Here is a 60,948-nt window from a genome sequence, read left to right as displayed (position 1 = left end):
GGCTACCTGAAGCCTCTATTGCATTAGACAGAAGAACTCACTAATTTGTACTCACTTTGCATTTGCCCTCTTGTAGTACATAAGATAATTGGTCATAATGTTTCATACTATGTCCTTGCCCTGTAACAGGTGCATTAGTGCATCTCTATGGAAACAACACAGAATCTTTCAGATGCTTTTCCTTACTCTGCAAGCATAACTCCTTACCCTCCAGGGAGGTCAAAATATTGTTGCTGTAATCATCTTAAGAATTAAGCATCCTGATTTCAGTTCTTTTAACTGTATAGCTGTAAATTAATAAAAACTATTGAAATGTACAAGATGTATGATGAAAATGGAGTACTCTTTGGTAGTGTTTGAACAATCCGCATTTGTAACAAAATTACCCCTTAAAGTTTATTTCACAAATTAAGAACGGCAGAAATTATGGCATATCTCTGTGTTAACAGTTTCTAGCCCAAACCTACTGTATCAGTATTCTTCATAGGGTGTTTGCCCACAGAAACTTTCTGGCTTGAGTACCGCAGGGCGCGGGGCAGGACGTACAGACTTCTTTGACAGTGCAGAACATTTATTAAAATGAAACATGTAAGACAAAGGTGGCACTCACATACAACATTTACAATGAACATGACTACACAATTAACATTAAACAGAGAACACACATTTTGACACGGGACTATACAAACTAACGTTACAGCTACAAAGATCTAATTGAACGCACACATAGTGACAATGACCAGCAAGGGTGCACACACTGACAGGGGTTTAAATACAAACACTCAACATTAAACCCCATGCAGGTATGTGCAATCCCAGGGGGCATGGTTACGAAATAACACGTGAATCCCCCTGCACGTGGCGGGCCGTATCACGTGACTCATGGAGTAGGAACGTTCCGTGACAGTACCCCCTCCCAAGGGGTGCGGCTCCGGAAGCGTCCCATATATCAGTTTTTGTATATTCTATTTATCAAAAGTATCATCTGTAATGGTCCTGTTGGAGAAGTGCAGGAGGTGAAACAAACTTCACAAGCCATAATGTAGCTGCCCATTCATCTAAAAAATAAATCTGAAGGTTTAGGATTATAATATTTGTTTGTATAGTTGCACAGAGGGGAAGTAGGAAATAGAAGTTCAAAGTTTATTTGTCACGTACATAAGGGGTCCATCTATAATTGTGTTAATCTCTTACCACACACACAGGATGTGTGGACGAGTCATAGGAAATGGGACGAAATGTTTATTAGCACAAAACAGTAACTGAAGCACTCAGGCACATGCAAGATTAAACACCGACAACATTCACACTTAAAAACTTGCTGCTGCACTGCCAGTTTAAGCTCATTTATGAATGATTTGACTTGGTCACTTTAACACTAGTTATCTGAAATTGTAAACATAGCACAATCATTCAGGATTCAATCTGAAGTAGACACTTGCCACCAGACATCCAGGCTTATTTATCAATCATTTTGGTTCCATTTGAGCTCATATAATACAGAAGTCAAAAAGCAAAAAAAAACCCCCAAAAAACGCCTTTGATTTTGGGGGCTTATAAATGTGTCTATTGATGTTGGAGATTCATTTTCATTCATGCTCTACATTTCCTGACTCACCAGGTTCTTGTTAAACAACATGCAAAATTTGAAGCAGATACTATAAAGTATAAAGGAGCTACACAGTATTTTCCACTTGGTCTCCTCAGGTGTCTCCAAAGTGCCCAAATAAAATGTAAAAAAGTCACTGGTCGCTATATGAGTTTGCATTTTTATTTTTTGTGATAAAAACAAGTTAATTTCTTCAAGGGACACAGAAAACTTATAAAACACAGCAAGTATTAACAAAAACTATTTACATACATTTCTCTTTATTAGGTCTTTTGATCATGCCACTCTGTGAAGCACAACCGATCTACCACTACACAGAGTGGAACACTGCAAGATCTGCACATGAAAATTGTCTTCATTTTGCAGTGGACACATTTCCTCCTCCCTTGTGTGGCTTTTTGCCGAACGTCAGTAGATAGTTCACACACTGGAACAGGGAAGCACCCCTGTGGTCTCTCCTCTGGGACATGAGGGGGAGACAAAGGGGCACTCGGAGCTCTTGCCGGTGGGGATTCCTGTGGTAGGCCAACACCAGCCAGCTCCGAACACAACACCTCCCTGAAGCGCTTTTGGTTGAGGGGCTTCTGCTTTTTTGCCAGTGCCATCTCCTTATGGATGATGAAGCTGTTCACCACCACAATGTCTATGAAATGTAAAAACAGCTTCATATACCAGCGCCTGGTCTTCTGCGTCACAGAGAAGTATTTTATGAGGGCATCAGACAAGTCAACTCCTCCCATAAACTTGTTGTATGCATTCACAGTGTCCGGTACAGGGATCTGTTTGCTGGACCAGGTGCCACTTTTAGTTCTGACCAGTCGTTGCACAGTTTTCCCACTGTAAGCTTTGTGGACAGTGGAGCACATTGTGACATCTCGTGTGTCCCTCCACTTTACAAACAGCAACGGGCCATCCCTGGTCCATCTCATGTCGCCACGGGCAGCTTTTTTTGGAAGGTCGTTGGCAAATGTCTTAGTAGAAACTATCCTATTCTCCCGGATGGTTCCACAAGCCCCAAAACCAATTCTGTGCAGGTGATGGAATAGCAGCGAACTAGTGTAAAAATTGTCCACATATACTGTGTATCCTGTACCCAGAGAAGGAACATGTATCAGGTTGACCACGACATCAAAGCTCAGTCCGTTTCCAGAAGGTTTACATGCCTTCCCCTCATACACACTGAAATTGTATGTGTAACCATTGGAGCTGTCTGCCAGGACAAAGATCTTATATCCCCACTTGCTGGGCTTGTTCTTCATATACTGCTTCATAGAAATCCTTGCCTTGGTGGCCACCATTCTTTCATCCACAGCAATGTTCTTGTGTGGATGGTAATATGCTTTACAGGCAGTCAGGGTCTGTTCCATGAGTGGCTTGAGACGGAAGAGAGAATCATAGCCAGGCTGACCTCTGAGCTGATCATTGATGGCATCTGCCGCTGGGTCACTCATGTGCAGGTTTGCACTGATGGCCTCATACCGCTTCCCAGTCATAACTGAAGGAGGAAATGGGTGCCTGTGCAAATGATCCTTCCTCCACAGGTCCCGAATAGCTGAAGGCTTGATTAGTCCAAGATAAATTACAATGCTGATAAAGCGAAGCATTTCGTCAGCATTGACGTTAGTCCACTGCCTCCTCAAGCCCTTCTCTGTTTTCTTTGCTGCATACTTGTTGGTGTTGTTGCACAGGGTCAGGAGCACTTCTTGACTGAAGAACAGCTGGAAGATGTCAGAAGGGCTGTAGACCATATGAAAATCCAGCTGGACTCCTGGGGTCCTCCTAGGGTGAAAGCGCAATGGAGGAGGCTGCTCATCTTCCTCCGAGGGGTCACGCCATCTGTCCTCCAGTGCTGCAGGTGGTGGTACCGCTGGAGCTGTTCTGGTCTTTTTTGCTGGGACATGAGGTTGCTCCTCTGCTGAGATGTGAGGGGTGTCCACAAATTGGGGGAGTGTAGAAGTTGATGGTCCTGGGAGTGGGCCAGAAGAGTTGTGAAATATCTCAGGTGGGGCAGAGCAGGGTGAATCTTCTTCACTGCAAAACAAAGACAGGATAACAGCCAAATGAGTAAAATATGAAGATGAAAATAAATACAAATTGTCATGCTAAATAAGGCTAAATTATTATTACATTTACTACATACTACATATTATTACACTTACATCATTAGTTATTACTTATTAGTTACATGATCCCAAGAGATACCATCAAGACATTTCCTAACCAGAAGCCGTGGGTGGACAAAACCATCCGTGAGGCTCTGAACTCTCGCACTGCTGCCTACAACGTGGGAATCATCAGTGGGAACATGAACGAGTACAAGGCTGCGGCATACGAAGTGCATAGGGCGGTGAGATAGGTGAAACAACGCTATGGGAGGAAACTAGAGTCACAGTTCCAGCAGAGTAGCTCTAGATCCCTGTGGCAGGGACTATAGATGATTAGGGATTACAAGAGCCCACTCTCCGAAATGATGAGCGTGGATGAGTCTGGCGAATGAACTACACACATTCCTCGCTCGCTTCGAGGCTGCACCTGGCAGCGTTATTGCTAACAGTGCTCGCGCTAACAACGTAAATGGTGATATCTGCGCAGCCAACAGCGCATGCTCAGAGCCCACCATAGGTCAGCGCCCTCATTATCACAGAGTGACGTGAGGAAAGTGTTCAAGAGTGAATACCAGGAAGGTGGCGAGACCAGACAGCATCTGTGGTAGAGACCTCAAAGCCTGCCCAGAGCTGCTAGCCCCGGTATTCGCTCACATCTTCAACCTCTCCTTGACGCTTGGAATCGTCCCATCCTGCTTCAAGCAACACTGTAGATCCCCAGGGTTGCGTTCTAAGCCCCCTGCTCTATTCACTGAACACCTACGACTGCATGGCCACTTCCAGCTTTACCATCATTGTCAAGTTTGCTGATGATACCGTCGTCATGGGCCTGATCTCAGACAATGATGAGAAGGTCTACATGGAGGAGATTAAACACCTGGAAAACTGGTTCCCGGAAAATAATCTCCTCCTAATCGTCAGCAAGACAAAGGAGCTGATTGTGGAATGCAGCAACAAGCAAGAGTGGCACTACCAACCTGTGAGGATCAATGAAACCATGGTGGAGAGAGTAGATAGTTTCAAGTACCTCGGAGTTCACATCTCGCAGGACCTGTCCTGGTCCCACCACACTAACTCCCTGGCAAAGAAGGCTCGAGAGCGTCTTTACCACCTCAGATGCCTATGAGACTTCAGACTGCCCTCCAAGGTGCTGCGGAACTTCTACACCTGCACTATTGAGAGCATCCTCATGGGGAACATCACAGTCTGGTTTGGGAACAGCACCAAGCAGGACAGACAAGCACTCCAGAGAGTGGTGCGTTCAGCAGAATGCATCACTCATACGGAACTTCCTGTCCTGCAGACCATATATTACAAGAGATGCCAGACCAAGGCCAGGAGGATTGTGAAGGACCCCACCCATCGCAACAACAGGCTCTTATCTCTATTGAGGTCAGGGGAAGCACTTTCGCTCCCTGAAGACCAATACAGAGAGACTGAAGAGGAGTTTCTTCCTGCAGGCCATTTGGGGACGTTAGCAGGAGCTAGCTAGCTAGTTGGCTAGTCCTCCTATCGTTGGCTGGGTTGGAGTCTGCCCCAGCTGGGCGGGATCCTCCTTTGACGGTTTGGGTGGAGGCGGCTGCTCAGGCTTTGGAAGTCCGGAAGTACACCAGCTGATTTGTTCATTTCAGAGCCGGGCACTGGTGACGCTGCCTTCTTGCCTTTACGAGGCTTAGGCATAGCCGCTTGAGCTCTGGGGCTGAACACAACAAGGAGCAGGTGTGAAACCCAGGGAAGGCATGGCCATATGGACGAATACACACATATGTGTGTGTGTCCGGATGTTATTGTTAAATGACCAGTTATAATCAGTCTAATAATCGTTAACAACAGGCTTAAGCGTCATCTGTTACTTGCTGCCCTCCAGTGGTCCTTTGGAGAGATGGACAAACATGGAGGATGTGAAGGAAGCATGTCACCAGCTTCACAGGCCAGAATGCACCAGCCTATTTGTGTAATAAAGATCTGAAGGTTTAAGAATACAATATTTATGCTTTAAAGTCATGCTGCTCACTAACAAAAAGTTGTCTTACCATGTATGACTGTGCTCTCCTAAGGGAGGCTGGTGTCAAGTCTGGTACAAACACAGGACTTCAAAATCACACATCTCACAGTTCCTTTAAATATTTTTTATGAATCCCAAAGTTTCTCACTGTCTATGCATTTGCTGCCGATAGCCGAAAGTCTCATTGTCTCATCTTCTGTTACAGACAGCACTAAGTACACATTCTGGCCTACACCTGTGTGTTCCAGTCCTCCCAAACATCTATGCCTCAATCCAGCTTCGTCATTTTAAGGATATAAAATAAAAGTCATGATGGACACAGCAGCTTTGTGCTTGTTAGCATTGCTCATGTTTGGGCTTTGTGTGTTTGCTAGTGATCATGTGGATTTGGTCCCCTGCGACGAGGCCATTTGGGCCCTGAAACAGGGCAACTGATGAACTGTGGGGACTACTCTGTGTACTCTGGATATGATGTCCACAATAACATCATAAAAAGACTGTAAAAAACTGTAAATTGTAAATAAATAAAAAACAGAAATTGTACACTGTGTATATATACATAATATACATTTTCTCTGCATCCTTCATTACATAGTTATTTATTCATCAAACCACATCCATCTACCTGTAGTTCCCTGTATTTCTCCTCAGCTCGGACAGAGCAGTTGCCAAAGTATTTCACTGCGAGTTATACCATGTAAGTGACAAATAAAACTTTGAGCACTACAGCGTCTTTGCATTCCCAAGGACGCGTTACAATCATACAACCAAGATACCAATGAACTAGAATGATGTTGAAATACGGGGATCAATGCTAATGCCTAGTGCAAAATACATAAGCTCTCTCAGACAACAATCATTCACCTTTACATTTACATTTAGCAGACGCTCTTATCCAGAGCGACTTACGACTTACACAAACAGTGCCATAAACAATGCAATACCCTACAATAAGTACTAGCGTTTCAGTCAACATAGGAGCAGGGTCAGTGTACGTTTAAATATTACGCAATCAACTCTGAACTTTTTCAGTCACAATCGTAAATTTTATACTTACGACATATCGAGCACGACGTCGATTCCAAGCTCAAAAGCATCTTCTTCAACAGAGTCCATGCTAGCAGCCATGGAACCAGAATCACTCTCACCTTCCTCGTCGCTAAATCTAACTAGCTCCTCATGAACACCAGTCCTTGTAAATTGCGTCATCTCCACTATGGTGATAAAAATATAAATTTTTACCAAAAGCAAAAACGTTTTACCAAAGACAAAGCGAACTAGCCAAAATGGAGTAACTTACGCACGGCCCTCCCCCACTCTGTAGCGTACCATTCAATGCAAATGAGTATCACGGTACGGCCCCTCCTCCCAAATGTTTCCTTGTGTGCGTGCGTGTTCGCCAGTGTGGCCACGCCCCGACGTGCTCCATACCTGCTCTCTCATTAGTGCGCGTGTAAAAAGTCTACCGTCTTTGTGTTACTGTTGTCGGTGTTTGCTCTTTCGATAGGCCAACCATGAACAGCAATGTACAGAATCTTGCCATAGGTAGAAAGACAAAGCAATCAAAGAAAATAGTTATTTGATGGACCAATAACAAACAAGGAATCTAAGAAAGGAGGGTCTAATGCTCTATTCAGGAACAGTTTTAGGTTAGTGATGTGCATTTTGAGGTAACTAAAGGCTTGCATATTTTCTGTTAGGTTACAAAGGAACAGAATGCGTGTTTTGCGCAAAGACGTGAGCAAGCTAATAAAGAGCTTTACTAGCATTCTATATACTTTTTAAATGTCACAGAGTTTATTTGATGGTAATTTAATTTTCTATGACCAAATCTGAAGTTATTTTAGACCGGAAGCATGTTTTAAAAGGCAATTTAAAGGGACAGGCACGTTGTGGAAATGTACCAAAAAACATGGTGTATTCAGCATGGGATTTCTGGCAAACGGATGCATGTAGACGGCTGAAAATCAGTAAGCAGGTAAGCAGAACGCATCACTCATACGGAACTTCCTGTCCTGCAGACCATATATTACAAGAGATGCCAGACCAAGGCCAGGAGGATTGTGAAGGACCCCACCCATCGCAACAACAGGCTCTTATCTCTATTGAGGTCAGGGGAAGCACTTTCGCTCCCTGAAGACCAATACAGAGAGACTGAAGAGGAGTTTCTTCCTGCAGGCCATTTGGGGACGTTAGCAGGAGCTAGCTAGCTAGTTGGCTAGTCCTCCTATCGTTGGCTGGGTTGGAGTCTGCCCCAGCTGGGCGGGATCCTCCTTTGACGGTTTGGGTGGAGGCGGCTGCTCAGGCTTTGGAAGTCCGGAAGTACACCAGCTGATTTGTTCATTTCAGAGCCGGGCACTGGTGACGCTGCCTTCTTGCCTTTACGAGGCTTAGGCATAGCCGCTTGAGCTCTGGGGCTGAACACAACAAGGAGCAGGTGTGAAACCCAGGGAAGGCATGGCCATATGGACGAATACACACATATGTGTGTGTGTCCGGATGTTATTGTTAAATGACCAGTTATAATCAGTCTAATAATCGTTAACAACAGGCTTAAGCGTCATCTGTTACTTGCTGCCCTCCAGTGGTCCTTTGGAGAGATGGACAAACATGGAGGATGTGAAGGAAGCATGTCACCAGCTTCACAGGCCAGAATGCACCAGCCTATTTGTGTAATAAAGATCTGAAGGTTTAAGAATACAATATTTATGCTTTAAAGTCATGCTGCTCACTAACAAAAAGTTGTCTTACCATGTATGACTGTGCTCTCCTAAGGGAGGCTGGTGTCAAGTCTGGTACAAACACAGGACTTCAAAATCACACATCTCACAGTTCCTTTAAATATTTTTTATGAATCCCAAAGTTTCTCACTGTCTATGCATTTGCTGCCGATAGCCGAAAGTCTCATTGTCTCATCTTCTGTTACAGACAGCACTAAGTACACATTCTGGCCTACACCTGTGTGTTCCAGTCCTCCCAAACATCTATGCCTCAATCCAGCTTCGTCATTTTAAGGATATAAAATAAAAGTCATGATGGACACAGCAGCTTTGTGCTTGTTAGCATTGCTCATGTTTGGGCTTTGTGTGTTTGCTAGTGATCATGTGGATTTGGTCCCCTGCGACGAGGCCATTTGGGCCCTGAAACAGGGCAACTGATGAACTGTGGGGACTACTCTGTGTACTCTGGATATGATGTCCACAATAACATCATAAAAAGACTGTAAAAAACTGTAAATTGTAAATAAATAAAAAACAGAAATTGTACACTGTGTATATATACATAATATACATTTTCTCTGCATCCTTCATTACATAGTTATTTATTCATCAAACCACATCCATCTACCTGTAGTTCCCTGTATTTCTCCTCAGCTCGGACAGAGCAGTTGCCAAAGTATTTCACTGCGAGTTATACCATGTAAGTGACAAATAAAACTTTGAGCACTACAGCGTCTTTGCATTCCCAAGGACGCGTTACAATCATACAACCAAGATACCAATGAACTAGAATGATGTTGAAATACGGGGATCAATGCTAATGCCTAGTGCAAAATACATAAGCTCTCTCAGACAACAATCATTCACCTTTACATTTACATTTAGCAGACGCTCTTATCCAGAGCGACTTACGACTTACACAAACAGTGCCATAAACAATGCAATACCCTACAATAAGTACTAGCGTTTCAGTCAACATAGGAGCAGGGTCAGTGTACGTTTAAATATTACGCAATCAACTCTGAACTTTTTCAGTCACAATCGTAAATTTTATACTTACGACATATCGAGCACGTCGATTCCAAGCTCAAAAGCATCTTCTTCAACAGAGTCCATGCTAGCAGCCATGGAACCAGAATCACTCTCACCTTCCTCGTCGCTAAATCTAACTAGCTCCTCATGAACACCAGTCCTTGTAAATTGCGTCATCTCCACTATGGTGATAAAAATATAAATTTTTACCAAAAGCAAAAACGTTTTACCAAAGACAAAGCGAACTAGCCAAAATGGAGTAACTTACGCACGGCCCTCCCCCACTCTGTAGCGTACCATTCAATGCAAATGAGTATCACGGTACGGCCCCTCCTCCCAAATGTTTCCTTGTGTGCGTGTGTGTTCGCCAGTGTGGCCACGCCCCGACGTGCTCCATACCTGCTCTCTCATTAGTGCGCGTGTAAAAAGTCTACCGTCTTTGTGTTACTGTTGTCGGTGTTTGCTCTTTCGATAGGCCAACCATGAACAGCAATGTACAGAATCTTGCCATAGGTAGAAAGACAAAGCAATCAAAGAAAATAGTTATTTGATGGACCAATAACAAACAAGGAATCTAAGAAAGGAGGGTCTAATGCTCTATTCAGGAACAGTTTTAGGTTAGTGATGTGCATTTTGAGGTAACTAAAGGCTTGCATATTTTCTGTTAGGTTACAAAGGAACAGAATGCGTGTTTTGCGCAAAGACGTGAGCAAGCTAATAAAGAGCTTTACTAGCATTCTATATACTTTTTAAATGTCACAGAGTTTATTTGATGGTAATTTAATTTTCTATGACCAAATCTGAAGTTATTTTAGACCGGAAGCATGTTTTAAAAGGCAATTTAAAGGGACAGGCACGTTGTGGAAATGTACCAAAAAACATGGTGTATTCAGCATGGGATTTCTGGCAAACGGATGCATGTAGACGGCTGAAAATCAGTAAGCAGGTAAGCAGAACGCATCACTCATACGGAACTTCCTGTCCTGCAGACCATATATTACAAGAGATGCCAGACCAAGGCCAGGAGGATTGTGAAGGACCCCACCCATCGCAACAACAGGCTCTTATCTCTATTGAGGTCAGGGGAAGCACTTTCGCTCCCTGAAGACCAATACAGAGAGACTGAAGAGGAGTTTCTTCCTGCAGGCCATTTGGGGACGTTAGCAGGAGCTAGCTAGCTAGTTGGCTAGTCCTCCTATCGTTGGCTGGGTTGGAGTCTGCCCCAGCTGGGCGGGATCCTCCTTTGACGGTTTGGGTGGAGGCGGCTGCTCAGGCTTTGGAAGTCCGGAAGTACACCAGCTGATTTGTTCATTTCAGAGCCGGGCACTGGTGACGCTGCCTTCTTGCCTTTACGAGGCTTAGGCATAGCCGCTTGAGCTCTGGGGCTGAACACAACAAGGAGCAGGTGTGAAACCCAGGGAAGGCATGGCCATATGGACGAATACACACATATGTGTGTGTGTCCGGATGTTATTGTTAAATGACCAGTTATAATCAGTCTAATAATCGTTAACAACAGGCTTAAGCGTCATCTGTTACTTGCTGCCCTCCAGTGGTCCTTTGGAGAGATGGACAAACATGGAGGATGTGAAGGAAGCATGTCACCAGCTTCACAGGCCAGAATGCACCAGCCTATTTGTGTAATAAAGATCTGAAGGTTTAAGAATACAATATTTATGCTTTAAAGTCATGCTGCTCACTAACAAAAAGTTGTCTTACCATGTATGACTGTGCTCTCCTAAGGGAGGCTGGTGTCAAGTCTGGTACAAACACAGGACTTCAAAATCACACATCTCACAGTTCCTTTAAATATTTTTTATGAATCCCAAAGTTTCTCACTGTCTATGCATTTGCTGCCGATAGCCGAAAGTCTCATTGTCTCATCTTCTGTTACAGACAGCACTAAGTACACATTCTGGCCTACACCTGTGTGTTCCAGTCCTCCCAAACATCTATGCCTCAATCCAGCTTCGTCATTTTAAGGATATAAAATAAAAGTCATGGTGGACACAGCAGCTTTGTGCTTGTTAGCATTGCTCATGTTTGGGCTTTGTGTGTTTGCTAGTGATCATGTGGATTTGGTCCCCTGCGACGAGGCCATTTGGGCCCTGAAACAGGGCAACTGATGAACTGTGGGGACTACTCTGTGTACTCTGGATATGATGTCCACAATAACATCATAAAAAGACTGTAAAAAACTGTAAATTGTAAATAAATAAAAAACAGAAATTGTACACTGTGTATATATACATAATATACATTTTCTCTGCATCCTTCATTACATAGTTATTTATTCATCAAACCACATCCATCTACCTGTAGTTCCCTGTATTTCTCCTCAGCTCGGACAGAGCAGTTGCCAAAGTATTTCACTGCGAGTTATACCATGTAAGTGACAAATAAAACTTTGAGCACTACAGCGTCTTTGCATTCCCAAGGACGCGTTACAATCATACAACCAAGATACCAATGAACTAGAATGATGTTGAAATACGGGGATCAATGCTAATGCCTAGTGCAAAATACATAAGCTCTCTCAGACAACAATCATTCACCTTTACATTTACATTTAGCAGACGCTCTTATCCAGAGCGACTTACGACTTACACAAACAGTGCCATAAACAATGCAATACCCTACAATAAGTACTAGCGTTTCAGTCAACATAGGAGCAGGGTCAGTGTACGTTTAAATATTACGCAATCAACTCTGAACTTTTTCAGTCACAATCGTAAATTTTATACTTACGACATATCGAGCACGACGTCGATTCCAAGCTCAAAAGCATCTTCTTCAACAGAGTCCATGCTAGCAGCCATGGAACCAGAATCACTCTCACCTTCCTCGTCGCTAAATCTAACTAGCTCCTCATGAACACCAGTCCTTGTAAATTGCGTCATCTCCACTATGGTGATAAAAATATAAATTTTTACCAAAAGCAAAAACGTTTTACCAAAGACAAAGCGAACTAGCCAAAATGGAGTAACTTACGCACGGCCCTCCCCCACTCTGTAGCGTACCATTCAATGCAAATGAGTATCACGGTACGGCCCCTCCTCCCAAATGTTTCCTTGTGTGCGTGCGTGTTCGCCAGTGTGGCCACGCCCCGACGTGCTCCATACCTGCTCTCTCATTAGTGCGCGTGTAAAAAGTCTACCGTCTTTGTGTTACTGTTGTCGGTGTTTGCTCTTTCGATAGGCCAACCATGAACAGCAATGTACAGAATCTTGCCATAGGTAGAAAGACAAAGCAATCAAAGAAAATAGTTATTTGATGGACCAATAACAAACAAGGAATCTAAGAAAGGAGGGTCTAATGCTCTATTCAGGAACAGTTTTAGGTTAGTGATGTGCATTTTGAGGTAACTAAAGGCTTGCATATTTTCTGTTAGGTTACAAAGGAACAGAATGCGTGTTTTGCGCAAAGACGTGAGCAAGCTAATAAAGAGCTTTACTAGCATTCTATATACTTTTTAAATGTCACAGAGTTTATTTGATGGTAATTTAATTTTCTATGACCAAATCTGAAGTTATTTTAGACCGGAAGCATGTTTTAAAAGGCAATTTAAAGGGACAGGCACGTTGTGGAAATGTACCAAAAAACATGGTGTATTCAGCATGGGATTTCTGGCAAACGGATGCATGTAGACGGCTGAAAATCAGTAAGCAGGTAAGCAGAACGCATCACTCATACGGAACTTCCTGTCCTGCAGACCATATATTACAAGAGATGCCAGACCAAGGCCAGGAGGATTGTGAAGGACCCCACCCATCGCAACAACAGGCTCTTATCTCTATTGAGGTCAGGGGAAGCACTTTCGCTCCCTGAAGACCAATACAGAGAGACTGAAGAGGAGTTTCTTCCTGCAGGCCATTTGGGGACGTTAGCAGGAGCTAGCTAGCTAGTTGGCTAGTCCTCCTATCGTTGGCTGGGTTGGAGTCTGCCCCAGCTGGGCGGGATCCTCCTTTGACGGTTTGGGTGGAGGCGGCTGCTCAGGCTTTGGAAGTCCGGAAGTACACCAGCTGATTTGTTCATTTCAGAGCCGGGCACTGGTGACGCTGCCTTCTTGCCTTTACGAGGCTTAGGCATAGCCGCTTGAGCTCTGGGGCTGAACACAACAAGGAGCAGGTGTGAAACCCAGGGAAGGCATGGCCATATGGACGAATACACACATATGTGTGTGTGTCCGGATGTTATTGTTAAATGACCAGTTATAATCAGTCTAATAATCGTTAACAACAGGCTTAAGCGTCATCTGTTACTTGCTGCCCTCCAGTGGTCCTTTGGAGAGATGGACAAACATGGAGGATGTGAAGGAAGCATGTCACCAGCTTCACAGGCCAGAATGCACCAGCCTATTTGTGTAATAAAGATCTGAAGGTTTAAGAATACAATATTTATGCTTTAAAGTCATGCTGCTCACTAACAAAAAGTTGTCTTACCATGTATGACTGTGCTCTCCTAAGGGAGGCTGGTGTCAAGTCTGGTACAAACACAGGACTTCAAAATCACACATCTCACAGTTCCTTTAAATATTTTTTATGAATCCCAAAGTTTCTCACTGTCTATGCATTTGCTGCCGATAGCCGAAAGTCTCATTGTCTCATCTTCTGTTACAGACAGCACTAAGTACACATTCTGGCCTACACCTGTGTGTTCCAGTCCTCCCAAACATCTATGCCTCAATCCAGCTTCGTCATTTTAAGGATATAAAATAAAAGTCATGATGGACACAGCAGCTTTGTGCTTGTTAGCATTGCTCATGTTTGGGCTTTGTGTGTTTGCTAGTGATCATGTGGATTTGGTCCCCTGCGACGAGGCCATTTGGGCCCTGAAACAGGGCAACTGATGAACTGTGGGGACTACTCTGTGTACTCTGGATATGATGTCCACAATAACATCATAAAAAGACTGTAAAAAACTGTAAATTGTAAATAAATAAAAAACAGAAATTGTACACTGTGTATATATACATAATATACATTTTCTCTGCATCCTTCATTACATAGTTATTTATTCATCAAACCACATCCATCTACCTGTAGTTCCCTGTATTTCTCCTCAGCTCGGACAGAGCAGTTGCCAAAGTATTTCACTGCGAGTTATACCATGTAAGTGACAAATAAAACTTTGAGCACTACAGCGTCTTTGCATTCCCAAGGACGCGTTACAATCATACAACCAAGATACCAATGAACTAGAATGATGTTGAAATACGGGGATCAATGCTAATGCCTAGTGCAAAATACATAAGCTCTCTCAGACAACAATCATTCACCTTTACATTTACATTTAGCAGACGCTCTTATCCAGAGCGACTTACGACTTACACAAACAGTGCCATAAACAATGCAATACCCTACAATAAGTACTAGCGTTTCAGTCAACATAGGAGCAGGGTCAGTGTACGTTTAAATATTACGCAATCAACTCTGAACTTTTTCAGTCACAATCGTAAATTTTATACTTACGACATATCGAGCACGACGTCGATTCCAAGCTCAAAAGCATCTTCTTCAACAGAGTCCATGCTAGCAGCCATGGAACCAGAATCACTCTCACCTTCCTCGTCGCTAAATCTAACTAGCTCCTCATGAACACCAGTCCTTGTAAATTGCGTCATCTCCACTATGGTGATAAAAATATAAATTTTTACCAAAAGCAAAAACGTTTTACCAAAGACAAAGCGAACTAGCCAAAATGGAGTAACTTACGCACGGCCCTCCCCCACTCTGTAGCGTACCATTCAATGCAAATGAGTATCACGGTACGGCCCCTCCTCCCAAATGTTTCCTTGTGTGCGTGCGCGTTCGCCAGTGTGGCCACGCCCCGACGTGCTCCATACCTGCTCTCTCATTAGTGCGCGTGTAAAAAGTCTACCGTCTTTGTGTTACTGTTGTCGGTGTTTGCTCTTTCGATAGGCCAACCATGAACAGCAATGTACAGAATCTTGCCATAGGTAGAAAGACAAAGCAATCAAAGAAAATAGTTATTTGATGGACCAATAACAAACAAGGAATCTAAGAAAGGAGGGTCTAATGCTCTATTCAGGAACAGTTTTAGGTTAGTGATGTGCATTTTGAGGTAACTAAAGGCTTGCATATTTTCTGTTAGGTTACAAAGGAACAGAATGCGTGTTTTGCGCAAAGACGTGAGCAAGCTAATAAAGAGCTTTACTAGCATTCTATATACTTTTTAAATGTCACAGAGTTTATTTGATGGTAATTTAATTTTCTATGACCAAATCTGAAGTTATTTTAGACCGGAAGCATGTTTTAAAAGGCAATTTAAAGGGACAGGCACGTTGTGGAAATGTACCAAAAAACATGGTGTATTCAGCATGGGATTTCTGGCAAACGGATGCATGTAGACGGCTGAAAATCAGTAAGCAGGTAAGCAGAACGCATCACTCATACGGAACTTCCTGTCCTGCAGACCATATATTACAAGAGATGCCAGACCAAGGCCAGGAGGATTGTGAAGGACCCCACCCATCGCAACAACAGGCTCTTATCTCTATTGAGGTCAGGGGAAGCACTTTCGCTCCCTGAAGACCAATACAGAGAGACTGAAGAGGAGTTTCTTCCTGCAGGCCATTTGGGGACGTTAGCAGGAGCTAGCTAGCTAGTTGGCTAGTCCTCCTATCGTTGGCTGGGTTGGAGTCTGCCCCAGCTGGGCGGGATCCTCCTTTGACGGTTTGGGTGGAGGCGGCTGCTCAGGCTTTGGAAGTCCGGAAGTACACCAGCTGATTTGTTCATTTCAGAGCCGGGCACTGGTGACGCTGCCTTCTTGCCTTTACGAGGCTTAGGCATAGCCGCTTGAGCTCTGGGGCTGAACACAACAAGGAGCAGGTGTGAAACCCAGGGAAGGCATGGCCATATGGACGAATACACACATATGTGTGTGTGTCCGGATGTTATTGTTAAATGACCAGTTATAATCAGTCTAATAATCGTTAACAACAGGCTTAAGCGTCATCTGTTACTTGCTGCCCTCCAGTGGTCCTTTGGAGAGATGGACAAACATGGAGGATGTGAAGGAAGCATGTCACCAGCTTCACAGGCCAGAATGCACCAGCCTATTTGTGTAATAAAGATCTGAAGGTTTAAGAATACAATATTTATGCTTTAAAGTCATGCTGCTCACTAACAAAAAGTTGTCTTACCATGTATGACTGTGCTCTCCTAAGGGAGGCTGGTGTCAAGTCTGGTACAAACACAGGACTTCAAAATCACACATCTCACAGTTCCTTTAAATATTTTTTATGAATCCCAAAGTTTCTCACTGTCTATGCATTTGCTGCCGATAGCCGAAAGTCTCATTGTCTCATCTTCTGTTACAGACAGCACTAAGTACACATTCTGGCCTACACCTGTGTGTTCCAGTCCTCCCAAACATCTATGCCTCAATCCAGCTTCGTCATTTTAAGGATATAAAATAAAAGTCATGATGGACACAGCAGCTTTGTGCTTGTTAGCATTGCTCATGTTTGGGCTTTGTGTGTTTGCTAGTGATCATGTGGATTTGGTCCCCTGCGACGAGGCCATTTGGGCCCTGAAACAGGGCAACTGATGAACTGTGGGGACTACTCTGTGTACTCTGGATATGATGTCCACAATAACATCATAAAAAGACTGTAAAAAACTGTAAATTGTAAATAAATAAAAAACAGAAATTGTACACTGTGTATATATACATAATATACATTTTCTCTGCATCCTTCATTACATAGTTATTTATTCATCAAACCACATCCATCTACCTGTAGTTCCCTGTATTTCTCCTCAGCTCGGACAGAGCAGTTGCCAAAGTATTTCACTGCGAGTTATACCATGTAAGTGACAAATAAAACTTTGAGCACTACAGCGTCTTTGCATTCCCAAGGACGCGTTACAATCATACAACCAAGATACCAATGAACTAGAATGATGTTGAAATACGGGGATCAATGCTAATGCCTAGTGCAAAATACATAAGCTCTCTCAGACAACAATCATTCACCTTTACATTTACATTTAGCAGACGCTCTTATCCAGAGCGACTTACGACTTACACAAACAGTGCCATAAACAATGCAATACCCTACAATAAGTACTAGCGTTTCAGTCAACATAGGAGCAGGGTCAGTGTACGTTTAAATATTACGCAATCAACTCTGAACTTTTTCAGTCACAATCGTAAATTTTATACTTACGACATATCGAGCACGACGTCGATTCCAAGCTCAAAAGCATCTTCTTCAACAGAGTCCATGCTAGCAGCCATGGAACCAGAATCACTCTCACCTTCCTCGTCGCTAAATCTAACTAGCTCCTCATGAACACCAGTCCTTGTAAATTGCGTCATCTCCACTATGGTGATAAAAATATAAATTTTTACCAAAAGCAAAAACGTTTTACCAAAGACAAAGCGAACTAGCCAAAATGGAGTAACTTACGCACGGCCCTCCCCCACTCTGTAGCGTACCATTCAATGCAAATGAGTATCACGGTACGGCCCCTCCTCCCAAATGTTTCCTTGTGTGCGTGTGTGTTCGCCAGTGTGGCCACGCCCCGACGTGCTCCATACCTGCTCTCTCATTAGTGCGCGTGTAAAAAGTCTACCGTCTTTGTGTTACTGTTGTCGGTGTTTGCTCTTTCGATAGGCCAACCATGAACAGCAATGTACAGAATCTTGCCATAGGTAGAAAGACAAAGCAATCAAAGAAAATAGTTATTTGATGGACCAATAACAAACAAGGAATCTAAGAAAGGAGGGTCTAATGCTCTATTCAGGAACAGTTTTAGGTTAGTGATGTGCATTTTGAGGTAACTAAAGGCTTGCATATTTTCTGTTAGGTTACAAAGGAACAGAATGCGTGTTTTGCGCAAAGACGTGAGCAAGCTAATAAAGAGCTTTACTAGCATTCTATATACTTTTTAAATGTCACAGAGTTTATTTGATGGTAATTTAATTTTCTATGACCAAATCTGAAGTTATTTTAGACCGGAAGCATGTTTTAAAAGGCAATTTAAAGGGACAGGCACGTTGTGGAAATGTACCAAAAAACATGGTGTATTCAGCATGGGATTTCTGGCAAACGGATGCATGTAGACGGCTGAAAATCAGTAAGCAGGTAAGCAGAACGCATCACTCATACGGAACTTCCTGTCCTGCAGACCATATATTACAAGAGATGCCAGACCAAGGCCAGGAGGATTGTGAAGGACCCCACCCATCGCAACAACAGGCTCTTATCTCTATTGAGGTCAGGGGAAGCACTTTCGCTCCCTGAAGACCAATACAGAGAGACTGAAGAGGAGTTTCTTCCTGCAGGCCATTTGGGGACGTTAGCAGGAGCTAGCTAGCTAGTTGGCTAGTCCTCCTATCGTTGGCTGGGTTGGAGTCTGCCCCAGCTGGGCGGGATCCTCCTTTGACGGTTTGGGTGGAGGCGGCTGCTCAGGCTTTGGAAGTCCGGAAGTACACCAGCTGATTTGTTCATTTCAGAGCCGGGCACTGGTGACGCTGCCTTCTTGCCTTTACGAGGCTTAGGCATAGCCGCTTGAGCTCTGGGGCTGAACACAACAAGGAGCAGGTGTGAAACCCAGGGAAGGCATGGCCATATGGACGAATACACACATATGTGTGTGTGTCCGGATGTTATTGTTAAATGACCAGTTATAATCAGTCTAATAATCGTTAACAACAGGCTTAAGCGTCATCTGTTACTTGCTGCCCTCCAGTGGTCCTTTGGAGAGATGGACAAACATGGAGGATGTGAAGGAAGCATGTCACCAGCTTCACAGGCCAGAATGCACCAGCCTATTTGTGTAATAAAGATCTGAAGGTTTAAGAATACAATATTTATGCTTTAAAGTCATGCTGCTCACTAACAAAAAGTTGTCTTACCATGTATGACTGTGCTCTCCTAAGGGAGGCTGGTGTCAAGTCTGGTACAAACACAGGACTTCAAAATCACACATCTCACAGTTCCTTTAAATATTTTTTATGAATCCCAAAGTTTCTCACTGTCTATGCATTTGCTGCCGATAGCCGAAAGTCTCATTGTCTCATCTTCTGTTACAGACAGCACTAAGTACACATTCTGGCCTACACCTGTGTGTTCCAGTCCTCCCAAACATCTATGCCTCAATCCAGCTTCGTCATTTTAAGGATATAAAATAAAAGTCATGATGGACACAGCAGCTTTGTGCTTGTTAGCATTGCTCATGTTTGGGCTTTGTGTGTTTGCTAGTGATCATGTGGATTTGGTCCCCTGCGACGAGGCCATTTGGGCCCTGAAACAGGGCAACTGATGAACTGTGGGGACTACTCTGTGTACTCTGGATATGATGTCCACAATAACATCATAAAAAGACTGTAAAAAACTGTAAATTGTAAATAAATAAAAAACAGAAATTGTACACTGTGTATATATACATAATATACATTTTCTCTGCATCCTTCATTACATAGTTATTTATTCATCAAACCACATCCATCTACCTGTAGTTCCCTGTATTTCTCCTCAGCTCGGACAGAGCAGTTGCCAAAGTATTTCACTGCGAGTTATACCATGTAAGTGACAAATAAAACTTTGAGCACTACAGCGTCTTTGCATTCCCAAGGACGCGTTACAATCATACAACCAAGATACCAATGAACTAGAATGATGTTGAAATACGGGGATCAATGCTAATGCCTAGTGCAAAATACATAAGCTCTCTCAGACAACAATCATTCACCTTTACATTTACATTTAGCAGACGCTCTTATCCAGAGCGACTTACGACTTACACAAACAGTGCCATAAACAATGCAATACCCTACAATAAGTACTAGCGTTTCAGTCAACATAGGAGCAGGGTCAGTGTACGTTTAAATATTACGCAATCAACTCTGAACTTTTTCAGTCACAATCGTAAATTTTATACTTACGACATATCGAGCACGACGTCGATTCCAAGCTCAAAAGCATCTTCTTCAACAGAGTCCATGCTAGCAGCCATGGAACCAGAATCACTCTCACCTTCCTCGTCGCTAAATCTAACTAGCTCCTCATGAACACCAGTCCTTGTAAATTGCGTCATCTCCACTATGGTGATAAAAATATAAATTTTTACCAAAAGCAAAAACGTTTTACCAAAGACAAAGCGAACTAGCCAAAATGGAGTAACTTACGCACGGCCCTCCCCCACTCTGTAGCGTACCATTCAATGCAAATGAGTATCACGGTACGGCCCCTCCTCCCAAATGTTTCCTTGTGTGCGTGCGTGTTCGCCAGTGTGGCCACGCCCCGACGTGCTCCATACCTGCTCTCTCATTAGTGCGCGTGTAAAAAGTCTACCGTCTTTGTGTTACTGTTGTCGGTGTTTGCTCTTTCGATAGGCCAACCATGAACAGCAATGTACAGAATCTTGCCATAGGTAGAAAGACAAAGCAATCAAAGAAAATAGTTATTTGATGGACCAATAACAAACAAGGAATCTAAGAAAGGAGGGTCTAATGCTCTATTCAGGAACAGTTTTAGGTTAGTGATGTGCATTTTGAGGTAACTAAAGGCTTGCATATTTTCTGTTAGGTTACAAAGGAACAGAATGCGTGTTTTGCGCAAAGACGTGAGCAAGCTAATAAAGAGCTTTACTAGCATTCTATATACTTTTTAAATGTCACAGAGTTTATTTGATGGTAATTTAATTTTCTATGACCAAATCTGAAGTTATTTTAGACCGGAAGCATGTTTTAAAAGGCAATTTAAAGGGACAGGCACGTTGTGGAAATGTACCAAAAAACATGGTGTATTCAGCATGGGATTTCTGGCAAACGGATGCATGTAGACGGCTGAAAATCAGTAAGCAGGTAAGCAGAACGCATCACTCATACGGAACTTCCTGTCCTGCAGACCATATATTACAAGAGATGCCAGACCAAGGCCAGGAGGATTGTGAAGGACCCCACCCATCGCAACAACAGGCTCTTATCTCTATTGAGGTCAGGGGAAGCACTTTCGCTCCCTGAAGACCAATACAGAGAGACTGAAGAGGAGTTTCTTCCTGCAGGCCATTTGGGGACGTTAGCAGGAGCTAGCTAGCTAGTTGGCTAGTCCTCCTATCGTTGGCTGGGTTGGAGTCTGCCCCAGCTGGGCGGGATCCTCCTTTGACGGTTTGGGTGGAGGCGGCTGCTCAGGCTTTGGAAGTCCGGAAGTACACCAGCTGATTTGTTCATTTCAGAGCCGGGCACTGGTGACGCTGCCTTCTTGCCTTTACGAGGCTTAGGCATAGCCGCTTGAGCTCTGGGGCTGAACACAACAAGGAGCAGGTGTGAAACCCAGGGAAGGCATGGCCATATGGACGAATACACACATATGTGTGTGTGTCCGGATGTTATTGTTAAATGACCAGTTATAATCAGTCTAATAATCGTTAACAACAGGCTTAAGCGTCATCTGTTACTTGCTGCCCTCCAGTGGTCCTTTGGAGAGATGGACAAACATGGAGGATGTGAAGGAAGCATGTCACCAGCTTCACAGGCCAGAATGCACCAGCCTATTTGTGTAATAAAGATCTGAAGGTTTAAGAATACAATATTTATGCTTTAAAGTCATGCTGCTCACTAACAAAAAGTTGTCTTACCATGTATGACTGTGCTCTCCTAAGGGAGGCTGGTGTCAAGTCTGGTACAAACACAGGACTTCAAAATCACACATCTCACAGTTCCTTTAAATATTTTTTATGAATCCCAAAGTTTCTCACTGTCTATGCATTTGCTGCCGATAGCCGAAAGTCTCATTGTCTCATCTTCTGTTACAGACAGCACTAAGTACACATTCTGGCCTACACCTGTGTGTTCCAGTCCTCCCAAACATCTATGCCTCAATCCAGCTTCGTCATTTTAAGGATATAAAATAAAAGTCATGATGGACACAGCAGCTTTGTGCTTGTTAGCATTGCTCATGTTTGGGCTTTGTGTGTTTGCTAGTGATCATGTGGATTTGGTCCCCTGCGACGAGGCCATTTGGGCCCTGAAACAGGGCAACTGATGAACTGTGGGGACTACTCTGTGTACTCTGGATATGATGTCCACAATAACATCATAAAAAGACTGTAAAAAACTGTAAATTGTAAATAAATAAAAAACAGAAATTGTACACTGTGTATATATACATAATATACATTTTCTCTGCATCCTTCATTACATAGTTATTTATTCATCAAACCACATCCATCTACCTGTAGTTCCCTGTATTTCTCCTCAGCTCGGACAGAGCAGTTGCCAAAGTATTTCACTGCGAGTTATACCATGTAAGTGACAAATAAAACTTTGAGCACTACAGCGTCTTTGCATTCCCAAGGACGCGTTACAATCATACAACCAAGATACCAATGAACTAGAATGATGTTGAAATACGGGGATCAATGCTAATGCCTAGTGCAAAATACATAAGCTCTCTCAGACAACAATCATTCACCTTTACATTTACATTTAGCAGACGCTCTTATCCAGAGCGACTTACGACTTACACAAACAGTGCCATAAACAATGCAATACCCTACAATAAGTACTAGCGTTTCAGTCAACATAGGAGCAGGGTCAGTGTACGTTTAAATATTACGCAATCAACTCTGAACTTTTTCAGTCACAATCGTAAATTTTATACTTACGACATATCGAGCACGACGTCGATTCCAAGCTCAAAAGCATCTTCTTCAACAGAGTCCATGCTAGCAGCCATGGAACCAGAATCACTCTCACCTTCCTCGTCGCTAAATCTAACTAGCTCCTCATGAACACCAGTCCTTGTAAATTGCGTCATCTCCACTATGGTGATAAAAATATAAATTTTTACCAAAAGCAAAAACGTTTTACCAAAGACAAAGCGAACTAGCCAAAATGGAGTAACTTACGCACGGCCCTCCCCCACTCTGTAGCGTACCATTCAATGCAAATGAGTATCACGGTACGGCCCCTCCTCCCAAATGTTTCCTTGTGTGCGTGCGTGTTCGCCAGTGTGGCCACGCCCCGACGTGCTCCATACCTGCTCTCTCATTAGTGCGCGTGTAAAAAGTCTACCGTCTTTGTGTTACTGTTGTCGGTGTTTGCTCTTTCGATAGGCCAACCATGAACAGCAATGTACAGAATCTTGCCATAGGTAGAAAGACAAAGCAATCAAAGAAAATAGTTATTTGATGGACCAATAACAAACAAGGAATCTAAGAAAGGAGGGTCTAATGCTCTATTCAGGAACAGTTTTAGGTTAGTGATGTGCATTTTGAGGTAACTAAAGGCTTGCATATTTTCTGTTAGGTTACAAAGGAACAGAATGCGTGTTTTGCGCAAAGACGTGAGCAAGCTAATAAAGAGCTTTACTAGCATTCTATATACTTTTTAAATGTCACAGAGTTTATTTGATGGTAATTTAATTTTCTATGACCAAATCTGAAGTTATTTTAGACCGGAAGCATGTTTTAAAAGGCAATTTAAAGGGACAGGCACGTTGTGGAAATGTACCAAAAAACATGGTGTATTCAGCATGGGATTTCTGGCAAACGGATGCATGTAGACGGCTGAAAATCAGTAAGCAGGTAAGCAGAACGCATCACTCATACGGAACTTCCTGTCCTGCAGACCATATATTACAAGAGATGCCAGACCAAGGCCAGGAGGATTGTGAAGGACCCCACCCATCGCAACAACAGGCTCTTATCTCTATTGAGGTCAGGGGAAGCACTTTCGCTCCCTGAAGACCAATACAGAGAGACTGAAGAGGAGTTTCTTCCTGCAGGCCATTTGGGGACGTTAGCAGGAGCTAGCTAGCTAGTTGGCTAGTCCTCCTATCGTTGGCTGGGTTGGAGTCTGCCCCAGCTGGGCGGGATCCTCCTTTGACGGTTTGGGTGGAGGCGGCTGCTCAGGCTTTGGAAGTCCGGAAGTACACCAGCTGATTTGTTCATTTCAGAGCCGGGCACTGGTGACGCTGCCTTCTTGCCTTTACGAGGCTTAGGCATAGCCGCTTGAGCTCTGGGGCTGAACACAACAAGGAGCAGGTGTGAAACCCAGGGAAGGCATGGCCATATGGACGAATACACACATATGTGTGTGTGTCCGGATGTTATTGTTAAATGACCAGTTATAATCAGTCTAATAATCGTTAACAACAGGCTTAAGCGTCATCTGTTACTTGCTGCCCTCCAGTGGTCCTTTGGAGAGATGGACAAACATGGAGGATGTGAAGGAAGCATGTCACCAGCTTCACAGGCCAGAATGCACCAGCCTATTTGTGTAATAAAGATCTGAAGGTTTAAGAATACAATATTTATGCTTTAAAGTCATGCTGCTCACTAACAAAAAGTTGTCTTACCATGTATGACTGTGCTCTCCTAAGGGAGGCTGGTGTCAAGTCTGGTACAAACACAGGACTTCAAAATCACACATCTCACAGTTCCTTTAAATATTTTTTATGAATCCCAAAGTTTCTCACTGTCTATGCATTTGCTGCCGATAGCCGAAAGTCTCATTGTCTCATCTTCTGTTACAGACAGCACTAAGTACACATTCTGGCCTACACCTGTGTGTTCCAGTCCTCCCAAACATCTATGCCTCAATCCAGCTTCATCATTTTAAGGATATAAAATAAAAGTCATGATGGACACAGCAGCTTTGTGCTTGTTAGCATTGCTCATGTTTGGGCTTTGTGTGTTTGCTAGTGATCATGTGGATTTGGTCCCCTGCGACGAGGCCATTTGGGCCCTGAAACAGGGCAACTGATGAACTGTGGGGACTACTCTGTGTACTCTGGATATGATGTCCACAATAACATCATAAAAAGACTGTAAAAAACTGTAAATTGTAAATAAATAAAAAACAGAAATTGTACACTGTGTATATATACATAATATACATTTTCTCTGCATCCTTCATTACATAGTTATTTATTCATCAAACCACATCCATCTACCTGTAGTTCCCTGTATTTCTCCTCAGCTCGGACAGAGCAGTTGCCAAAGTATTTCACTGCGAGTTATACCATGTAAGTGACAAATAAAACTTTGAGCACTACAGCGTCTTTGCATTCCCAAGGACGCGTTACAATCATACAACCAAGATACCAATGAACTAGAATGATGTTGAAATACGGGGATCAATGCTAATGCCTAGTGCAAAATACATAAGCTCTCTCAGACAACAATCATTCACCTTTACATTTACATTTAGCAGACGCTCTTATCCAGAGCGACTTACGACTTACACAAACAGTGCCATAAACAATGCAATACCCTACAATAAGTACTAGCGTTTCAGTCAACATAGGAGCAGGGTCAGTGTACATTTAAATATTACGCAATCAACTCTGAACTTTTTCAGTCACAATCGTAAATTTTATACTTACGACATATCGAGCACGTCGATTCCAAGCTCAAAAGCGTCTTCTTCAACAGAGTCCATGCTAGCAGCCATGGAACCAGAATCACTCTCACCTTCCTCGTCGCTAAATCTAACTAGCTCCTCATGAACACCAGTCCTTGTAAATTGCGTCATCTCCATTATGGTGATAAAAATATAAATTTTTACCAAAGACAAAGCGAACTAGCCAAAATGGAGTAACTTACGCACGGCCCTCCCCCACTCTGTAGCGTACCATTCAATGCAAATGAGTATCACGGTACGGCCCCTCCTCCCAAATGTTTCCTTGTGTGCGTGCGTGTTCGCCAGTGTGGCCACGCCCCGACGTGCTCCATACCTGCTCTCTCATTAGTGCGCGTGTAAAAAGTCTACCGTCTTTGTGTTACTGTTGTCGGTGTTTGCTCTTTCGATAGGCCAACCATGAACAGCAATGTACAGAATCTTGCCATAGGTAGAAAGACAAAGCAATCAAAGAAAATAGTTATTTGATGGACCAATAACAAACAAGGAATCTAAGAAAGGAGGGTCTAATGCTCTATTCAGGAACAGTTTTAGGTTAGTGATGTGCATTTTGAGGTAACTAAAGGCTTGCATATTTTCTGTTAGGTTACAAAGGAACAGAATGCGTGTTTTGCGCAAAGACGTGAGCAAGCTAATAAAGAGCTTTACTAGCATTCTATATACTTTTTAAATGTCACAGAGTTTATTTGATGGTAATTTAATTTTCTATGACCAAATCTGAAGTTATTTTAGACCGGAAGCATGTTTTAAAAGGCAATTTAAAGGGACAGGCACGTTGTGGAAATGTACCAAAAAACATGGTGTATTCAGCATGGGATTTCTGGCAAACGGATGCATGTAGACGGCTGAAAATCAGTAAGCAGGTAAGCAGAACGCATCACTCATACGGAACTTCCTGTCCTGCAGACCATATATTACAAGAGATGCCAGACCAAGGCCAGGAGGATTGTGAAGGACCCCACCCATCGCAACAACAGGCTCTTATCTCTATTGAGGTCAGGGGAAGCACTTTCGCTCCCTGAAGACCAATACAGAGAGACTGAAGAGGAGTTTCTTCCTGCAGGCCATTTGGGGACGTTAGCAGGAGCTAGCTAGCTAGTTGGCTAGTCCTCCTATCGTTGGCTGGGTTGGAGTCTGCCCCAGCTGGGCGGGATCCTCCTTTGACGGTTTGGGTGGAGGCGGCTGCTCAGGCTTTGGAAGTCCTGAAGTACACCAGCTGATTTGTTCATTTCAGAGCCGGGCACTGGTGACGCTGCCTTCTTGCCTTTACGAGGCTTAGGCATAGCCGCTTGAGCTCTGGGGCTGAACACAACAAGGAGCAGGTGTGAAACCCAGGGAAGGCATGGCCATATGGACGAATACACACATATGTGTGTGTGTCCGGATGTTATTGTTAAATGACCAGTTATAATCAGTCTAATAATCGTTAACAACAGGCTTAAGCGTCATCTGTTACTTGCTGCCCTCCAGTGGTCCTTTGGAGAGATGGACAAACATGGAGGATGTGAAGGAAGCATGTCACCAGCTTCACAGGCCAGAATGCACCAGCCTATTTGTGTAATAAAGATCTGAAGGTTTAAGAATACAATATTTATGCTTTAAAGTCATGCTGCTCACTAACAAAAAGTTGTCTTACCATGTATGACTGTGCTCTCCTAAGGGAGGCTGGTGTCAAGTCTGGTACAAACACAGGACTTCAAAATCACACATCTCACAGTTCCTTTAAATATTTTTTATGAATCCCAAAGTTTCTCACTGTCTATGCATTTGCTGCCGATAGCCGAAAGTCTCATTGTCTCATCTTCTGTTACAGACAGCACTAAGTACACATTCTGGCCTACACCTGTGTGTTCCAGTCCTCCCAAACATCTATGCCTCAATCCAGCTTCATCATTTTAAGGATATAAAATAAAAGTCATGATGGACACAGCAGCTTTGTGCTTGTTAGCATTGCTCATGTTTGGGCTTTGTGTGTTTGCTAGTGATCATGTGGATTTGGTCCCCTGCGACGAGGCCATTTGGGCCCTGAAACAGGGCAACTGATGAACTGTGGGGACTACTCTGTGTACTCTGGATATGATGTCCACAATAACATCATAAAAAGACTGTAAAAAACTGTAAATTGTAAATAAATAAAAAACAGAAATTGTACACTGTGTATATATACATAATATACATTTTCTCTGCATCCTTCATTACATAGTTATTTATTCATCAAACCACATCCATCTACCTGTAGTTCCCTGTATTTCTCCTCAGCTCGGACAGAGCAGTTGCCAAAGTATTTCACTGCGAGTTATACCATGTAAGTGACAAATAAAACTTTGAGCACTACAGCGTCTTTGCATTCCCAAGGACGCGTTACAATCATACAACCAAGATACCAATGAACTAGAATGATGTTGAAATACGGGGATCAATGCTAATGCCTAGTGCAAAATACATAAGCTCTCTCAGACAACAATCATTCACCTTTACATTTACATTTAGCAGACGCTCTTATCCAGAGCGACTTACGACTTACACAAACAGTGCCATAAACAATGCAATACCCTACAATAAGTACTAGCGTTTCAGTCAACATAGGAGCAGGGTCAGTGTACATTTAAATATTACGCAATCAACTCTGAACTTTTTCAGTCACAATCGTAAATTTTATACTTACGACATATCGAGCACGTCGATTCCAAGCTCAAAAGCGTCTTCTTCAACAGAGTCCATGCTAGCAGCCATGGAACCAGAATCACTCTCACCTTCCTCGTCGCTAAATCTAACTAGCTCCTCATGAACACCAGTCCTTGTAAATTGCGTCATCTCCATTATGGTGATAAAAATATAAATTTTTACCAAAGACAAAGCGAACTAGCCAAAATGGAGTAACTTACGCACGGCCCTCCCCCACTCTGTAGCGTACCATTCAATGCAAATGAGTATCACGGTACGGCCCCTCCTCCCAAATGTTTCCTTGTGTGCGTGCGTGTTCGCCAGTGTGGCCACGCCCCGACGTGCTCCATACCTGCTCTCTCATTAGTGCGCGTGTAAAAAGTCTACCGTCTTTGTGTTACTGTTGTCGGTGTTTGCTCTTTCGATAGGCCAACCATGAACAGCAATGTACAGAATCTTGCCATAGGTAGAAAGACAAAGCAATCAAAGAAAATAGTTATTTGATGGACCAATAACAAACAAGGAATCTAAGAAAGGAGGGTCTAATGCTCTATTCAGGAACAGTTTTAGGTTAGTGATGTGCATTTTGAGGTAACTAAAGGCTTGCATATTTTCTGTTAGGTTACAAAGGAACAGAATGCGTGTTTTGCGCAAAGACGTGAGCAAGCTAATAAAGAGCTTTACTAGCATTCTATATACTTTTTAAATGTCACAGAGTTTATTTGATGGTAATTTAATTTTCTATGACCAAATCTGAAGTTATTTTAGACCGGAAGCATGTTTTAAAAGGCAATTTAAAGGGACAGGCACGTTGTGGAAATGTACCAAAAAACATGGTGTATTCAGCATGGGATTTCTGGCAAACGGATGCATGTAGACGGCTGAAAATCAGTAAGCAGGTAAGCAGAACGCATCACTCATACGGAACTTCCTGTCCTGCAGACCATATATTACAAGAGATGCCAGACCAAGGCCAGGAGGATTGTGAAGGACCCCACCCATCGCAACAACAGGCTCTTATCTCTATTGAGGTCAGGGGAAGCACTTTCGCTCCCTGAAGACCAATACAGAGAGACTGAAGAGGAGTTTCTTCCTGCAGGCCATTTGGGGACGTTAGCAGGAGCTAGCTAGCTAGTTGGCTAGTCCTCCTATCGTTGGCTGGGTTGGAGTCTGCCCCAGCTGGGCGGGATCCTCCTTTGACGGTTTGGGTGGAGGCGGCTGCTCAGGCTTTGGAAGTCCTGAAGTACACCAGCTGATTTGTTCATTTCAGAGCCGGGCACTGGTGACGCTGCCTTCTTGCCTTTACGAGGCTTAGGCATAGCCGCTTGAGCTCTGGGGCTGAACACAACAAGGAGCAGGTGTGAAACCCAGGGAAGGCATGGCCATATGGACGAATACACACATATGTGTGTGTGTCCGGATGTTATTGTTAAATGACCAGTTATAATCAGTCTAATAATCGTTAACAACAGGCTTAAGCGTCATCTGTTACTTGCTGCCCTCCAGTGGTCCTTTGGAGAGATGGACAAACATGGAGGATGTGAAGGAAGCATGTCACCAGCTTCACAGGCCAGAATGCACCAGCCTATTTGTGTAATAAAGATCTGAAGGTTTAAGAATACAATATTTATGCTTTAAAGTCATGCTGCTCACTAACAAAAAGTTGTCTTACCATGTATGACTGTGCTCTCCTAAGGGAGGCTGGTGTCAAGTCTGGTACAAACACAGGACTTCAAAATCACACATCTCACAGTTCCTTTAAATATTTTTTATGAATCCCAAAGTTTCTCACTGTCTATGCATTTGCTGCCGATAGCCGAAAGTCTCATTGTCTCATCTTCTGTTACAGACAGCACTAAGTACACATTCTGGCCTACACCTGTGTGTTCCAGTCCTCCCAAACATCTATGCCTCAATCCAGCTTCATCATTTTAAGGATATAAAATAAAAGTCATGATGGACACAGCAGCTTTGTGCTTGTTAGCATTGCTCATGTTTGGGCTTTGTGTGTTTGCTAGTGATCATGTGGATTTGGTCCCCTGCGACGAGGCCATTTGGGCCCTGAAACAGGGCAACTGATGAACTGTGGGGACTACTCTGTGTACTCTGGATATGATGTCCACAATAACATCATAAAAAGACTGTAAAAAACTGTAAATTGTAAATAAATAAAAAACAGAAATTGTACACTGTGTATATATACATAATATACATTTTCTCTGCATCCTTCATTACATAGTTATTTATTCATCAAACCACATCCATCTACCTGTAGTTCCCTGTATTTCTCCTCAGCTCGGACAGAGCAGTTGCCAAAGTATTTCACTGCGAGTTATACCATGTAAGTGACAAATAAAACTTTGAGCACTACAGCGTCTTTGCATTCCCAAGGACGCGTTACAATCATACAACCAAGATACCAATGAACTAGAATGATGTTGAAATACGGGGATCAATGCTAATGCCTAGTGCAAAATACATAAGCTCTCTCAGACAACAATCATTCACCTTTACATTTACATTTAGCAGACGCTCTTATCCAGAGCGACTTACGACTTACACAAACAGTGCCATAAACAATGCAATACCCTACAATAAGTACTAGCGTTTCAGTCAACATAGGAGCAGGGTCAGTGTACATTTAAATATTACGCAATCAACTCTGAACTTTTTCAGTCACAATCGTAAATTTTATACTTACGACATATCGAGCACGTCGATTCCAAGCTCAAAAGCGTCTTCTTCAACAGAGTCCATGCTAGCAGCCATGGAACCAGAATCACTCTCACCTTCCTCGTCGCTAAATCTAACTAGCTCCTCATGAACACCAGTCCTTGTAAATTGCGTCATCTCCATTATGGTGATAAAAATATAAATTTTTACCAAAGACAAAGCGAACTAGCCAAAATGGAGTAACTTACGCACGGCCCTCCCCCACTCTGTAGCGTACCATTCAATGCAAATGAGTATCACGGTACGGCCCCTCCTCCCAAATGTTTCCTTGTGTGCGTGCGTGTTCGCCAGTGTGGCCACGCCCCGACGTGCTCCATACCTGCTCTCTCATTAGTGCGCGTGTAAAAAGTCTACCGTCTTTGTGTTACTGTTGTCGGTGTTTGCTCTTTCGATAGGCCAACCATGAACAGCAATGTACAGAATCTTGCCATAGGTAGAAAGACAAAGCAATCAAAGAAAATAGTTATTTGATGGACCAATAACAAACAAGGAATCTAAGAAAGGAGGGTCTAATGCTCTATTCAGGAACAGTTTTAGGTTAGTGATGTGCATTTTGAGGTAACTAAAGGCTTGCATATTTTCTGTTAGGTTACAAAGGAACAGAATGCGTGTTTTGCGCAAAGACGTGAGCAAGCTAATAAAGAGCTTTACTAGCATTCTATATACTTTTTAAATGTCACAGAGTTTATTTGATGGTAATTTAATTTTCTATGACCAAATCTGAAGTTATTTTAGACCGGAAGCATGTTTTAAAAGGCAATTTAAAGGGACAGGCACGTTGTGGAAATGTACCAAAAAACATGGTGTATTCAGCATGGGATTTCTGGCAAACGGATGCATGTAGACGGCTGAAAATCAGTAAGCAGGTAAGCAGAACGCATCACTCATACGGAACTTCCTGTCCTGCAGACCATATATTACAAGAGATGCCAGACCAAGGCCAGGAGGATTGTGAAGGACCCCACCCATCGCAACAACAGGCTCTTATCTCTATTGAGGTCAGGGGAAGCACTTTCGCTCCCTGAAGACCAATACAGAGAGACTGAAGAGGAGTTTCTTCCTGCAGGCCATTTGGGGACGTTAGCAGGAGCTAGCTAGCTAGTTGGCTAGTCCTCCTATCGTTGGCTGGGTTGGAGTCTGCCCCAGCTGGGCGGGATCCTCCTTTGACGGTTTGGGTGGAGGCGGCTGCTCAGGCTTTGGAAGTCCGGAAGTACACCAGCTGATTTGTTCATTTCAGAGCCGGGCACTGGTGACGCTGCCTTCTTGCCTTTACGAGGCTTAGGCATAGCCGCTTGAGCTCTGGGGCTGAACACAACAAGGAGCAGGTGTGAAACCCAGGGAAGGCATGGCCATATGGACGAATACACACATATGTGTGTGTGTCCGGATGTTATTGTTAAATGACCAGTTATAATCAGTCTAATAATCGTTAACAACAGGCTTAAGCGTCATCTGTTACTTGCTGCCCTCCAGTGGTCCTTTGGAGAGATGGACAAACATGGAGGATGTGAAGGAAGCATGTCACCAGCTTCACAGGCCAGAATGCACCAGCCTATTTGTGTAATAAAGATCTGAAGGTTTAAGAATACAATATTTATGCTTTAAAGTCATGCTGCTCACTAACAAAAAGTTGTCTTACCATGTATGACTGTGCTCTCCTAAGGGAGGCTGGTGTCAAGTCTGGTACAAACACAGGACTTCAAAATCACACATCTCACAGTTCCTTTAAATATTTTTTATGAATCCCAAAGTTTCTCACTGTCTATGCATTTGCTGCCGATAGCCGAAAGTCTCATTGTCTCATCTTCTGTTACAGACAGCACTAAGTACACATTCTGGCCTACACCTGTGTGTTCCAGTCCTCCCAAACATCTATGCCTCAATCCAGCTTCGTCATTTTAAGGATATAAAATAAAAGTCATGATGGACACAGCAGCTTTGTGCTTGTTAGCATTGCTCATGTTTGGGCTTTGTGTGTTTGCTAGTGATCATGTGGATTTGGTCCCCTGCGACGAGGCCATTTGGGCCCTGAAACAGGGCAACTGATGAACTGTGGGGACTACTCTGTGTACTCTGGATATGATGTCCACAATAACATCATAAAAAGACTGTAAAAAACTGTAAATTGTAAATAAATAAAAAACAGAAATTGTACACTGTGTATATATACATAATATACATTTTCTCTGCATCCTTCATTACATAGTTATTTATTCATCAAACCACATCCATCTACCTGTAGTTCCCTGTATTTCTCCTCAGCTCGGACAGAGCAGTTGCCAAAGTATTTCACTGCGAGTTATACCATGTAAGTGACAAATAAAACTTTGAGCACTACAGCGTCTTTGCATTCCCAAGGACGCGTTACAATCATACAACCAAGATACCAATGAACTAGAATGATGTTGAAATACGGGGATCAATGCTAATGCCTAGTGCAAAATACATAAGCTCTCTCAGACAACAATCATTCACCTTTACATTTACATTTAGCAGACGCTCTTATCCAGAGCGACTTACGACTTACACAAACAGTGCCATAAACAATGCAATACCCTACAATAAGTACTAGCGTTTCAGTCAACATAGGAGCAGGGTCAGTGTACGTTTAAATATTACGCAATCAACTCTGAACTTTTTCAGTCACAATCGTAAATTTTATACTTACGACATATCGAGCACGTCGATTCCAAGCTCAAAAGCGTCTTCTTCAACAGAGTCCATGCTAGCAGCCATGGAACCAGAATCACTCTCACCTTCCTCGTCGCTAAATCTAACTAGCTCCTCATGAACACCAGTCCTTGTAAATTGCGTCATCTCCATTATGGTGATAAAAATATAAATTTTTACCAAAGACAAAGCGAACTAGCCAAAATGGAGTAACTTACGCACGGCCCTCCCCCACTCTGTAGCGTACCATTCAATGCAAATGAGTATCACGGTACGGCCCCTCCTCCCAAATGTTTCCTTGTGTGCGTGCGTGTTCGCCAGTGTGGCCACGCCCCGACGTGCTCCATACCTGCTCTCTCATTAGTGCGCGTGTAAAAAGTCTACCGTCTTTGTGTTACTGTTGTCGGTGTTTGCTCTTTCGATAGGCCAACCATGAACAGCAATGTACAGAATCTTGCCATAGGTAGAAAGACAAAGCAATCAAAGAAAATAGTTATTTGATGGACCAATAACAAACAAGGAATCTAAGAAAGGAGGGTCTAATGCTCTATTCAGGAACAGTTTTAGGTTAGTGATGTGCATTTTGAGGTAACTAAAGGCTTGCATATTTTCTGTTAGGTTACAAAGGAACAGAGTGCGTGTTTTGCGCAAAGACGTGAGCAAGCTAATAAAGAGCTTTACTAGCATTCTATATACTTTTTAAATGTCACAGAGTTTATTTGATGGTAATTTAATTTTCTATGACCAAATCTGAAGTTATTTTAGACCGGAAGCATGTTTTAAAAGGCAATTTAAAGGGACAGGCACGTTGTGGAAATGTACCAAAAAACATGGTGTATTCAGCATGGGATTTCTGGCAAACGGATGCATGTAGACGGCTGAAAATCAGTAAGCAGGTAAGCAGAACGCATCACTCATACGGAACTTCCTGTCCTGCAGACCATATATTACAAGAGATGCCAGACCAAGGCCAGGAGGATTGTGAAGGACCCCACCCATCGCAACAACAGGCTCTTATCTCTATTGAGGTCAGGGGAAGCACTTTCGCTCCCTGAAGACCAATACAGAGAGACTGAAGAGGAGTTTCTTCCTGCAGGCCATTTGGGGACGTTAGCAGGAGCTAGCTAGCTAGTTGGCTAGTCCTCCTATCGTTGGCTGGGTTGGAGTCTGCCCCAGCTGGGCGGGATCCTCCTTTGACGGTTTGGGTGGAGGCGGCTGCTCAGGCTTTGGAAGTCCGGAAGTACACCAGCTGATTTGTTCATTTCAGAGCCGGGCACTGGTGACGCTGCCTTCTTGCCTTTACGAGGCTTAGGCATAGCCGCTTGAGCTCTGGGGCTGAACACAACAAGGAGCAGGTGTGAAACCCAGGGAAGGCATGGCCATATGGACGAATACACACATATGTGTGTGTGTGTCCGGATGTTATTGTTAAATGACCAGTTATAATCAGTCTAATAATCGTTAACAACAGGCTTAAGCGTCATCTGTTACTTGCTGCCCTCCAGTGGTCCTTTGGAGAGATGGACAAACATGGAGGATGTGAAGGAAGCATGTCACCAGCTTCACAGGCCAGAATGCACCAGCCTATTTGTGTAATAAAGATCTGAAGGTTTAAGAATACAATATTTATGCTTTAAAGTCATGCTGCTCACTAACAAAAAGTTGTCTTACCATGTATGACTGTGCTCTCCTAAGGGAGGCTGGTGTCAAGTCTGGTACAAACACAGGACTTCAAAATCACACATCTCACAGTTCCTTTAAATATTTTTTATGAATCCCAAAGTTTCTCACTGTCTATGCATTTGCTGCCGATAGCCGAAAGTCTCATTGTCTCATCTTCTGTTACAGACAGCACTAAGTACACATTCTGGCCTACACCTGTGTGTTCCAGTCCTCCCAAACATCTATGCCTCAATCCAGCTTCATCATTTTAAGGATATAAAATAAAAGTCATGATGGACACAGCAGCTTTGTGCTTGTTAGCATTGCTCATGTTTGGGCTTTGTGTGTTTGCTAGTGATCATGTGGATTTGGTCCCCTGCGACGAGGCCATTTGGGCCCTGAAACAGGGCAACTGATGAACTGTGGGGACTACTCTGTGTACTCTGGATATGATGTCCACAATAACATCATAAAAAGACTGTAAAAAACTGTAAATTGTAAATAAATAAAAAACAGAAATTGTACACTGTGTATATATACATAATATACATTTTCTCTGCATCCTTCATTACATAGTTATTTATTCATCAAACCACATCCATCTACCTGTAGTTCCCTGTATTTCTCCTCAGCTCGGACAGAGCAGTTGCCAAAGTATTTCACTGCGAGTTATACCATGTAAGTGACAAATAAAACTTTGAGCACTACAGCGTCTTTGCATTCCCAAGGACGCGTTACAATCATACAACCAAGATACCAATGAACTAGAATGATGTTGAAATACGGGGATCAATGCTAATGCCTAGTGCAAAATACATAAGCTCTCTCAGACAACAATCATTCACCTTTACATTTACATTTAGCAGACGCTCTTATCCAGAGCGACTTACGACTTACACAAACAGTGCCATAAACAATGCAATACCCTACAATAAGTACTAGCGTTTCAGTCAACATAGGAGCAGGGTCAGTGTACATTTAAATATTACGCAATCAACTCTAAACTTTTTCAGTCACAATCGTAAATTTTATACTTACGACATATCGAGCACGTCGATTCCAAGCTCAAAAGCGTCTTCTTCAACAGAGTCCATGCTAGCAGCCATGGAACCAGAATCACTCTCACCTTCCTCGTCGCTAAATCTAACTAGCTCCTCATGAACACCAGTCCTTGTAAATTGCGTCATCTCCACTATGGTGATAAAAATATAAATTTTTACCAAAAGCAAAAACGTTTTACCAAAGACAAAGCGAACTAGCCAAAATGGAGTAACTTACGCACGGCCCTCCCCCACTCTGTAGCGTACCATTCAATGCAAATGAGTATCACGGTACGGCCCCTCCTCCCAAATGTTTCCTTGTGTGCGTGCGTGTTCGCCAGTGTGGCCACGCCCCGACGTGCTCCATACCTGCTCTCTCATTAGTGCGCGTGTAAAAAGTCTACCGTCTTTGTGTTACTGTTGTCGGTGTTTGCTCTTTCGATAGGCCAACCATGAACAGCAATGTACAGAATCTTGCCATAGGTAGAAAGACAAAGCAATCAAAGAAAATAGTTATTTGATGGACCAATAACAAACAAGGAATCTAAGAAAGGAGGGTCTAATGCTCTATTCAGGAACAGTTTTAGGTTAGTGATGTGCATTTTGAGGTAACTAAAGGCTTGCATATTTTCTGTTAGGTTACAAAGGAACAGAATGCGTGTTTTGCGCAAAGACGTGAGCAAGCTAATAAAGAGCTTTACTAGCATTCTATATACTTTTTAAATGTCACAGAGTTTATTTGATGGTAATTTAATTTTCTATGACCAAATCTGAAGTTATTTTAGACCGGAAGCATGTTTTAAAAGGCAATTTAAAGGGACAGGCACGTTGTGGAAATGTACCAAAAAACATGGTGTATTCAGCATGGGATTTCTGGCAAACGGATGCATGTAGACGGCTGAAAATCAGTAAGCAGGTAAGCAGAACGCATCACTCATACGGAACTTCCTGTCCTGCAGACCATATATTACAAGAGATGCCAGACCAAGGCCAGGAGGATTGTGAAGGACCCCACCCATCGCAACAACAGGCTCTTATCTCTATTGAGGTCAGGGGAAGCACTTTCGCTCCCTGAAGACCAATACAGAGAGACTGAAGAGGAGTTTCTTCCTGCAGGCCATTTGGGGACGTTAGCAGGAGCTAGCTAGCTAGTTGGCTAGTCCTCCTATCGTTGGCTGGGTTGGAGTCTGCCCCAGCTGGGCGGGATCCTCCTTTGACGGTTTGGGTGGAGGCGGCTGCTCAGGCTTTGGAAGTCCGGAAGTACACCAGCTGATTTGTTCATTTCAGAGCCGGGCACTGGTGACGCTGCCTTCTTGCCTTTACGAGGCTTAGGCATAGCCGCTTGAGCTCTGGGGCTGAACACAACAAGGAGCAGGTGTGAAACCCAGGGAAGGCATGGCCATATGGACGAATACACACATATGTGTGTGTGTCCGGATGTTATTGTTAAATGACCAGTTATAATCAGTCTAATAATCGTTAACAACAGGCTTAAGCGTCATCTGTTACTTGCTGCCCTCCAGTGGTCCTTTGGAGAGATGGACAAACATGGAGGATGTGAAGGAAGCATGTCACCAGCTTCACAGGCCAGAATGCACCAGCCTATTTGTGTAATAAAGATCTGAAGGTTTAAGAATACAATATTTATGCTTTAAAGTCATGCTGCTCACTAACAAAAAGTTGTCTTACCATGTATGACTGTGCTCTCCTAAGGGAGGCTGGTGTCAAGTCTGGTACAAACACAGGACTTCAAAATCACACATCTCACAGTTCCTTTAAATATTTTTTATGAATCCCAAAGTTTCTCACTGTCTATGCATTTGCTGCCGATAGCCGAAAGTCTCATTGTCTCATCTTCTGTTACAGACAGCACTAAGTACACATTCTGGCCTACACCTGTGTGTTCCAGTCCTCCCAAACATCTATGCCTCAATCCAGCTTCATCATTTTAAGGATATAAAATAAAAGTCATGATGGACACAGCAGCTTTGTGCTTGTTAGCATTGCTCATGTTTGGGCTTTGTGTGTTTGCTAGTGATCATGTGGATTTGGTCCCCTGCGACGAGGCCATTTGGGCCCTGAAACAGGGCAACTGATGAACTGTGGGGACTACTCTGTGTACTCTGGATATGATGTCCACAATAACATCATAAAAAGACTGTAAAAAACTGTAAATTGTAAATAAATAAAAAACAGAAATTGTACACTGTGTATATATACATAATATACATTTTCTCTGCATCCTTCATTACATAGTTATTTATTCATCAAACCACATCCATCTACCTGTAGTTCCCTGTATTTCTCCTCAGCTCGGACAGAGCAGTTGCCAAAGTATTTCACTGCGAGTTATACCATGTAAGTGACAAATAAAACTTTGAGCACTACAGCGTCTTTGCATTCCCAAGGACGCGTTACAATCATACAACCAAGATACCAATGAACTAGAATGATGTTGAAATACGGGGATCAATGCTAATGCCTAGTGCAAAATACATAAGCTCTCTCAGACAACAATCATTCACCTTTACATTTAGCAGACGCTCTTATCCAGAGCGACTTACGACTTACACAAACAGTGCCATAAACAATGCAATACCCTACAATAAGTACTAGCGTTTCAGTCAACATAGGAGCAGGGTCAGTGTACATTTAAATATTACGCAATCAACTCTGAACTTTTTCAGTCACAATCGTAAATTTTATACTTACGACATATCGAGCACGTCGATTCCAAGCTCAAAAGCGTCTTCTTCAACAGAGTCCATGCTAGCAGCCATGGAACCAGAATCACTCTCACCTTCCTCGTCGCTAAATCTAACTAGCTCCTCATGAACACCAGTCCTTGTAAATTGCGTCATCTCCACTATGGTGATAAAAATATAAATTTTTACCAAAAGCAAAAACGTTTTACCAAAGACAAAGCGAACTAGCCAAAATGGAGTAACTTACGCACGGCCCTCCCCCACTCTGTAGCGTACCATTCAATGCAAATGAGTATCACGGTACGGCCCCTCCTCCCAAATGTTTCCTTGTGTGCGTGCGTGTTCGCCAGTGTGGCCACGCCCCGACGTGCTCCATACCTGCTCTCTCATTAGTGCGCGTGTAAAAAGTCTACCGTCTTTGTGTTACTGTTGTCGGTGTTTGCTCTTTCGATAGGCCAACCATGAACAGCAATGTACAGAATCTTGCCATAGGTAGAAAGACAAAGCAATCAAAGAAAATAGTTATTTGATGGACCAATAACAAACAAGGAATCTAAGAAAGGAGGGTCTAATGCTCTATTCAGGAACAGTTTTAGGTTAGTGATGTGCATTTTGAGGTAACTAAAGGCTTGCATATTTTCTGTTAGGTTACAAAGGAACAGAATGCGTGTTTTGCGCAAAGACGTGAGCAAGCTAATAAAGAGCTTTACTAGCATTCTATATACTTTTTAAATGTCACAGAGTTTATTTGATGGTAATTTAATTTTCTATGACCAAATCTGAAGTTATTTTAGACCGGAAGCATGTTTTAAAAGGCAATTTAAAGGGACAGGCACGTTGTGGAAATGTACCAAAAAACATGGTGTATTCAGCATGGGATTTCTGGCAAACGGATGCATGTAGACGGCTGAAAATCAGTAAGCAGGTAAGCAGAACGCATCACTCATACGGAACTTCCTGTCCTGCAGACCATATATTACAAGAGATGCCAGACCAAGGCCAGGAGGATTGTGAAGGACCCCACCCATCGCAACAACAGGCTCTTATCTCTATTGAGGTCAGGGGAAGCACTTTCGCTCCCTGAAGACCAATACAGAGAGACTGAAGAGGAGTTTCTTCCTGCAGGCCATTTGGGGACGTTAGCAGGAGCTAGCTAGCTAGTTGGCTAGTCCTCCTATCGTTGGCTGGGTTGGAGTCTGCCCCAGCTGGGCGGGATCCTCCTTTGACGGTTTGGGTGGAGGCGGCTGCTCAGGCTTTGGAAGTCCGGAAGTACACCAGCTGATTTGTTCATTTCAGAGCCGGGCACTGGTGACGCTGCCTTCTTGCCTTTACGAGGCTTAGGCATAGCCGCTTGAGCTCTGGGGCTGAACACAACAAGGAGCAGGTGTGAAACCCAGGGAAGGCATGGCCATATGGACGAATACACACATATGTGTGTGTGTCCGGATGTTATTGTTAAATGACCAGTTATAATCAGTCTAATAATCGTTAACAACAGGCTTAAGCGTCATCTGTTACTTGCTGCCCTCCAGTGGTCCTTTGGAGAGATGGACAAACATGGAGGATGTGAAGGAAGCATGTCACCAGCTTCACAGGCCAGAATGCACCAGCCTATTTGTGTAATAAAGATCTGAAGGTTTAAGAATACAATATTTATGCTTTAAAGTCATGCTGCTCACTAACAAAAAGTTGTCTTACCATGTATGACTGTGCTCTCCTAAGGGAGGCTGGTGTCAAGTCTGGTACAAACACAGGACTTCAAAATCACACATCTCACAGTTCCTTTAAATATTTTTTATGAATCCCAAAGTTTCTCACTGTCTATGCATTTGCTGCCGATAGCCGAAAGTCTCATTGTCTCATCTTCTGTTACAGACAGCACTAAGTACACATTCTGGCCTACACCTGTGTGTTCCAGTCCTCCCAAACATCTATGCCTCAATCCAGCTTCATCATTTTAAGGATATAAAATAAAAGTCATGATGGACACAGCAGCTTTGTGCTTGTTAGCATTGCTCATGTTTGGGCTTTGTGTGTTTGCTAGTGATCATGTGGATTTGGTCCCCTGCGACGAGGCCATTTGGGCCCTGAAACAGGGCAACTGATGAACTGTGGGGACTACTCTGTGTACTCTGGATATGATGTCCACAATAACATCATAAAAAGACTGTAAAAAACTGTAAATTGTAAATAAATAAAAAACAGAAATTGTACACTGTGTATATATACATAATATACATTTTCTCTGCATCCTTCATTACATAGTTATTTATTCATCAAACCACATCCATCTACCTGTAGTTCCCTGTATTTCTCCTCAGCTCGGACAGAGCAGTTGCCAAAGTATTTCACTGCGAGTTATACCATGTAAGTGACAAATAAAACTTTGAGCACTACAGCGTCTTTGCATTCCCAAGGACGCGTTACAATCATACAACCAAGATACCAATGAACTAGAATGATGTTGAAATACGGGGATCAATGCTAATGCCTAGTGCAAAATACATAAGCTCTCTCAGACAACAATCATTCACCTTTACATTTAGCAGACGCTCTTATCCAGAGCGACTTACGACTTACACAAACAGTGCCATAAACAATGCAATACCCTACAATAAGTACTAGCGTTTCAGTCAACATAGGAGCAGGGTCAGTGTACGTTTAAATATTACGCAATCAACTCTGAACTTTTTCAGTCACAATCGTAAATTTTATACTTACGACATATCGAGCACGTCGATTCCAAGCTCAAAAGCATCTTCTTCAACAGAGTCCATGCTAGCAGCCATGGAACCAGAATCACTCTCACCTTCCTCGTCGCTAAATCTAACTAGCTCCTCATGAACACCAGCCCTTGTAAATTGCGTCATCTCCACTATGGTGATAAAAATATAAATTTTTACCAAAAGCAAAAACGTTTTACCAAAGACAAAGCGAACTAGCCAAAATGGAGTAACTTACGCACGGCCCTCCCCCACTCTGTAGCGTACCATTCAATGCAAATGAGTATCACGGTACGGCCCCTCCTCCCAAATGTTTCCTTGTGTGCGTGCGTGTTCGCCAGTGTGGCCACGCCCCGACGTGCTCCATACCTGCTCTCTCATTAGTGTGCGTGTAAAAAGTCTACCGTCTTTGTGTTACTGTTGTCGGTGTTTGAACATGAGAGCATGCGCGCTACGTCTGTGTTGTATTAAAAGAAAAAGGCAAGTAAACGCCCTCCCACAGCCCGTGCAGGGAAGCCCCCGTGTTCTTGGGCACCCTCCTGCCTCCCACAATAGGGGAGAGTGGTGCAGAAGCAAAGGAGTCATGCAGAACCACGTCTGGCTACTGGGACTGGTATAATGATTTCCAGTCCTCGGGAATCTGGACTCCGTGGACTTCTCCTGTCCTGTGGTGAGACTTTCGCTCATTTTGGCCTTGCTCCATGGGTCCAGCAAGGAGGCATCATCATCAGAGGAGGACACTCCTCCCCCTAAGGCGAAGAAACCCAGGGCCCATGCGCCTACGCTTAATCGTTGTTGAGGAAAAAAGGCAGCAGCACCATGGCCTGCACCAGAAACAGACAATACAGCTGGTGTGCTTCCCGAGGCACATGACCAGAAAAGCTGGTCACCTTTTGAATCTGTGCCTGTGAGTGTGTTTGTACAGTTGTCTGTTATTGTTCTGGTCCCTTTCTGTCCCCCCCGCTGTCCTGTTCACGCTGGCCTGTGTGAGGTCACTTGGTCCTCTTGCCTCGCCGTTTGGCGTTGGTTTCGGGGGCCGCAGCCCTATAGGCTGGCGCGCCGGAAGTCGCGCCCTTGAGGAGGGGACCGCTGAAGTACGATACGGTACCTCCTCGCAAACATTTCCTTGTGTGAGTGTGTGTTCATTAGTGTGGCCATGCCCCATGTTCCAGACCTTCTCCTCTTTGTTTCATTAGTGTGCGTGTAAAAAGTCTACCGTCTTTGTGTTACTGTTGTCGGTGTTTGCTCTTTCGATAGGCCAACCATGAACAGCAATGTACAGAATCTTGCCATAGGTAGAAAGACAAAGCAATCAAAGAAAATAGTTATTTGATGGACCAATAACAAACATGGAATCTAAGAAAGGAGGGTCTAATGCTCTATTCAGGAACAGTTTTAGGTTAGTAATGTGCATTTTGAGGTAACTAAAGGCTTGCATATTTTGTGTTAGGTTACAAAGGAACAGAATGCGTGTTTTGCGCAAAGACGTGAGCAAGCTAATAAAGAGCTTTACTAGCATTCTATATACTTTTTAAATGTCACAGAGTTTATTTGATGGTAATTTAATTTTCTATGACCAAATCTGAAGTTATTTTATACCGGAAGCATGTTTTAAAAGGCAATTTAAAGGGACAGGCACGTTGTGGAAATGTACCAAAAAACATGGTATATTCAGCATGGGATTTCTGGCAAACGGATGCATGTAGACGGCTGAAAATCAGTAAGCAGGTACTTGTATTAGTCCTAAGAAATATGTTGATAAATGTACTGTACTTTAAGAATATTTGATGTTATCAAGTGATTTATTTGAGCATGCCAGTTTCAGTCCACTAGGGGGCGTTACAAGAGACATACTCGCACACTAACAACACACAAGGAGCAGGTGTGGAACACGGGGGGGCGTGGCCATACGAACAAACACACACACACACACACACACAAACACACAGGGAGACATTTGGGGGGAGGTACCGTACCGTGACAGAGCCCCTCCCCAACGGCGCGACTCCCGGCGCGCCAACCTATTCGGCTACAGCCCCGAAACCAACGCCAAATGGCGAGGCAGGAGGACCGAGCGACCTGACATGGGTCAGCACGAGTAGGACAGAGGGGAGGAAGCCGGGGACCAAGACGACAACAGACACAAGGGGGACAAAGCAACTGGCACAGTAATTGAGACGGGGATGTGAACAGGACTACATAAAGAATTACTAAACAGTCCGGGGACGTTAGCGGGAGCTAGCTAGCTAGTTGGCTAGTCCTCCTATCGTTGGCTGGGTTGGAGTCTGCCCCAGCTGGGCGGGATCCTCCTTTGACAGTTTGGGTGGAGGCGGCTGCTCAGGCTTTGGAAGTCCGGAAGTACACCAGCTGATTTGTTCATTTCAGAGCCGGGCACTGGTGACGCTGCCTTCTTGCCTTTACGAGGCTTAGGCATAGCCGCTTGAGCTCTGGGGCTGAACACAACAGGTGTGAAACCCAGGGAAGGCATGGCCATATGGACGAATACACACATATGTGTGTGTGTCCGGATGTTATTGTTAAATGACCAGTTATAATCAGTCTAATAATCGTTAACAACAGGCTTAAGCGTCATCTGTTACTTGCTGCCCTCCAGTGGTCCTTTGGAGAGATGGACAAACATGGAGGATGTGAAGGAAGCATGTCACCAGCTTCACAGGCCAGAATGCACCAGCCTATTTGTGTAATAAAGATCTGAAGGTTTAAGAATACAATATTTATGCTTTAAAGTCATGCTGCTCACTAACAAAAAGTTGTCTTACCATGTATGACTGTGCTCTCCTAAGGGAGGCTGGTGTCAAGTCTGGTACAAACACAGGACTTCAAAATCACACATCTCACAGTTCCTTTAAATATTTTTTATGAATCCCAAAGTTTCTCACTGTCTATGCATTTGCTGCCGATAGCCGAAAGTCTCATTGTCTCATCTTCTGTTACAGACAGCAATAAGTACACATTCTGGCCTACACCTGTGTGTTCCAGTCCTCCCAAACATCTATGCCTCAATCCAGCTTCGTCATTTTAAGGATATAAAATAAAAGTCATGATGGACACAGCAGCTTTGTGCTTGTTAGCATTGCTCATGTTTGGGCTTTGTGTGTTTGCTAGTGATCATGTGGATTTGGTCCCCTGCGACGAGGCCATTTGGGCCCTGAAACAGGGCAACTGATGAACTGTGGGGACTACTCTGTGTACTCTGGATATGATGTCCACAATAACATCATAAAAAGACTGTAAAAAACTGTAAATTGTAAATAAATAAAAAACAGAAATTGTACACTGTGTATATATACATAATATACATTTTCTCTGCATCCTTCATTACATAGTTATTTATTCATCAAACCACATCCATCTACCTGTAGTTCCCTGTATTTCTCCTCAGCTCGGACAGAGCAGTTGCCAAAGTATTTCACTGCGAGTTATACCATGTAAGTGACAAATAAAACTTTGAGCACTACAGCGTCTTTGCATTCCCAAGGACGCGTTACAATCATACAACCAAGATACCAATGAACTAGAATGATGTTGAAATACGGGGATCAATGCTAATGCCTAGTGCAAAATACATAAGCTCTCTCAGACAACAATCATTCACCTTTACATTTACATTTAGCAGACGCTCTTATCCAGAGCGACTTACGACTTACACAAACAGTGCCATAAACAATGCAATACCCTACAATAAGTACTAGCGTTTCAGTCAACATAGGAGCAGGGTCAGTGTACGTTTAAATATTACGCAATCAACTCTGAACTTTTTCAGTCACAATCGTAAATTTTATACTTACGACATATCGAGCACGTCGATTCCAAGCTCAAAAGCATCTTCTTCAACAGAGTCCATGCTAGCAGCCATGGAACCAGAATCACTCTCACCTTCCTCGTCGCTAAATCTAACTAGCTCCTCATGAACACCAGCCCTTGTAAATTGCGTCATCTCCACTATGGTGATAAAAATATAAATTTTTACCAAAAGCAAAAACGTTTTACCAAAGACAAAGCGAACTAGCCAAAATGGAGTAACTTACGCACGGCCCTCCCCCACTCTGTAGCGTACCATTCAATGCAAATGAGTATCACGGTACGGCCCCTCCTCCCAAATGTTTCCTTGTGTGCGTGCGTGTTCGCCAGTGTGGCCACGCCCCGACGTGCTCCATACCTGCTCTCTCATTAGTGTGCGTGTAAAAAGTCTACCGTCTTTGTGTTACTGTTGTCGGTGTTTGAACATGAGAGCATGCGCGCTACGTCTGTGTTGTATTAAAAGAAAAAGGCAAGTAAACGCCCTCCCACAGCCCGTGCAGGGAAGCCCCCGTGTTCTTGGGCACCCTCCTGCCTCCCACAATAGGGGAGAGTGGTGCAGAAGCAAAGGAGTCATGCAGAACCACGTCTGGCTACTGGGACTGGTATAATGATTTCCAGTCCTCGGGAATCTGGACTCCGTGGACTTCTCCTGTCCTGTGGTGAGACTTTCGCTCATTTTGGCCTTGCTCCATGGGTCCAGCAAGGAGGCATCATCATCAGAGGAGGACACTCCTCCCCCTAAGGCGAAGAAACCCAGGGCCCATGCGCCTACGCTTAATCGTTGTTGAGGAAAAAAGGCAGCAGCACCATGGCCTGCACCAGAAACAGACAATACAGCTGGTGTGCTTCCCGAGGCACATGACCAGAAAAGCTGGTCACCTTTTGAATCTGTGCCTGTGAGTGTGTTTGTACAGTTGTCTGTTATTGTTCTGGTCCCTTTCTGTCCCCCCCGCTGTCCTGTTCACGCTGGCCTGTGTGAGGTCACTTGGTCCTCTTGCCTCGCCGTTTGGCGTTGGTTTCGGGGGCCGCAGCCCTATAGGCTGGCGCGCCAGAAGTCGCGCCCTTGAGGAGGGGACCGCTGAAGTACGATACGGTACCTCCTCGCAAACATTTCCTTGTGTGAGTGTGTGTTCATTAGTGTGGCCATGCCCCATGTTCCACACCTTCTCCTCTTTGTTTCATTAGTGTGCGTGTAAAAAGTCTACCGTCTTTGTGTTACTGTTGTCGGTGTTTGCTCTTTCGATAGGCCAACCATGAACAGCAATGTACAGAATCTTGCCATAGGTAGAAAGACAAAGCAATCAAAGAAAAATAGTTATTTGATGGACCAATAACAAACAAGGAATCTAAGAAAGGAGGGTCTAATGCTCTATTCAGGAACAGTTTTAGGTTAGTGATGTGCATTTTGAGGTAACTAAAGGCTTGCATATTTTCTGTTAGGTTACAAAGGAACAGAATGCGTGTTTTGCGCAAAGACGTGAGCAAGCTAATAAAGAGCTTTACTAGCATTCTATATACTTTTTAAATGTCACAGAGTTTATTTGATGGTAATTTAATTTTCTATGACCAAATCTGAAGTTATTTTAGACCGGAAGCATGTTTTAAAAGGCAATTTAAAGGGACAGGCACGTTGTGGAAATGTACCAAAAAACATGGTGTATTCAGCATGGGATTTCTGGCAAACGGATGCATGTAGACGGCTGAAAATCAGTAAGCAGGTAAGCAGAACGCATCACTCATACGGAACTTCCTGTCCTGCAGACCATATATTACAAGAGATGCCAGACCAAGGCCAGGAGGATTGTGAAGGACCCCACCCATCGCAACAACAGGCTCTTATCTCTATTGAGGTCAGGGGAAGCACTTTCGCTCCCTGAAGACCAATACAGAGAGACTGAAGAGGAGTTTCTTCCTGCAGGCCATTTGGGGACGTTAGCAGGAGCTAGCTAGCTAGTTGGCTAGTCCTCCTATCGTTGGCTGGGTTGGAGTCTGCCCCAGCTGGGCGGGATCCTCCTTTGACGGTTTGGGTGGAGGCGGCTGCTCAGGCTTTGGAAGTCCGGAAGTACACCAGCTGATTTGTTCATTTCAGAGCCGGGCACTGGTGACGCTGCCTTCTTGCCTTTACGAGGCTTAGGCATAGCCGCTTGAGCTCTGGGGCTGAACACAACAAGGAGCAGGTGTGAAACCCAGGGAAGGCATGGCCATATGGACGAATACACACATATGTGTGTGTGTCCGGATGTTATTGTTAAATGACCAGTTATAATCAGTCTAATAATCGTTAACAACAGGCTTAAGCGTCATCTGTTACTTGCTGCCCTCCAGTGGTCCTTTGGAGAGATGGACAAACATGGAGGATGTGAAGGAAGCATGTCACCAGCTTCACAGGCCAGAATGCACCAGCCTATTTGTGTAATAAAGATCTGAAGGTTTAAGAATACAATATTTATGCTTTAAAGTCATGCTGCTCACTAACAAAAAGTTGTCTTACCATGTATGACTGTGCTCTCCTAAGGGAGGCTGGTGTCAAGTCTGGTACAAACACAGGACTTCAAAATCACACATCTCACAGTTCCTTTAAATATTTTTTATGAATCCCAAAGTTTCTCACTGTCTATGCATTTGCTGCCGATAGCCGAAAGTCTCATTGTCTCATCTTCTGTTACAGACAGCAATAAGTACACATTCTGGCCTACACCTGTGTGTTCCAGTCCTCCCAAACATCTATGCCTCAATCCAGCTTCGTCATTTTAAGGATATAAAATAAAAGTCATGATGGACACAGCAGCTTTGTGCTTGTTAGCATTGCTCATGTTTGGGCTTTGTGTGTTTGCTAGTGATCATGTGGATTTGGTCCCCTGCGACGAGGCCATTTGGGCCCTGAAACAGGGCAACTGATGAACTGTGGGGACTACTCTGTGTACTCTGGATATGATGTCCACAATAACATCATAAAAAGACTGTAAAAAACTGTAAATTGTAAATAAATAAAAAACAGAAATTGCACACTGTGTATATATACATAATATACATTTTCTCTGCATCCTTCATTACATAGTTATTTATTCATCAAACCACATCCATCTACCTGTAGTTCCCTGTATTTCTCCTCAGCTCGGACAGAGCAGTTGCCAAAGTATTTCACTGCGAGTTATACCATGTAAGTGACAAATAAAACTTTGAGCACTACAGCGTCTTTGCATTCCCAAGGACGCGTTACAATCATACAACCAAGATACCAATGAACTAGAATGATGTTGAAATACGGGGATCAATGCTAATGCCTAGTGCAAAATACATAAGCTCTCTCAGACAACAATCATTCACCTTTACATTTACATTTAGCAGACGCTCTTATCCAGAGCGACTTACGACTTACACAAACAGTGCCATAAACAATGCAATACCCTACAATAAGTACTAGCGTTTCAGTCAACATAGGAGCAGGGTCAGTGTACATTTAAATATTACGCAATCAACTCTGAACTTTTTCAGTCACAATCGTAAATTTTATACTTACGACATATCGAGCACGACGTCGATTCCAAGCTCAAAAGCATCTTCTTCAACAGAGTCCATGCTAGCAGCCATGGAACCAGAATCACTCTCACCTTCCTCGTCGCTAAATCTAACTAGCTCCTCATGAACACCAGCCCTTGTAAATTGCGTCATCTCCATTATGGTGATAAAAATATAAATTTTTACCAAAGACAAAGCGAACTAGCCAAAATGGAGTAACTTACGCACGGCCCTCCCCCACTCTGTAGCGTACCATTCAATGCAAATGAGTATCACGGTACGGCCCCTCCTCCCAAATGTTTCCTTGTGTGCGTGCGTGTTCGCCAGTGTGGCCACGCCCCGACGTGCTCCATACCTGCTCTCTCATTAGTGTGCGTGTAAAAAGTCTACCGTCTTTGTGTTACTGTTGTCGGTGTTTGCTCTTTCGATAGGCCAACCATGAACAGCAATGTACAGAATCTTGCCATAGGTAGAAAGACAAAGCAATCAAAGAAAATAGTTATTTTATGGACCAATAACAAACAAGGAATCTAAGAAAGGAGGGTCTAATGCTCTATTCAGGAACAGTTTTAGGTTAGTGATGTGCATTTTGAGGTAACTAAAGGCTTGCATATTTTCTGTTAGGTTACAAAGGAACAGAATGCGTGTTTTGCGCAAAGACGTGAGCAAGCTAATAAAGAGCTTTACTAGCATTCTATATACTTTTTAAATGTCACAGAGTTTATTTGATGGTAATTTAATTTTCTATGACCAAATCTGAAGTTATTTTAGACCGGAAGCATGTTTTAAAAGGCAATTTATATACAATATTTATGCTTTCAAGTCATGTTGCTCAGTAACACTAAGATGTCTTACCATGTGCGACTGTGTGGAGGGACACAGCTACAATCTTCATTACACAGGACTTCAGAATCACTCTCACTAGTCATGTCCGCTAGTCATGTTTTACATGCTGAAGGAAAGTCAGGCATACTACCTTAAAAGTCTCTGTAATTTAAACATAAAATTATATCACAGCAAATAATTACTATTACAGGTAATTATTAATTATTACTATTATTATGATCCTAGTCAAATTCTTTCAGATCGTTGGTACACAAATATTTTTGCTGCATTCCGGCCTGAAAAGTCGGTGATGTTTTCTTCCACATCCTCCACGTTTGTCCATCTCTCCAACAGGACCACTGGAAGGCAGCAAGTTACTGTGAAGAATTCAACCCACGCCACTAGTTTTACCGCACCCAGACCTAGATCACCCTCTCCAGAGTACTAATGGGTAACACCTGTGTATCTCCATATCTTCCCTTTTTAAGACTCCCGTTCTCCCAGACTACTTTGCGAAGTATTGCCATCCCAGTATGCATACCAAGTGTTCTCTCTTCCTGTTTATTTTTCTGGCTACCGACCTCTGCTTCCTCCCTAGACTACGCCTCGCTCCTAGCCCTCTCTGGACTCTGCCTACCGGTTCTGAACCTGGAATTGATTGACTACTCTCTGTATCATGAGTTCCTGGTTACTGACTCCAATTCTACTAAATCCTCATACAGCCCCTACCTGTGTTGTATCCTAATAAAGTCTTCTGCATTTGGTTCCAAACCTACCTGTGTCCTTGTGTTACTGACAGTTAAGAGATTATGCTTAAGCCTATTGTTAACAATCATTATACTGATTATAACTGTTAATTCAACAATAAAATCCTAACATGTTTGCTTAATTAGTAAATTTAAAATCTCATTTGATAAAGCAAAACAATCAAATGACTTCTGCTGTCTATAGAGCTGATTATCTATTCTTCAGAAACAAATATCAACACCACAAGATCACATGATAAAGTTTACTGAGGCATTCTGAGGATTATATTTAACTAGATTCATAATATTTATAGTCAGTCGTACATATATGCACAAGAAGCATATAATCAGAAGCAGCCTAAAGACAGTACAGATGTTATGATGAGATCTCATAGTGACTGTAGTGTTATTTGTTTACATTTATGAATTATTAACAATTAGAGCAGCACCCTAAATTTAGGGAAATTATTACTAATTATTAATGATTAATTACTGCAGGTTAATTATTACTGTATTAGTCACATGAAATCTGAGTTTAAAAAAATAAAACGTGTGCAGTGACCTAATACCTTTGTTAAATGCATTGGGTTTGGTCAGACATTGCGATATAGCCAGAATGGTTATTTTTATTATAAATGTACAGACAGTAAGCCAAAAGAGATCCAGAGCCATAGTAGTAAACACCTTAAAAGAATCAAAAACCAGAATGACAAAAGCGAGAAATTCAGGTAGTCAAAATCCAGAGCAGCAATCCAACAGGCAAAACCATACAGGTAAGCAATATAATAAATACACAGAAAGACGAAATACAAGAAAATGGTCATGTAACTAAACTAAGTCGCAAACTAAGTACCAAGACTTCACAATGGGCTAGATTTATTTATGGGTATTTATGTGTTTTCTGATAAGAAACAGGTAAGACAGATTAATATGCATGGAAGGATGATCTGATGTAACAAATTTATTCCTGGGGATTCTGGGATGTTGAGTCCTGTTCCATAGCTTCCTGGAAAACTACATCACTGCGATGTCCCCTGTGATGATTAGCCCAGGCCTTGTGATGATGCATGACTGTCTCTATGCTGGAAGAATCTGAGTATATGCTAGGATACCAGCCCCCTTTAAACCCCTGAAGCTCATTCTCCACTGATATACCGGCAGTGGTGGATTGGATGCAGTGCAGTCCACAGGCATAAGAGGAGACTAGCACATGACGTATCTCTCTATTGTCTGATGTATCTCCTCATCCATATCTCATTGAATTGCTGAATGGTCTCTGGCTCTACCCTATCATCTGGTTCCTGTCCCTCCTGGTAAACACGTGGATGAGCATCACCCTTGGTGTTGCAAGACCCAGGCCTATAAGACAACGAGAGCCTGAAACCAGAAAAAAAAAACAGGGACCAGTTGGCCTGATGGGGGTTCAGATGTTTGTACTCCAAAGTTTTGTGATCAGTGATCCCTCTAACCCATGCCTCCAGTCTTGGAGTGCTAGCTTAACCGCTAACAACTCATGTTCCCCTATGCCATAATTCCTTCCAGTGGTTGTTAATTTGTGGGAGTAAAAGGCTATAGGGTGGAGCTTTTGTTTAGGTCCTACACGTTGAGACACTACTGCCCCTGCCCCAAGCTCAGGGGTGTCTGCCTCCACAATTAACGGTTATGAAGGATCAGGGTCTTTAAAGACCGGAACTGTCATGAAAGCCTTCTTCAGTATATTGAATTCTCCCTCACCCTCACGGGACCATCTCAGTTTCCTTGGTGCTCCCTTTAATGAAGCTGTGAGGGAAACTGCTATGCTGCTAAAATTCCTGATGAACCTCTATAGAAGTTAGCAAATCTCAAAAAACATTTTAATTCTTTCATGGACATTGGAACGGACAAGTACTAACCACTCCTACCTTGTGGTCATCCATAGTAACACTATTGGTGCTTATAATGTACCCTAAAAATGAAATAGATGGCTTGTGGAGCTCACATTTCTCTATCTTTATGCATAGTTTGTGGTCAAGCAGTTTTTTTAACACCTGACATACTTGCTGGACATGAGTCTTGCTATCTGTGAAATAAAGCAAGATGTCATTCAGATAAGCAATTACATATTGTCCAGTGAAGTCCCTAAGTATGTCGTTAGTAAATGCCTGGAAGACCGAGGGGGTGATACTTAGGCCAAATGGTATAACCTTGTACTCATAATGCCCCCTGGTGGTGATGAAAGCATCCTTCCATTTATCCCCCTTTCGGATCTGGATCAGGTTGTGAACACTTCTCAGATCACGTTTAGTGAATATTTTTGCATCTCAACTGTTCTAGGGCCACCAGAATAAGTGGTAAAGGGTAAGTGTAATGTTTGGTTGTTTGATTAAGGTCTTGGTAATCTATACGCAGTGAAGACCTCAGTCCTTCTTATTGATGAAGAAAAAACCAGAAGCTACAGGAAAGGTTAATGGTTGGATAAACCAATGAGGTAAAGCCTCCTGTATATAGTCATCCAAAGCCTTTTCCTCAGCTTGAATGAGGGGATATAATTCTAGCCTTGGGCAGTGTAGCACCTACTGTAATATCTATAGCACGATGATAGGTGCAATGTGGGGGAAGATGAGCGGCTTTCTATTTAGACCTCAAGGAGATCTGAATATTCTGTAGAGATAATTACTTCACTCTTGAACTCTGGGCTCTCTATAGTAATAGATCCGATAGCTATAATGGGGCCTTTCTAGGCAATTGTAAAAACAATTAGAAGAGCTGGATAATAGCTCATGATTTGCCCAACCAAAGGTTATGTTTTTCCAGCCAGTGCGGACTCAAAATTACAGTAAAAGCTGATATAAAAAAAGGAATAAGTTCTTTGTGGCATACACTTGCTATCAATTTGATATGCTGTGTCTTCACTTTGATTGAACCTGGCCAAAAAATATCGGGAGGGATGCAGATGACAGTCATGCAGGATGTGTCCCTCACCAACATAATATAAACACAAGCCTTCCTGTAGCCTGCTTTGCCGTTCTTCTGTGTGAATCTGCATTGAGTCGCACTGCATAAGTTCCACAGGCTATTAAGGACAGGAGTTGATTCAAGGACATATCACCATCCTTACAAGGAAATTCTTTATGCACATCTGTCTTAAGTCTGTTATGAAACAAGACTGAGTGCTACTTCATTCCATCCACTTCCTGTGGCAATAAACCAAAACTCCCAAGTATATTCAGCTACCATTCTTTTACCCTGGTGTAACTTAGCTAGAATCTCTCCACAGGCTCTACCCTCATCTGGATAATCAGATGCAGCTTTGAAACATTCTTCAAACTGGTCATAAGATAACTGGTTATGGGTCTCCAAAATTGCAATAGCCCAATCGAAAGCGTTATCTGTAAGTCAAGAACTTAAAAAGGCTATCTTAGCCTGATCAATACTAAGTGGAGAATTACCAAAATCAAAAAGGGTATCTTAGCCTGATCAGTACCAGGTGGAGAATTACTGAAATCAAAAATGCTATCATAGCTTGATCAGTACTGATCAGTGTAATGCGTTGCGATTGGTCAGATGCTTGCGGAATAGCCAGAATGGTTATTCAAAAACCAGAATGACAAAAGGTAGAAACTCAGGTCATCAAAATCCAGAGGAGCAATCCAAAATCACAAAAACCAGAAATATAAGCAATATAATAAATACAATATAATATATAAATATAAATACAGAAAGATGGAATACAACAAAACGCTCAGTAAGCACTTGGAAACTAAGTGGCAATACGTTGCAATGGGCTAGACAAACAGGTAGGTATTCAAATGTTTTCTGATAAGAATTGGGTAAGTCCGATCAATATGCAGGGGAGAATGATCTGACATAACGAATTGATTCCTGGGGATTCTGGGATATGGCGTCATGCTGCGCAGCTTCTTGAATACCGGGCAACTGTGCCACACTTTGGTTAAGGTATACTTTCCACAGGGACCAAAGAATTAATTAATTACTGAATAAATGCAATGTTTATTGATTAATTAATATCAAGAAATATTTAGACGTTATAAGGCAGAGTAAATATAGGATAATGGACTTGACTCAGGTATACGGAAACCAACAACATGTTATTAGCATAAATAAAAACAAAATGACTCAAAGAAACCTTAAAAAAACCCTTAAAACCAGAAACTCCACACACAGCTCATCAAACCAACACTAACTAACCAAAAAACTATTATGAACAAATAAATTAAAATCAGGAAAATGCTTTGATAAGGGAGAGTCCTAGAAGGGAATTTTTTAACAGGCAAATGGGCTTCAGACTTAATGTTTAAGATAAAGTTATGATAAATCTAATTCTGGTGTGAGAATAATTATGGGAATAGTGAAGGTATATGTCTAATGCCTAAATCAAACAGAATAACTAATTCTATACTGAGAATAATTATGAAAATAGCAACTATAGGCAGCATCAAATGTAGAACAGGTGAACAGAAGCTCAGCCTTACTTGTTCCAATAACATTCCAAGTTCAGATGGCTGTCCACTTGTGCCAGTTAAGATATGCAGTCCAAGACCATGCATAATTTCCAAATCTTACCAGGCACCTACAGTGACTCAGTCATATCTGAAGGTCCCTAGATACTTGGCACTAACACCTGAGCAGGTCCATTCCAGAGCTGCTACGCACTTGGGCTGAACAAGTAAGGCCTTTAGAGAGGTCAGCAGGTGTATTCCACTAGCCAGTCTATGAGAGCTGCCAATATCGACTTTGAAGTTGTACAATTAATATTAATTGCTGCCGGCCAAACAGAACTAGCCATAACTCTATCAACAACAAAAGAAAGAAAAATGACTAGTGTGATGGTGTCATGAAGAGCAAAGAGGACAAATTTAGACAAACTAACGTAAACTGGAGATGCGACAGATGTACAAAATAAAATGCAATTATAAGTCGCATAAGTTGCAATTATCGCAAGAGGTTATAGACTTAGAATGATCTGGACTTCCACCACTCCTGATACCTTCTTCCCAAAAGTACAAGAACATTTCAAAAAGATCATTTTGTTGGTTGGTTGGTTGGTTTGTTTTTTTGTTTGTTTGTTTGTTTGTTTGTTTGTCTGTCGAGGGGGCGGGGGGGGGGGGGGGCGGAAGAAGAACATGAACAAGATCCAGAACTAGCACTGATCTCTGTTGGTTGCAGTAGTTAACTGTCAATCTTGGGGCATTATGAAAAGGGAGGAGGCTCACCTGGCCTGTTTATCAATATTCATGTCTTTTACTTTGCTCCTAGGCTTTGAATATGCATTAAGGCATTTTCTTCTAGTTAGTTTATGACAAAAAGAGAGAAGGATAGAAACAACTGAAACAGAAAGACAGTATAAAAGATAGGTATGCATTTCTCTAATAAACTGATACCTAAGGTTAGGTGAGTCAAGTTTTAGGACATAAGTGAATAATTTCCATCACATTAATTTCACCTGAGCATTGAGTCTTCTGTGTTTCTCAATGAAAGAAAGTAATATAACACACAATGTATAAGAAAACAGTTATACTCTTTCCCAAGAAAACATACTATTTAGGGATTAAGAAGAAGCTGGTTATTAGGATACATTAGGCAAGCAACCTAAATCAAGGATGTATTTATTTTAGTCCTAAAATGTTACTATATACACTCTACGAAGATACTAGAAAGGCATGTGTATCATAATAAGTTCATAAGTAAATGACACAGCAAGGCATGGAAAAAGAAGGCAGTCTATGTTGATATAATTAAAAGTCAGACAAAAGCAATGAAAGCTAGTTGGATTTGAGCCATTTAGCTAATGCTTTTAGACTAAGCATCTTACCATTATGAGTGAACACATCTTGAGCAGTTGAGGGTTAAGGGTCCTGCTCAAAGGCCCAGCAGTGACAAATTGGCAGCAGGGTTTGATCTGGCAGCCTTCAGTTTACTAGTTAAGCACCCTAACCACTGAGCTTCCACAGGCCTCCTACACATGACTGAGCACAGTTTTGAAATGTTATGCATCACAATCTCTCATGATGAGGTAACACACAGTTAGCTGGACCATGTTGAAATTTTTGTTGCAGACACTTGAGGGCACTGTGAGTCTATGGCTCCAAACAGTCAAATATGTAATCCGGGATAATATGCCCATCCAATTAATGAAATAATTCAAGTATGGTACTGTACTCAAAGAGCTGCTTCCTTCGGGAAGGGTTGTAATGCAATAGCTTTTCCAGGATGTAGAGTTTTAACAAGCATTGCAAACCTGAACACTCTAGAATGTGAGTCTATTTTTAAATTTCAAGAGGGGTGTTTTACAGCTTTTGAGTTCACCAGGCCATAACGTTGGGCTATGTGTCCTTGAAGAAATCCTAAACCTCTCTTACCAAGATGATTGGAGACCTGATTAGGTAGTATAGCTCAGAAAAAGTGTTAATAGTTCAAATTCAAAGTGAAAAATACAAAAGAGAAGTCTAAATAAAATCAAAATTTGATGTAAGCACCCTTTGTAGGTACATTTGCACACAGGTTTTGAAGGCAAGGAGGTGGTTGTTCCAAACATCTTGGAGAACTAACCACAGACCTGTGGTTGTAGGCTTGCTCTAATCCTTCTGTCTTTTCATGTAATCCATGACAGACAATGCCAGACAATTGTTAAAGCAGATTATCACTTTAGGGTAACAAACACAGTTTGTTACAGATATTTTGTTGCTAATCTACTTAACATTCTCTAGCATAAGATAGCTAAACTAACATTACACTTCCTAAAATTACCATTACTAACATGACACTAAAGCCTGTATCCTGACCTGGGTGTATAATATCATGGACTACCTTGGTTGGTAGTCAGATAAACTGATCTTTGCAGTCATGACATTGGTTAATATGAAGATAACAAGAATATTGTATGAATGTGTATTGTCTAGTTCTGAGAATGTTTTGCTTGTTTCTAATAGAAATGGTTATATTTAATAATCTTCCATAGTTATGTTTATTAATCTGAGGGTTTTTTCACTTCTTGTTTTTCTTCTTCTGTATTTTCTTCTTATTAAATCTCATCCATCACTGCTTGTGCTCTGACTTAGAACACAAGCAATAGATTGCAGTTTATATCTCAAAACACTTCCAGTATCATTTTCGACAGTCCTGGTGGATGTGATGGTCCTCAAATGCCTTTCTTCCAAATTCCCACAAAATGCCATATTTAGTACAAATTTACAGAGGGACCTTATGTTAAAATCTGAGTTTCTCAATGGCTGAACCATTTACACCACTGGTGTGCACTGCTTCAAAAGACTGCATGTTTAATATGTTTAATATGGTATTATACTGTTCTATTGTTTATTGAAGACCTTCTGTTTATTGGTTTGCACTGCTACTGGTTTGCACTGCTTCATGTTTGAAATACTTTAATTTGGCTGAATTTTAAAACCTGCCCCATATCAAAGGAACAAATTGAAAATAGATTAACATTTCATACCATCTGTATTAAGGCCATATACAAGAGTATAAAGTAAGTTACATACTGTTTGGTTTAGGGGTAAGATTGTGTTCAGTAGTTGTATAGTTTGTGTGGGGGGGAGTGTAAGAGAGAGAGAAGCAGAAAGCAGAGATTCTGTGGGGACAAAGCCAGGTGAGAGTCAGGAGACAGAGAGAGGATACAGCTACTGATATCAGTAAGATATTATTTGGTATTATAAACTAGTGTTGCAGTTGTACTGTCGCCATTTTAATGAATATTCTGCATTACAAAAACTGCAATTCTGCATGAAATACAGAAGACTATATTATACAGTCATCAGTATTTATACTACTAGTTATATAAACAGTGATATCAGCAATATTTATATAACTGCTAGTTATATAATAGTAGCAACCATTCCTATGCAATATTTATGCAATATCTGTGCAATATCTGTTCTCTAGACAATATCTATAAACTGTGCAATAACACTTGTGCCTTTGTAAAAAAGTTTATTTTACTGAAGTTTTGTCTTTTATTTGTCTTTTTTTTACAGTTCATGTTTTTTGTTACAGTGGATGTTAATAAGTGATTGTCTTGTACTTTTTTACAGTTCATTTTATAGTTAGTTCCTTTGGCACCTTGTCCTGTCTACTGCATGCTCTTATTATCTATATACTGTAAATTCTGATGATCTAAAAATGGCAAATTTCCCCAGGAGAGATAAAAGGCTTAGACTTATATAAACAAATACAGTTTCCAAATAGGTGGATATGGTCTAAACTATTAGCATACATGAAGACTATACCACTGAGTGTGTGGCCCACTGTTTTTTTCTTATTTTTATTGTAGTCTAATGATATTACTGTTATATCAAATTCTATATTCTGTTTTCCAGCTATTCATTTTTCTATATTGGACTTAATATTTATTTCTCAGGAAAGTGAGATACATGGCAACTATGGGGAGCGTGAACTTAGTTAAGAACTCCAAGATCACCAAGAGTGTGATATTATAAAATAAAGGAAAAAAAAAAACTAAGGGCAAAGTACAATATGTCTCACTCTCTCAATATCTGCTACAGACAGCCTGAAGTGTCTCACTCTCTCAATATCTGCTACAGACAGCCTGAAGTGTCTCACTCTCTCAACATTTGCTCCTGACAGCCTGAAGTGTCTCACTCTCTCAACATTTGCTCCTGACAGCCTGAAGTGTCTCACTCTCTCAACATCTGCTACAGACAGCCTGAAGTGTCTCACTCTCTCAGCATCTGCTACAGACAGCCTGAAGTGTCTCACTCTCTCAACATTTGCTCCTGACAGCCTGAAGTGTCTCACTCTCTCAACATTTGCTCCTGACAGCCTGAAGTGTCTCACTCTCTCAACATCTGCTACAGACAGCCTGAAGTGTCTCACTCTCTCAGCATCTGCTACAGATAGCCTGAAGTGTCTCACTCTCTCAACATTTGCTCCTGACAGCCTGAAGTGTCTCACTCTCTCAACATCTGCTACAGACAGCCTGAAGTGTCTCACTCTCTCAACATCTGCTACAGACAGCCTGAATTGTCCCGCTCTTTCAGCATCTGCTACAGACAGCCTGAATTGTCCCGCTCTTTCAGCATCTGCTACAGACAGCCTGAATTGTCCCGCTCTCTCAGCATCTGACAGCCCCTGAGTCTGGATGCTGGTCCACATGTGTGTTCCAGTCCTCCAAAACATAGTCACCATGGACACAGAAGTCACAATGGGAAAAAATAGTCACAATGAACACAGCAGCTTTGTGCTTGCTAGCTTTTTTTGTTTGTTTGTTTTTTTGTTGTTGAATAATATGAATATTATAAAGTTAAGAGTCTCTGGCAAGGTTTTAACTGACATAAAGCATTTGGTCTTTGTATTTACAGTTTGTGAGACTGCCACAGCTCAGAGCCAACACGGAGAGTATGGGGATACAGGATTACAAAACAAGGGCTAGGATAAACAAGATATAGGATAAACAAAGCCAAACAGGAGTATCAGGCTATCAGGCTATAACAAGACGCTAGGAAAACCCAGGGCTAAGAAACACAAAGGCACGGAGTACAAACTTAACAAACACAATGATTCAAAATTATATGCATGCACAGAGTCAAGAAACATGCACAAAGAACAGCAAAAACTAAGGGAACAAGGCAGGGTTTAAATACAATCAACTAAACGAGGGACAGGTGTTGAAAATCAAACAAGGGGCAGAGAAAACAAAACTATGGAACGGAACTAAAAAACACAAGACAGGGAAAACACACGGAACACGGAAACTGGGAGGGACTGATCATGACACATACCAGATCTATCAGTATCTACGTATTACCACAATAATGTTTTCATGGTCCTTCAAATTACAGGGCACTTATAAACCACTTAAGCCACTTAACTGTTAACACTTTTCGTCTTTTATTGCAATCAGTGTTTCCTATTTACTTGTGAAATTCAATTTAATTTCAGAAAAGATTTGTTTGATTTAGTTTTAGAAATATTCTTTTATTTTATAGTTTGTTAC

At 42.5% G+C, this 60,948-nt stretch overlaps 1 protein-coding gene and 1 long non-coding RNA gene across 4 annotated transcripts; one reads left to right on the top strand and one right to left on the bottom strand.

Moving 5' to 3' along the window:
• Nucleotides 1-1,755: 1,755 nt before the first annotated feature.
• Nucleotides 1,756-25,921, bottom strand: LOC113586855 (piggyBac transposable element-derived protein 4). Of its 3 annotated transcripts, none has more exons than XM_081720231.1 (2): nucleotides 25,835-25,921; nucleotides 1,756-3,640 (listed from the first exon to the last, which is right to left on the bottom strand). In XM_081720231.1, the coding sequence occupies exons 1-2, from the start codon at nucleotides 25,900-25,902 to the stop codon at nucleotides 1,873-1,875; spliced, it is 1,836 nt and encodes a 611-aa protein (XP_081576357.1). In that variant the 5' UTR covers nucleotides 25,903-25,921; the 3' UTR covers nucleotides 1,756-1,872. The 3 variants fall into 3 exon arrangements, with proteins under 3 accessions (XP_081576357.1, XP_081576356.1, XP_035383260.2); XM_081720230.1 differs by lacking the exon at nucleotides 25,835-25,921 and adding an exon at nucleotides 9,500-11,401; XM_035527367.2 differs by lacking the exon at nucleotides 25,835-25,921 and adding an exon at nucleotides 6,777-7,021.
• Nucleotides 25,922-49,922: 24,001 nt separating this feature from the next.
• LOC145658915 (uncharacterized) lies at nucleotides 49,923-50,982 on the top strand. Its single transcript, XR_014124765.1, has 3 exons — nucleotides 49,923-50,443; nucleotides 50,587-50,683; nucleotides 50,831-50,982. It is a non-coding gene; the product is annotated as an uncharacterized LOC145658915 (long non-coding RNA).
• Nucleotides 50,983-60,948: the final 9,966 nt, after the last annotated feature.

Source organism: Electrophorus electricus, chromosome 8 (assembly GCF_041902795.1).
Source record: "Electrophorus electricus isolate QZ-2024a chromosome 8, ASM4190279v1, whole genome shotgun sequence".
Taxonomy (NCBI): Eukaryota; Metazoa; Chordata; class Actinopteri; order Gymnotiformes; family Gymnotidae; genus Electrophorus; species Electrophorus electricus.
Note: the sequence above shows the minus strand (reverse complement) of the source record. Positions and strands in the feature narration are given on the sequence as shown.

Coding starts and splice junctions, on each gene's coding strand:
- LOC113586855 (XM_035527367.2), bottom strand. CDS start 6,928: ATGACGCAATTTACAAGGACTGGTGTTCATGAGGAGCTAGTTAGATTT. Junction 3,641..6,776: donor GACGTCGTGCTCGATATGTC/GTAAGTATAAAA, acceptor TTTGTTTTGCAG/TGAAGAAGATTCACCCTGCT.